This window comes from Glycine soja, chromosome 12 (genome assembly GCF_004193775.1).
Source record: "Glycine soja cultivar W05 chromosome 12, ASM419377v2, whole genome shotgun sequence".
Lineage (NCBI taxonomy): Eukaryota > Viridiplantae > Streptophyta > Magnoliopsida > Fabales > Fabaceae > Glycine > Glycine soja.
Genome location: NC_041013.1, coordinates 8,464,773 through 8,536,861, shown reverse-complemented (window position 1 = coordinate 8,536,861; position 72,089 = coordinate 8,464,773). Strand labels below are relative to the sequence as shown.

Genomic DNA, 72,089 nt, shown 5'->3' with positions numbered 1-72,089 from the left:
GACTATTTAGAAAAAACATTCACTATGTTAATTGTAATTGTTGTTATTTTAGGTGCATAGATCCTCCATATGTAGTCATCAGACTTACACTCAACAATCATCCTACTTTTTTCATTTTTAACCCGCCACAATTCAAATCCTTCTAGTATTCTAAATTCCTTTAGCACATCCCTAAAATGGGTTACATTTAGAAGCAACTGTCTAATCTTAAAACGAATCTTGCCATCACTGTCCAGCTCAAACTGCTTTCCATGCAATTCCTTCTCCTCATAATTTTCTTCCATGTCTAAATATGAATGCACAACTCTAATGACATCCACTGATTCATCAAAGCCATTTAGGGCATCCTCATCAAAGGTCAGATGAAGACCCTTCACTTAACCCCTCATAAGTAACATCTTCATCACTTACATACACTTCATAAACCTGCATTGTGCAATTTCTGTTGCTACCCATATCATCCTCAATTATAGGAACTTGTTCATTTATACCACATTCACAGGTTCATCGACAATAGGTGCAATAGCTTCAATCAGTTGAGGTTCATGCCAAAACTCATTTTTGTTTCTTGTCATATATAAATGAATATAACGACCCTTTCATTCTCAGCAAACATTAACACCACATCTTTATCTTCAATGAAAAGTTGATAGTTATCATTACGAGATCAAAACCATATGATAAAAGGATGACAAGCAGACAAACCTAACTCTTTTGCAAATGAGTTGAAGTTGTTTGTTGCACAGTAAACACCAAATTTGTTAGGATTCACATTGTGGATTTGGCATGGTTCACTTTTCAATCCCACAAAATGGACCAAGACATCAACATTGCCTGAATCTAGACCCAAATATGGAAGGTCATCCATTGTGTTTCTTGCATGCTGACAAAAACAAAAGTCAAAATTAAGGAAACCAAACAATGGTCCTAACAAAAACAACAATGATTGCAACAACAAACATGGTCCCCCATTGGAATCACACCAACACTCGCTTCAAATATTATAATCTAATCAACCTAATAAAATAGGTGTCTCGAGTTTGTAGCATAGATTGTACCTTAGAACTTGGTATTTAAAGCAGGACAAACCCCTGCTTGCAACAATACTCAAAGCACTACAAAAGCTCGAACTAGGAAGATTAGGAACAAAGATTTGAACAAGTGTAAATGCTCGAACTAGTGCAAACACCTACAACACCTCTCCTACAAAAGCTTGAACTAGTGCAAACACCTCAAAATAATGCTCAAACCACTATGTTAACTCATTGGCAAGTGTATCAAATTGTCACAAGTAGTAAAGTAAAACGGAAGTCTGAATGTTGAGTCTATAGGAACTTTGTTTGTACTTAGATTGATGCAAACCCAATTTACAAGCAAGAGATTAAGAATTGAAAGTAAAAAGTTAAAGTGCAAGTAAAAGGCAAGGAGATATGAAAAATAAACAATAATTTGAATGCAAAAGATGACTTCAAAATGCAAATGTGTTGGGGCCTAGCATGCCAAAACTACTTGTGATGCCATGTTAATAATTTTTATTTAGCTAATATTATCTTAGTTATGACCCGCATCTACTATGATACTCTATCTTTGGTTCCTTGCATGACGAGCCTAATTTATTTATTGTCTCTCTCAAATTCCTTTGCAAAGATAAAGTAGTAAATTGCATTAAGAATAAAGATGCATGAAATATGCTAAACAAACATCACTCTATTCCTAGACATGATTTCATTTAGATGCCTTTTCCCAGTTCTATAGAAAATAACCGTTTTTCAATGCATTACTTCCTAAACAATACATGAGCATGGATGATCAGATCACAATCAATATCAATAAAGCACAAAAAAGAACAATAAAAACTGGAATTGCATTAAATAAATAGTAAGGAAGAGTCACATTACAAGAGTTTGGCCTACCAGGCTCCCAACAATGGGTGGTTAGCCTCTCATTGCCAGGAGAGGCTTTACACTTTAGGGGTTGATGGGGATAGAAGAAGAAAAAGGATGGATAATGGAGGAGAGAAGGGGAGAATGACTAAAGAAAGAGAGTTTCCACTATTAGAGATGCTCAGACCTTGGGTGTATTTAATAGAGAGCTCTGAGTCTCGGTGTATCTTTCCCGTTTGCTTCCTACTCTTTTTATAGGCCTAAGGTAACTTAAAATTCACACGACCTCACGCTAAGCACTCCTTTTTGGGCTTAACGGGTATGACGGTGATCACGTACTTAGCGCAGTGGCATCTGGGCTTAGCGAGTATGGTGGTGAGCATGCGCTTAGCACGCTTGTGGGCTTCTTCATGGGTCTTTTTCGCCCTAAGCTTGATCTGACCGCTAAGCGAGACAATGTGTTGTGCCTGTCTTGTGCGCTAAGCAAGTTGTCCCAATCTTTAATTTTTCTTCATGTTTTTGTATCAATTTTTCCTCCAAAGCACTTGTAATTTCCTTCTTTTAAATCCTATTTTTCAAGAAGTAAAATGATATTAAAATCCTCATTATTACATTAAAAATAATAGTAAAATAGAGAAATTCTAATCATTCTTAGTCAAAATTGACTATCAATTAAATCCAAATTTCATAGTTATCACATTGCAACACCTTTCACCGATTTGGTTTTCGAACTAGCAACACAAGATTGGGAATGATTAGGGATCTCAATTGGGAATGTCCAGGAGCAATTGAGAATGATTGAGAGTGTTTTGGGTGCATTTGGGAGCGATTTAGAAAATACACAAACCTTAGCACGAGATTGGATGTGTTTTCGAGTGAAGTAAACTAGATTGATTTTCTGTGACCGTGCACAAGATTGAAATAAACACTAACCTCAAGGGACGAGTGTAATTTGCTTTATTTTAAAATATACATATAATTAGATAGTTTTCACATTTTTACTCTGACCAACAAAATATATCTTACAACTTACACGATTCTTATATCTATTATATAAATTAAAAAACAGAATATATAAAATCTAAATATTCCAATTTATATGATTCTTATGTACTATAATTTGTTTAAAATTTTATTAGAAATAAAATAAATATAAAATCTACATAATTAAATTATTTGGAGAGAATGGATATAGGTGTATCACGTGGTATTATCTCTCACACACATATATCTATATATATATACTAGATAGTATCCAAAATTATATACAAAATTATATTAATTTTTTTATATTATTGAAAAAAATCTAAAATCAATTCAAAGTTTCACAATATAAAATTTAATTTAATATCCTATAAAATAAATATTGAAAACAAAATTAAGTGAATTAATTACTTAAATGATTAAAAATCAGTATAATATTATATTCATGTTTATTTATGTTAAATTTGATCATATATCACATTCAATATTTAATAAAAAAAATCAAGATTTTTTTTTAAAAATCTTTAAACAATAAAAGTTAGTAAATATGAATTTGGTTATTAATTTCAAACATTTCCTTGCCATTTATTTTCTATTAATTAAAATTACTTAATTTCAAATTACTAATTTACACAGAACTATTCTTTGTTTTAAAAAACTATTTATAATAGTTTTAAAAGTTTAAAATTTTAACAAAGCATTTATAATAATTTTTAGATAAATGAAATTATTAATTTGAATATAATTACTTAATCCTAACTATTCTCAATTTCAAGAAAGCATTCATAGTATTTTTTAAAAGTAACATTTATCCATACATTCTCTTTTATAAATATACAAGTATGCCTATTTGTGATTGCATAAAGTGTTATATAAATTGCTAAAGAATTTTCATAAGAATATAAATTTTAAAAATCTTCATACCCAAATTGATTTTATTTTATTTTGAATGAAATGGGCAAAAATCCTAAAGAACAAACCGACTACACAATACCATCTATAGCCGAAGCATCAGCTAATAACATAGTTGATTTTATCCGAGAATAAATTTAAATTTATACAGATAAATTTATATGAAAAAAATCTCACAATTTTATTGAAAATAATAATAAAAAATTGTAAGGACTATTTTGAAAATAATGTATGCAAAATGATGATCCACATATGGATAAATTTCTCCCTTTTAATGTCACTGTAATATTCTAAAACAAACTTAATAAAATTTAATAGCCGCACTAAATCAACATGTTATCAAATAAAAATAAATTATATGTGAGAGTAATTAATAAGTTATTTATTTTGTTACAATTGAAGTATAAAATATAGAAAATTAACATCTTTTCATATATTCAACGTAAAAAATATATATTAATAGTGAATTTTTTTTTGAGATATATTATACAAAATAAATAATATTTGATAAAGTGAATAATGATATATATATATATATATATATATATATATATATATATATATATATATATATATAAAATTGATAATGTTTGTCACATACATAAAAAAAATCTATTTTTTTTGGGTAGAAATTCATTGTAAAGTAGTGATGTACCGTACTCCGCACACTATACAATACATATATATTAGAATATTTAAAGTTTTTCAGTAAAAATATATTTAATATTTCAACAAAAATAATAATAACAAAACAAATTCACATATTATTTTATTTAATGATATATATTTATACAAGTTAATGTTTGATATATATATGCATAATATTTGCAACGTACATAAATTCTAAAAAGTTTATAATGATTGTCATCTACATGTAATTTTTTCTAAAACAAATTTATAGAATATTTCCAAGAAGAAATAAATAAAATAAAACTTTTATAAATAATCAGATGCACATTTAATTTTTGATTACTATTTTTAATTACATTAATGATATATCAATATAATAGGCATAAATAAAAAATATTCTGCTTCCTTTTTTAAATTTTGAGAAAAAGCAAAACATTTTTTACCAAAACTTGACACATGTGTGTTGACAAACACAGTCTGTAAATGTGTTTTAGTAAATTATTCGAGTTAGGTTTCTCTTATATAATTTTGAAAAAAGTTTATTTTTGATTTATATTTAATGTCGATTATTTCAATTTTGATCTTATAAAATGAGCGGTAACTTTGTAGAAAAATAATATGTATCATAAAAATATAAAATATATCCTCATAAAAATGACGAAATTGTACATTTGTAGCTACCCTAAAAGAAACCTTTCTAACCGTGTCAGTGTCCCTCTTTTCTTCATTCTTTATTCTCTGAGCAGATCACCGTATAAGCGTTATACCTAAAACTAAAATTCTTAAAACTACATTATTGAGTATATCATTGTCAAGGATAATAATAATAAAGACGTGTTATGCTATTTTCCCAAAAAGAAAAAAGCAACCAAAAACTAGAGAACAAATTAAGACTTTTAAGTGTTTGCTTGATTGTATGAAAACTAGCCCTCATTTGTTTCTATGTCAACATAACTTGTGAAACTAATTTAACATTTTTCAAACTGAATTGTTTATTTTTTTTCATAAAAAATAACAAGCAAATTTGCTTTAAAATTCAATTAACTAACAGAGTTCTTAAAAAAATTTAACTAACAGAGATATAGGAAAAAATTGCTTAAAAACAAGACATATAGAAAAAAATTGGGAGCATATCATTCTCTATAATTTCATGTCACACTCAATAATATCTTATCATAACGATGATATAATAATAAATAATTCAAAAATAAAATAAATATTTGAAGTAATTTGCTAATGTATGACTTTTCCCCCCCTTTCTTTTAAGTTTGTGTACTAATACATGTTTCAATAAAATTCCTAACAATAAAAAATAATGACAAAAAAGTCACTAATTTCAAACCTCATAGAAAATATGTATCTTAAAATTTTGGTGCTTAGCTAAAGTTAAGAAATTGTTAGATAATTTTTTGAAATATGAAACATAATATGTTATCATTACGGATAGTTCAATTGTAAATGAAGTTTTGGATGAATGTTAGTAATCTATTTTTTAATATATTTATTAATTATTACATAAAAATAGTGTGAGTTTTATTAAATAGATAGTCAACCTAAATTATTTCATTTTTCTAATAAATGATGGGCAATGTTCTAAAAGAAAATAATGAAAATGCAAGCAAATCTTATGCGAAGAGATATCCCCCATCTTATCCTGAAGCAAGGAAAGGATGCAAGCCAATGAGGCTTGGTGGATAATATAAAAATAAGTAGATAAGAGAAAGCAAAGCTCAATCCAAGGAACAGCAAATCACAAACAATAAGAGTGACTTGAATAGCAACCATAGCTTTGAACTCACATTCCACATAAATTCTACCATCAATGCATTGGAAGATCCTAAATTATTTAATTGAATTTCAATGAAATTCGCTTAAAATTAAGTGCTAGAAGTATATTATTAATATTTTTCTTAAGTAAAATAATTGAAGGTTTTCTTTGACAAGAGCTCCTAATTAATAGAAGTTTGTAAATTGAATTGGATTGATTTTATGAAAAAAAAAGTCATTCAATCTAATTTTATGGTATTTTTTATTTTGATATCCGACAAATTCAATTCAATTGAATCTTTGAATGTGGTTTTTTTTTTTTTATCAACAATGACATTAATGCGAAACTATCAGGTTTTACTAATGATTTTTTTTAAAACTTTAAATAAATACTTTAAATAAATATAAAATTATTTTTTAAACATAAATAATTTAAATAAACACACTAAAAAAACATAAAGATGCTTCTTTTATTAAAATACACACTTATTTCAACAAATAAATTTAAACAAATTAAGTCTTAATTTCACTCGGTCTCATCACAAATTTTAGTAGGCAAGTAAATAAGTCATAAAATATAAAATAAATATAATAAAATTTTATTAAGAATATCATATATCTTGTCTCATAAATATCAATAAATTTCATTATTGAAAAAATAACCTATATACATAATATGTCACATTTTTATTTGTGTTGATATTCATATTTGAAAAAATAACATCTTATCTGTGAGAAACTTATTTTTTAGGCATGAGTTTAGTCTTTATATATATGTTTTCTTAACCCGTTAGTCTATTTAAATATTTGTTTTATATCAAGAAATATAAATAAAAAAATTCTATAACAAATTTTCTTTAAAAATATTTTAACATGCAATGAGCTATCAAAGTCTTTTAAGCACCACCAAAAAAAAAAACTCATATTTCTCTATCCATCTATACTTATAGAATTAACATATTCCAAATATTAAAATAATTTAAATTGTCAAACCACTAAAATAATTATAATATTATATTAAAAATATTATTGTTAAATAGGTCATTCGTCAGGCTTAATAGACCATTCTAAGACTTATGACTTGATCTATTTAACTATAAATGTTTTTTAAAAAACTTAAACATGACTTTTATACTAAACAAATCAAATCAAATCAGACCTTAAATAAATTAGATGATATACCTTTCAACGAGATTCATCCTACTTTCATTCAAGTCTACTTCTAACAAGAGAGGTCATTTAAAATATGTTAAAAAATAATAATAACAATTTTTTTTAACAAATTACTTATTATTCAGTCACTAAAATTTATTTGAAATCAGAAATTGTTTGAGCCTTAGGCGTGTTTATTTGTGTTTTGTTGTTTACTTTTCCCAAGTTACGAAAAAAAATCGTAAAAAACAGTTTTTTGCTTTTTATTTCATGCACAAATACTTGAAATACGAATGGATTGAGAATAAGATCACAGTTTCGTAATTAAAAAGTGAAAACATGAAATAAAACCGGAAATAGAAAGACAAGTAAACATCCATCCTTGTACTCTGTATTTAATGCCTCAACTCATAACCTCTTTGGCTTCGTGCCTAGGTGCATTATGCTCAATTGTGTTTGCTGATGCAGTGGGTACTGTTTTCACTAGACCTTGGTCTTTGTCTTTTAAGTTTTCATACAGATAAAAAAAATTCCCTCATTCATAATATTATAATTTTAAGAGGAAAAATGCTTAAAGTGGTGCATTAAATAATATAATGTTAAATCTCTTTGAAAATTAATTACATAAAGCATGGGATGTACTCCATAAGTGAGGAATAAGAAAAAAATCTAGCATGGTGAATCATTGTTGATGGATTGATAAGTGTATTAATTCGTCTCAAGTAGTAAAATTAAAACGGAAGTCTGAGTATCGAATTCACAAGACTTTGTTTGTACTTAGGTATATGAATATTTTATTAATAAAAGAAGTTAAAGAAAATTAATTTGAAAAGGTTATGGGAAAAACAATAATTTAAATTGGTAGAAAATTAAATCAAACAAGAGAAGAAATTAAACAAGAATTTAAACTGATTAATTAAAGACAAAAAAATTAGAGAACCCAATAATATTGTAGAAGTAAATTCAAAAGATGAGAATGTTGGAAAGTTAAGCATACCAGAACTACTCTTTGATGTAATGTTATTGATTTTTCTCTATTTATAATTATTTCTAATTTACACTTGCATCTATTAATATACTCTAACTTTGGTTCGCACATGAAAGAGCCTAATTTATCAATTTCCTCTTCCAATTTTTTTTTGCAGAACTAAATCAGTAAATTGCATTAAGAATAGAAATGTATAACAGGCTAAACAAATATCAACGTATCCCTGGTGATGACTTTATTTAGATATCATTTTCTAGTTCTATTAGAAAATAACGTCTCCCAACAATACCCCTAAAACTTACCATGTAAATGGGTGATCAAGCCACATACAATAATATTAAACACAAGAAAAGATAATGCAAATGTAATATTCATAAATAGATAGGAAGAGAAATTACATCAAGAGTAGTTGATTGTCAAGTTCCCAACAAATGGGGATTTAACCTCTCATAGTTATAGGAGGCTTTACAATTGCAAGAGAGGAATATTTAGTGAATGGGAATAAGATAAGAAAACGGGATGGAAGAAAGGAATGACTCAATGATTAGTTCTTCTTCTAGCATTTGTCTTCTATAAGAAATTGTATTCTCTTGAAATTTTTTTGTGTTTCTTCTTCTTCTTTCTTCTTCTTTTATAGGTGCAGATTAGCTTAGTTAAGAGGGCTTCTCGTGCTTAGCCCATCTTTACTTCCTTAAATTAGTCTGTTTTTCTTAATTATTCCTGTTTTCCTTAATTATTCCTGCTGTCCTGAATTATCATGGCTTTTTTTGCTTTATTTTACTCACTAAGCATCATAAATTCCTCACTTTTAATACTTTCTACACAAAAACTTAAATGATGTTAATTTAACAATTATTTACTCAAAAAGAAAGAATTAGGAGAGAAAAATTATAAATTCCTATATAAAAAAAATCCATTTGATAAAAAAATCCATCTAATTCATCCATTAACACTATTTTCATGGATGGATATTCATCCACAAGCAAAAAATTTAAACTTGATTATTTTTAGTTTAAAAATTTAAAACTTAATTATTTTGGCTAATCTCGGTCGAGACAAATTTTTTGTCAACATTGATCGAGACTATTTTTCAGCTAACGTCGATCGATGATGTTTTTTGTTTGACATCAACTAAGTTTTTTTGTCGAACTTGACTTGGGTTATTTTTCGGTCGATATCAGCTAGGAATTCTTTTTGGTCATGGTTGGTTAGGTTTTTTGGGTCAACGTTGGACGATTATTTTTTTAGGCAAACATCAACTAGGGTTTTTTGGTTGACATTGGTTTTAACTATTTTTTGGCCAACGTCAGCTAGTTTTATTGCTGACATTAGCTAGGACTTGATTTTGTTGGCATCGACTAAGATTTTTTTAATCGACATCATCTGAGGCTATTTCGGGGCCGACATCAACCATGACTATTTTTTGGGCCAATATCGACTAGGTTTTTTTTTTCCATCTTTGGTCGGGACTATTTTTTGCTGGCATCAACTAGAGTTTTTATGGTCAACTGAGACTACTTTTTTGTTGACATCAATCGATGATGATCTTTGGCACACATCGACCATGACTATTTTTTGTCTGATATCGGCTAGGTTTTTTCGGTCAACATCGACCAAGACTATTTTTTGACTGACATCAGTCAGGTATTTTTGATCGATAGTCAGATGAGGCAACTATTTGGTCGACATCGGATAAGTTTTTTGGACGATGTTGGTCGGTGATATTTTTTAGTTGACATTGGCAAAAAAATAGCCCTAATTAACGTCGACAGGAAAAACATTGATTGATGTTAGCCGTAAAAAAGCCTCATCCGACATTGAAAGAAAAAAACCTAGCCGATGTCAGCAAAAAATAGTCATGACCGATGTCAACCAAAAACTCTAGTTGACGTTGGCCAAAAAATGACCTCGAAAAACATCTACCAAAATAAAACCATAATTAGCGTCGACCAAAAATAGCCTCGATCAATGTCGGTCGAAAATTTCATCAATCGACGTTGGCCGAAAAAACTCTGGAAGACATCAACCAAAAAATATCCCCGATCAAAGTCGACTGAAAAAATCCTAGGCGGCACGACCATCGGTTGAAAAAAATCATTAGCCGAAGTCAGCCAAAAAACTCTGGATGACATCAGCCAAAAAATAGCCTCAAACAAAGTCGAACGAAAAATATCCTAGCCGACATCGTCTGAAAAATAGTATTGGCCGATGTCGGCTGAAAAATATCATCAACCAAAGTCGGCCAAAAAAACCCTAGTTGGCATTGCTCGAACAATAGCATAGACTGACATTGACTGAAAAACATCATTAGCTAAAGTTAGTAAAAAAAAAAAAAACTCTATACAACATCAGCAAAAAAATAGCCCTAACCAAAGTCGACAAGAAAAAACAATAGTTGACATCGTCTAAAAAATAGCATCAATTGATGTCAATTGAAAAACATCTTCAATCAACGTCTATAAAAAAATAACCTTAGTTGACGTTAGCTGAAAATTAGTCTCACTCGATATCAAACAAAAAATATTATTGACCAAAACAATCGGGGTCGATGTCTGCCAAAAAATTGTCCAGACCAACTACAATTGAAAAAAATCCTACGTTGGTCAAATATTACCCGCAAATTCTTTTATTATTAATTTGGATCAATTTTAATTCATTAAGTATTGATTAAAGGTTCTGATGAATTTTGAAAATTAATGGATGGATCATTAATCATCCATAAAATTAAATGAATGAGTTTAGATCCATCCATTTGTTTTTTTTTTGTTTTGTTTTTTTTTTGTACTGGATGGATTGGATGAATTTATTGTGGATGGATAATGGAAAAATGGATTCATTTGTCACTCCTAATCCTAGGTTTTTTTTGGTGCAACCGCCCAAAGCCCATGACTAAAGAGTGCCCAAAAGAAATCAAGATAGCTATAGTGTGAGAAGGAAAAAAAAATTCAATTTCTTTTTTGCTATAACTTTATCTTATCGGCTCTTCTAAAACTCCTTTAATTCTTATATTTTAAGATTTTCAACCATTAAAGCTAGCAACATTTTAATTTCTACAAAAAATTAAATATTTATTTATATGCGATATTTTATATTTATATGTCATTCAATCACAAATCATCTTTAATATGACTTTTAGGATAATAATCATAAAAGTCAAACAAATTTATTATGCATGTTATGATTAAATAACATTGCCACACATAACCTATTTTCTCATAAAATATATTACTTTCCGTGAAATTGTATTTCTATTTTTTAATGATTTTTTTATTATCAAATTTATACAAAAGAACCTCTATCTATTGTTTCGACATGAACCAATATAATGTCATGACCAATGCTACATTTATGATTTCCAAACCACTAAAACAATTTTATATCTGGAAATAATCATATCCTTTAATCATATAACAAGAGGTTTGATTTTTAGATTTATATATATGAATCAACATATGTCTAAAAAAGAAAATCAACCTCTTATCTCAATTTTCATATGTATGAGTTTCTGGTTCTACCGGCACACAATACACCAAAAAGAAGAAGGAAAATGAAGTGAAGGGATCGATAATTTTTGTAGAATAGTTTATTGCTTGTGCATTAGACATGTTATTTAAAGAAAGAAAGTGGTTGGTTACTTGGTTTCGCGAGGACCTGTGGTTATGAAGTGTTTGGGAGGAGAGAGAGAGAGGGGGGGTGGTGACAAGAACCTGTACTGTTGTTGCTAGAGAGTTTCCATTAAAGAAAGGAAGCCTCCGACAAGGATAGTTTGGGCATTACGGTAAATATAAAACCGGTCGGTTAGAAGGTCCCTTCACCACCCTTCAACGTCCCTTCACCAAACCTCCAAAGTCACTCACATAGAAATCTAAATTACACCGAAGCATACCTCAAACCTCAACACATTCATAACATAAAGCAAACCAACAACAACTTCAAATAAAACAGAGCATCTCTCTGTTCTCTGTTCTGTTCTGATTCTCTCTCTTTCTGACTTTCTCTTTCTCTCCCCCCTCATATATTCTTCTTTTCTTCAGAAGGACCACTTCACTTTCAGAAACCCAGTTTCGCATCTGGGTTTTTGCTTGTTGAAGTGCCAATTTTGAAGATTAAAATAAAATAACTATGACTTGGAAAAGCAGAGGAGAATTGCCTTCTAGAAGCGTTATCTCGCAGAGATGGGCACTGTTTCTCTGCTTAGGAAGTTTCTGTGCTGGAATGCTCTTCACTACAAGGTTCATTACTTTTTGTTAATTCCTATTGATTCATTACACGTTTTTTTTATTGGTATAGGATGACTTCTCAATTTTCAAGCTTTGATTCATCGTGGTTTATTTATTCTTCAAACCAGTGTTCTCAGATCTTCATCTTCATGACACCTCGTGTTTTTATAATTAATTATTTGTTTTCGTGAGTTTAATTCATTGACTTGTTTGTATGGTAATTTTCTCACCTCTCTTGTGTTCACCAAAGCTCATAGAAGAAGTGGATTTAGATCTGGATTCAATTGTCATGAGTGACTTCTAAATCATGACAATTTTCTTTTAAGATTTCTTCTTTACACTGTATGATTGACTCCTATTGACAAGTCCACTATGGTGCCTGGTCTCTGGTCTCATTTCCTAGTTCAGTTCTCATTGCTGATCTTATATGAATCCATCTGAAAATTTAACCACTATTTTTAGTAGCAGAAGGGGTTAGTTTCTCACATGGCGAATCATATTTTGAATCTTTGTTGAGAAAACATCCATATTTTGTGTCTATATCTCAAACAAGATATCCATCAAAAAGTATACCTGTAAAAAAAAAGGAAAAGAAAATACTTTTCGTGTTACTTGGCACTCAGTTCTTTTTCTTTACCTATAGTAGTTGTAATATTATAGCTGTTAGAGAATCTTAGAAGATGATTATTTAATTTTTGGATCTGCCTTGTTATTAATTCGGGCAACTTGTTTGTCGGTGCGTTAGATTTCAATAAATGCATGATTCATTGTGTATCAATATTAACCGTTGAACGTATTGCCTTGGCAACCGGTAAGGTGGTTACTGTGGTACTTTTTTTCTGACCATAAAAGTTAATGTTTATAACAGGATATGGACTATACCTGAAAACAACAAAGGACTAGCACGACCAACAGCCTCAGAAGCTGAAAAATTGAGTTTAGTTTCAGAAGGCTGCAATTCCAGAATTGTAAGCACCGACAATCTTGTGGTGGCTGAACTTTTTCCATGTTTATAAATTATAATCTGAAATTCCTTATTTTTTTTAATTATGTCTGTTGGTGTACCCTCTAGTTGCAAGAGATGGAAATGAAGCACGATAAAGACACTTATGGTGAAGTTTTCAAGAGTCATAATTCCATACAGTAAGTTATATGTAGTTCCACGATGAAACTACAATAAGAGGCTATTTGGGTTAAGCTTATCCAGAAGTACTTTTAGGAGAAGAATAAAAAATGAGATGAAAGTTCAAATTAACTTATGCACAAGCTACTTTGTAGAAGGTCTTTCATCTTTTAGAGAAATTATATGGACGAGTTTCAAAAAATTAGCTTATGCATAAGCTAATTTAAGCTTATGGAGAAATTTATTTCAGTTTTTCTTCTTATTTTCTTGTTCTAGAAGTGCTTCTGGATAAACTCACCCAAAAAGGCCCTTGGTCTTGTTATTTTTTATTATTTTGCATGTCAAACTTATGCGAGAGTATTGAATGTAGAACATTGGACAAGACTATTTCAAACTTAGAGATGGAATTGGCTGCTGCAAGGGCAACTCAGGAGTCTCTACGAAGTGGTGCTCCTATTTCAGATGATATAAGGTTGAGTGAATCTTCGGGTAAGAGAAAGTACCTTATGGTCATTGGTATTAACACTGCATTCAGTAGCAGGAAAAGAAGGGACTCGGTTCGATCTACTTGGATGCTACAAGGTTCATAATTCAACCCCATTTCTTAATATTTTTGGTTATTGTTTTTATTTTATTTCGTCTATCTTACTGGTTACTGTTTGTGATGGTTGATTCTTTTGATAACATGGAAAATAGGTGAGAAAAGAAAGAAGCTAGAGGAGAAGGGCATTATCATGCGCTTTGTAATTGGACACAGGTAGCTATGTTATCTCTTTCTAAATGATTTTGTTGCATAATTAGCGACATTATCATGTTTTTGTCTCAATCAAAGTTCAACATGCTTTAGTTAAAGATTGCATTAATTAGATCTCCATGTCTTTAAGCAGTATTTTAGTCTTCATTGAGAGTGACTGCACACTTATTAATTGTTACTTATCCATTAATTTATCAGTCATAACTAATGAATATATTACACGAATTATAAATTTGATATGTTTTTTTTTCTCCTTTATCTAGTGCTACATCAGGTGGTATTTTAGACAGAGCTATTGAAGCAGAGGACAGAAAGCATGGAGATTTCTTAAGGCTGGTAATGTTTCCCTCCCACATGTCCCTTTTCACATTTTTTTTCACCCTTTCTAAACTCGCTTCAGTGTCAGCTTTTGAAGGGAAAGGGAAAAATGTCACAGATTTTCACTTCTTTATACTATGTGCAGAATCATGTGGAAGGATACCTTGAATTGTCAGCAAAGACAAAAACCTACTTTGCCACTGCTGTGAACTTATGGGATGCTGATTTCTATGTCAAAGTTGATGATGATGTTCATGTAAATATAGGTATTAATAGTAAAGTTTCTGATAATCTCTTATGTATAAAAGCATGAGTTTTATGTTTCTATAGTAAATAACCATGATGTTGTTTTAATATGTACTGTTTGTCTTAGCATTATATTCTTTCTGTTTCAGCAACACTGGGAGAAACTCTAGTTAGACATCGATCAAAACCACGGATATACATTGGATGCATGAAATCTGGGCCTGTCCTATCCCAAAAGTGAGAAATGCTTATTTTTGTTTTTATTGAATTGAATTACTAAAGCACTTTGACCTGTAGCTTCTAACCTGAGAAATACTTTGTTGCAGAGGGGTAAGGTACCATGAACCTGAGTACTGGAAATTTGGAGAGGCTGGAAACAGGTACTTCCGTCATGCCACAGGGCAGTTGTATGCCATTTCGAATGATTTGGCTACATACATATCAATTAACCAGTAAGTCCTACTTCATCTCACTTATCAGAGAAAAAAAGGATAAGGGTACGTTTGAGTAAATTTTATCTAAAAGGATTTTTAGGAGAAAAAAATAAGAAGAAAAAAAGAGATGAATTTCATAAGCTAAAATTAGCTTATGCATAAGTTAATTTGTAGAAGTTGTCTCATATAGGTTCTATAAAAGATGACAGATCTTTTACAAATTAGTTTGTGCATGAGTTAATTCTAGCGTATCGAGAAACTCATTTTATTTTTTTTCTTATTTTCTTATCCTAAAATGAATCTTTATGTACTTTGGTGATCACCTGGCACACCTTGTGCTTAACTGGATTTTAACGAAGATTTTTGTTTTCTGTTCAAAAAAAAATTCTTATCATAAAAAATCCTTTTAGATTAACTTATCCAAACATGCCAAATTATAAATTGGGCACATTACTTCCACACCACACGTTCACACCCTTTAAGGTTTAATTATGTTACACCTAATGTCCTCTTTTATGACATTACATCAACCTCCCTCTATTTATGTAACATCATAAGAAATCAAGGGACTTTTGGATTAATAGGAAGGGTATATGGTGTTATATTATTATATAGATTGAGAAAGGTATGTGTAGGGTAAAAGAAAGAAAGTGTTATTGGGTGTAATATCATTAAATTCCTGGAGTGAGTGGAATTCACCTTTATAAATTAAATCAAATCAATGAACTAAAAGGTTCTTATATTGTGCTCTCACCCTGTGTGTATATGTTTTCTTTCAGGAATGTTCTTCACAAGTATGCCAACGAGGATGTGTCACTAGGATCCTGGTTTATTGGACTTGATGTGGAGCATATAGATGATCGAAGACTTTGTTGTGGCACTCCTCCTGGTAAATACTTTTCCTAAATATATAAATCATATTGAATCCTTATCTGTTTGATTTGTTTACAAATTATTATTAATTGTTAAATTGCAAATTGGTTATTCTTGCAGATTGTGAGTGGAAGGCACAAGCTGGAAACATTTGTGTTGCATCATTTGATTGGAGCTGCAGTGGAATTTGCAGGTCTGCTGAGAGGATTAAAGAGGTACATAGGAGGTGTGGAGAGGGTGAGAATGTTTTGTGGAGTGCCTCTTTCTAGGAGGCAACAAGTGACGTTGGAGTTCTTCCTAACTCAGGAAGATTAATACTAAAGGCAACGAGTCAAGCCTGCAAGATTTTCTATTTTTTTTTTCTTTTTCTATAGTTTTGTGCAGTGTAGAGAAAAAAATGTCATTTTACACGAGAAAAGCAGGAGTGAGAGAGAAATATGATGCTTGCCCCATGGACCTTCAACATTTTAAGAGGAGATTGACCATGGTAGCAGCTAGTAAGAGGACGTGCGCACGAGATATATAGTCCACATCATATTCATTCTTTGATATGCTTGAAGGGTCATTCAGTTTGTTCATAGTTCCATGGCTATCAAGCACCTAATAAATAGAGATATAATTGGGTGGCTGTTGCTGCCTTTTATTCTGCATGAAATTGATTTTTCTGTTTTGGTTGAAATGAAATATGATTCAATGATATCTACTTGTTCTACATCTATATTTGGCACTTCCAACAAGCAAGTACACTAGAAAAAAAAAAAAAGACACTTGAGCTTCAACCTTCAAACAAGGATGGTGATTGGTAAAATTTTGTTAGGGTGCTATATCAGTCCCTATACTCTTATTCAGACTTACATACACTTGTTAAACCTATTGATTTTAAAAGGATACTCTTATTCAGACTTATACACACTTGTTAAACCTATTGTATTTTAGTTAACTTCAGCATGGAAAATCCTAATGTATTTAGATTAGTAGAACATAAATACTATTATGATACTAATTAACTATGAAAAGTCAATAACAAATATTGACTAAAAATATAATATATAACTTGATTGAAAAATATTTGAAATTACAATTATTTAATTTAACACAAATATTTAAAAATATTTTAAACTTTAATAATAAAAGATAATAAAACTATTATGCATGCATGAATAAAGTAAGAAATTATAATATTTATATTATAAAATTTTGTAAACAATTTATTATTATATTTGAATCTAGACTTATTTGATACATAAACCTTCACTTAAATATATCTTTTTTATTCGAGATAAAAAGTAATATTTTAATCTTTTAATTTGAAAATAACTTATTTTTAATTTCTAATAAGTATCTGAATTATTTCTAAATTGAATGACTAAAAAAGTACTTTTAAATTTGAGAAAAAAAATAAACTTAACTCAAATTTAACTATTTGAAAAATTGAAAAGATATTTAAGCCATGAAAATTTTACTCGCGCTCTGTGACTAACTTTTACAAATATACATAGAATCTAAATTTAGCTATCATTCCTACCTTTTAAGCTAGACTGAGCCTTCCTTTTTAGCTATCATTAACTTCCCTGAACACTGAATAATTCCTGCAAATGCCTGACTCTTTTGGAGTTTTATATAGTAAGAGAGAGAAATACCACGTTTGACAAGCTGTTTTGTCTGGATATATATTTTTTTTATTGAAAGACAAAGGCATGTTAAGTCAAGTCAATTAAATCCGCTCTATGGATTATTTTTATTTTGTATGTAGCTGAAAATTGCAAACAAGTATTTGACCATAGCGTGATTTAGGGTTGGCGTTTCCTTAAATTGAGATGTTATGGTAGATTAGAGAAGTTTGCTTGTTTATTTAGGATAAAACTCTATACCAAAAAATTAAACTCTCTAGACAACTGGCCAAGTTTGTTGCATTGTAATTTCCACTCGTACGCGGCACATGAAGTAATGGAGGTGTAAGAAAAATGTTGCAAACTGAAACTATCATTTTCCAAAACATTAAGGAGCAAAGCAAACTGAATCGGTAGCAAGAAGGCACGGAAACGGAAATGGGTAGTGTTGTTCTAGGAAATTACAACAGGTAGAACTGTGTTCCATTGATTGTTCTTGGTACAAATTCATTGCAGCAAGTAGCAGAAAACACGTGCAAAGATCAACATTAATAATGCTGCTAGAGCCTAGAGGATTGTACACAAATTGTACTCGAACTATGACATATCATATAATATATCTTCTAAGCAGTTTTAGTTCTTCTATGTCCAAATCTGAGGAAACTCATGTTAAGTCAGCAACTACCAAATATATGTTTTGGATATCCCTTGTAAAAATAAAAATAAAAATATTATAACTTCTTTTGGCAACGAATCCATGATTTTTTTTATAACCTTTTGATATATATAAATGGTGTCTCGCCAAAATGTTTCATTTGATTTATAACATTCGTTAATCTTTTGGAATAATCTTTAACTAATTTGTTGTCCTTCATCTCCATTAACTGAAATTCTTTCTTCAATGCAAGGAGCCTAAGAAATTTGACTCTATTATCCTCAAAACCATTTTGGATATTGTCTCATACATGTTTAGGTGTTTTTAAGTCTGTAATTTTGGTAAAAATGTGATTTGAAAGTCCTAAAAGCAAACAAGGGATGATCTTATATATTTTAGCTTCTTCTCCTCACAAATTTTGATTTGAGAAATAGTAGGATTTTTTCTTAATGACAGTGAGTCAACTTCAAATATACAACATTATATAAACCTTGAGACCTTAAAAAAAACTTCATCTTGATAGCCTAGGTGTGATAGTTTTCACCATTGAACATCATAATTACAAATGAAGAATTGTTGAAAGTAGACATATCTGCATCACACTTGCTTGAAAAATAAATCGTTCCATCTAGTATTTGCTCTCAACCTCACTGTGTTTAGTAGTTAACAAAATTTTGTCTTGCAACTTGTAAGAAGCAAGCTCTTGATATCATTGTTGGAAATCTTTTGTAAAAAAAATATTGGAATTTGTACAAAAAAAAAAAAGAGCAGAGATTGAAATGGAAGAAGAAAAATTGCCATTAAAATCCATACAAGAATGTCTTTCCAACCAATTTAAAGTTACTAAAAAAATCTTTCTTTTTTTTAGATTAGAGATCATGAGAGATCCATATCCAATCAGGTTAGATATTAATTCCAATGGTCTTGCAAACTTTTTAGTATTTATTTTTAATTTCTATGGATAAAAAAGTATTTTTTTAAAAAAAATGGATAAAAAGTATTTAACTTTCCTAAATTATTATTTTAGTAGTAATTTTCACACTTATATATTAGTGTAAAAAATACACTTTTAATTTAAGATAATTAATTATACTTCCTCTTTTCATCTGTAGAAGCAAAGCTTTATGGTGAATCAAAGGTGATTCAAAGGTGTGTTGATGATAACAATGATGATAACAAAAGATGATGACAAAGGTGATGACAAAAAGTTCAAAGATCAATCAAAAAACAACTCAAGTGAATCAAGAACAATTCAAGAGTTCAAGATAAGAATCAAGAAGAATTCAAGACTCAAGAAGAAAGTTTATAGTCAAGAATCAAGATTCAAGGTTGAAGATCTCAAGAATCAAGATCAAGATTCAAGACTCAAGATTCAAGAATCAAGAGAAGGCTTAATCAAGATAAGTATGAAAAGTTTTTCTCAAAAATTGAGTAGCACATGATTTTTCTCAAAACATATTTACCAAAGAGTTTTTACTCTCTGGTAATCGATTACCAGATTGTTGTAATCGATTATCAGATTGTTGTAATCGATTATCAGTAGCAAAATTGTTTTGAAAATGTTTTCAAATTGAATTTGCAACGTTCCAATTAATTTCAAAAAGCTGTAATTGATTACAATGTTTTGGTAATCGATTACCAGTGCCTTTGAACGCTGAAATTCAAATTCAAATGTGAAGAGTCACATCCTTTCACATAAAAGCTTTGTGTAATCGATTACACTTATTTGGTAATCGATTACCAGTGACTGTTTCTGAATAAATCAAAAGATGTAACTCTTCAAAAGGTTTTTGACTTTTTCAAATTGGTTTTAAATTTTTCTAAAAGTTATAACTCTTCTAAATGGTCTTCTTGACCAGACATGAAGAGTCTATAAAAGCAAGACTTTGTTTTGCATTTTAAAGGAATTCATTCTTTCAATCTTGAATACTTTTCCAATCAATCTCTTACAATCCTTTACAAGCCTTGAATCTCTTTGAACTTCTTATTCTTCTTTGTACCAAAAGCTTTCTGGTTTTCCAAACCTTGAAAACTTGTGCTATTCATCTTTTTATTCTCTTCTCCCTTTGCCAAAAAGAATTCGCCAAGGACTAACCGCCTGAATTCTTTTTGTGTCTCTCTTCTCCCTTTTCCAAAAAAACAAAGGACTAACCGCCTGAATTCTTTTGTGTCTCCCTTCTCCCTTGTCAAAGAATTCAAAACGACACAGTCTGAGAATTCTTTTGATTCTTCCCTTTCCCTAATACAAAAGTGTTCAAAGGACTAACCGCCTGAGAATTCTTTTGTATCCCCATTCACAAAGTATCAAAGGTTTAACCGCCTGAGATCTTTGTCCTAACACATTAGATGGTACATCCTTTGTGGTACAAGTAGAGGGTACATCTACTTGGGTTTGACTGAGAACAAGAGAGGGTACGTCTCTTGTGGATCAATTCTAGTGGAGGGTACATCCACTAGGTTCAAAGAGAACAAGGGAGGGTACATCCCTTGTGGATCTTTGCTTGTAAAAGGATTTTTACAAGGTTGAAAGAAATCTCAAGGACCGCAGGTCGCTTGGGGACTGGATGTAGGCACGGGTTGTTGCCGAACCAATATAAAAACTCTTGTGTGTTTGTTTCCTTCTTCCCTACTCTTTTACTTTCCGCTGTGCATTTAATTTCCGCTTTTACTTTTGGTTAAGTTTCTCTTCTACTCCTTATTCTCTTAACATCACAAGTAAAAGCCTTAGAATAATAAATTTTTAATTAGTAAATGTTTATGAATAATTAATTCAACCTCCCTTCTTAATTATTCTGAGGCCACTCGATCCAACACCATCCATTTTAGAGTTAACTTTAACCATATTGAATTTTTTTACTAAAAAATATTTCTAAGAGAGAAAAATACGTTCTAAATTTTACTATCAAGATATATTATTTCACTAAATGATTAATTTTAAAAATGAAATAAGCAGAAAGAAACCTAAATTACAACGTGATAACCATATATATCAATGACAAGCCCTCAAAACGAGTACTTAATAAGGGATTACTAGCTTCAGAAATTACTATTGTTGTGAAAGAAACAGCACTAACAAAGAAAGAAACAGCATTAACAAAGAGGTACAAATTTTTAAACTTGAAATGGTTAAATTAAATAGACTTAAATATATATTTTTAGTCCCTTAAATATACTGATATTTTTATTTTAGTCCTTTAAATTAAATTTTTTTTAGTTCTTTAAATTTAAGAAATATTTTTTTAGTCCCTGACAAAGTCATTAAACTGACCAAACAGGAAATATAAAATTTGTAATTTATGATGATTTTTGAATTTAATTTTTAATGTAAATATTAAAGCACAATTTTTGGGGTTAAAACCCCCACAATTTGTGGAAATTTTTTTTGCATGAATCAAATCCATCTTCTTTCTCCATTTTCTTGTTACGATCACCTCAATTGTTTTTTTGGTACAGTCCAAATTAAAACAGTTTTGTTTTTTTTGCTTAGTAAACTAAAACATCAAATTAAATCAAAGAGTATCACGAAATGGCTTCCAGCATATCAACAGGAGGCAAGTCCTAAGATCTACTATGAATTTTGTACATAAGGCACGACCACCTCCATTCAATTCCCTCTTTAACATTGAAACAACAAGCAGAGTAGCAAGCATTGAAATTGAAAGGTATATATATATAAATATAAAAAAAAAAAACACGTATGAACAAACATATTGGGTCTGTTTTGTTCTCAAGTGTTCCGAGGAATATGGAGGTGGTGGTGCTGGGATAAGGTATCTTGGGATTCTAACGAAGAAGAAATTGAGGGAGAGAACTGAAAAAATTGGGGGTAAATAATCTAGTTTTTTTATATAAAAAAAATTGTCACAAATTAAGAACTTAATATACCCAGTTTGGCACATACTAATATGTTTGCGGAAAAGAACTAAAAAAAGTATTTCTCGAATTTAAAGTATAAAAAAAGAAATTTTTTACTTAAGGAACTAAAAAAACATAATATCACGTATGCACTAATTTAAGCGTTTCTTTTCAATTGGGCATAAGGTCCAATCCGCCAAACATATCACCTTGGTCCAAAATAATAGCTAGCCCAAGCTTTGTTGAAAGTTGAAACATTGATCAAAATCAGCCACGACCCCACTTAGGTGCAAGACCATTTTAATACACTCATCAACAAGGTTGTTCACCTCAGAGAGTGTTTGGATCTGATTTATGTTTTCCTACATTTTTATCTTCAAAATCCTCAAGGTATGGTTTGATTGAACAAAATGGAATGAAAAAAATGCAAAATATTTAAATTAAAAAGTAAAAATTTTCTTTCAATTTATCTCTCCTTTTTAGTAACCAAACTCACTCTAAATGATGCAAAAACAAATATATTTTTTTTGATTTAATTTAATCTACTTTTACACCATGCCAATAAAGTTTAAACCAAAAGCATTTTATTCTTGAATAGGAATAGTATAGGATAATACTATTGCCCTTTTAAGCATCTTATAAATTCCATCAATTGTCAAGAATGTCAGGTATAATATCCTCAAAATCATATTACTTATTTTTATTCAAAATAGTAATCATAGTTTGAAATATTTATGAAATAACTCATTTTAAAACCATATATATATAATTAATTTAGAAGTATGTCATATTAAAATTCATATTATTATATCATAAATAGTGTATTATATTATTCACAAGAAAATGTGCATGACCATTCATATCATAAATAGTATATTTATAATAACAATAATTCATGTCTTGTTAAAATTTAAAGAAATCAAGTACCACTAGAATAGGATTAAAAACTTCTAAATAAATTTAATTTTTTTAAAAATATAAATAATTATCAGAAAAACAATAGATATGGATAATTTTTAATCTACAACTGAAAAAAGGGACATAAGAGTAAAGAGCAACGGTTAGGAGCTAACATTTCAAACTTCTCAAACAAAACGTTGAAATGGTAAAAATAATATGGCAAATTACATATCATTTAATTATCAACTCTACATGGATGCTTCAAATATAATATATGAAAAATATATCTATACTTAAGCTTTTCCTTAATTTATTATCATTTATCAACTCTACATGGAGTATCAGCTATACCTTTGAAAAAATAAAAGTGAACATGAAATTCATTTGCTTGTAACTTTCACCTGTGCGGGTACGTTGCATTCTGGTTTACTTGTAGCTTTTTCATCTTGTTCCTTACCATTGGGCTTAGGCACACATTGTGCTAGGTTGGTTAGAGGTTACAATTCTTTAATAAATTCATTTGTCTTAAAAGAAACGTGAAATTGGCAAACAACTTAATTAACCCGCGTTCTTTTCATTAATATAAAATAGTAGAAATGAATTGCTTTTACGTAAACAATTGACATGACTTTGAAGACGCGTTGTGTTTTAGCCTTGTTTTTCCCTCCACTTGTTAGATTCAAGCATTTTTTTTTAATCTTAGTTGTAAACGTACTCTTACTCTTTTTTATATGCAATGCATACGCGTGTTGGATATATGATATAGTGATGAGTAAATTAATGAAATGTGCCTAGAAAAGCTAACAATAATTCATACAAGAAAGGAGAGAGAAGCATAGAGAGAGAGACAGTCACAGACAATGCTTCTTCAACCGCTCATGGCTTTCCACGCTCTACTCTGCATCAAACTTTGATAACCATAAGTACTTAGTAATTAACGTCAGCAATGAGAAGTGTTCATGATATATATATGTGTGTGTGTGTGACCCCGAAATCGTGTGCCTTAAGACACATACAAATGTTACGGTCAGACACAATATTATTCCACAAGCTTTAGTGCCTAAATTATTTCTTGATTTATAAAAATAACTGTTGAAAGAATAATCAAATAAAATATGTCGTGTGTAGAAATAAAACCCATGTCATAAGACATTAAGACTAAACAAAAGGGAAAAAGATATTTGGATAAACAGCTTAATTAAGATTTTATCCTGCAAGTATAAATTGCTTTTAAAACTGCAGATAAATAATTTCGATAGCTACTATTCTTGTTTAAACGATTATAATTTCCATAAGCTATTTCAAAGAGTTTATTGAAATAAGTTAAAAACAGCTTATAGACATCACATAAACTATTTTTATATGCTCTTCCAAATACTTACACAAGTGTTTATGTTAAAAGTAAATACATTATTTCAAACAGCAAAAAAACAAAAAATAAAACAAGAGAACGGGCTAAAGAAAGAGAATGGTGAAGAGGACACAACCTGCATATCAAAAGCAAGCCAAGAATGCAAACAGAAGAAGCATCTATGATGAGAAGATTTCAGGGGTATGAAGAGCAGTGGTTCGTGATATTGGCACGGCTCAATGAAAAAACAGGACCCAAAAACATTTTGAGCATTGCTTTCTTATTGAACCGGACCAATATCCCGTTGAACCGGTCCCCTCTACCCCTCATTGCCACCATGCTTGCCTTATAAACTTTCTCTACACACATCTGCTGCAAAAACAACCACAAAAAAAGCATCAAAATAATTATAAAAAAAAACAAAAAAAAAAATCAAACCTCAATTGATAAAAAAATTCAGAAGGGGCCCTATATGTTTTTCACTTGGGGGTAGGGGAGAGTACTAATAATAATAACAACACCAATAATGTAACATACCATAACATTCATATAAATAAGCCTTTTGGTTTAAATGAGTTGTGAAGAGAAACCAGGAAGGGACTGACAGTGATCTATGAATGAAGAAGAAATTAACAACACCATATAGGGTTGGACATGTTCAATGTTCATGTACAAAACACAAAGAGAGAGAGAGAGAGAGAGAGAGACAGAAAAGATACACATACTCTGAATATTACTAAGTCTCTAAAGAGTTTTAAAGAAGGTAGTGCCCAACATGAGACCACGAAATATGGGTATAGTGGTGGTGGCATTGAAGGAGTTGCATTAAATTCTCAACCACCTTGGCACTGAGGAAGTTGGAATATTAATTTAAGGAGGTACAGGAATCGTGAAAAGGCTCAGAGGAGACAAATCTACTGTGGCTTTAAATGTGGTGCATTTATGGGGTTATGGTGTGTGGAAGGGAGAGGGATGTTGGTTCAGTTCAATCAGCATTTATGAATCAAACAGTGTAAAAGAACCTTTGCTTTTTGTGGGTTTAGGCTCTTTGGTGTGGTGTTTACTCATAGCCATCATCATACCAAGCCTCTCATGAGGCACTTCGTAGGTTCAGTGATTCCCTCTATACAAAATGCAATTGATGATGCAGCAACAGCAACAGCAGCATCATCTGTGTATTAATGTATGCATGGCTTTCTTCTCACACGGTTAAGATGCCTCTCCAATTCTTTGCTAGAAATATGGGGAAAATGATGATTAAGAAGTGGGCATGTGAACTAGGAGTGCCAAAAGTAGCTAAGCAGTATTTGGTCTTTTTGGTTCTAAGTTCCCTTTGGTAACGTCTTGTTAGTTTTACATTAGGAAATATTGATGACCTAACCAAATGATGATGTAACATGCTTCTGCGAGATCATTTTCTAGGTAAGATATCCAAGAATCTATTTACACTTAGTTCTAATATACACCTAGAGGGCAAGAGATAGAAAAGAAATGAATAGAAAAGTAAGTTTTAATTACTCTTTTTGGTGTCTATAACATTTTTCCATTTTGTTCTTCATAGTTTAAAACGTCCCATTCAATTTACCTTTTGGTTCTCAATATCTAAAATCGCTTAACGTCCTAAATCCTTTTAAATCATTGCAAAACTAAAAATGCAAGTGAAAAACTACAAAGAAAAAAAATCTAAATAGTTTCAACTTTGTAACAAATTTAAAGGATTTGGATGCAAAAACCTTAGGGAATTTTAGACTGTGAAGATTAAAAGAGTTAAAAAAAGTTACAACTATAACAACAAAAATGAAATATTTAATAGACTAAAATGAAAAGTTGTTACTACTACAAGGACCAAAAGGATAATTAACTGTAATAAGTAGTGCTATGTTTTTTTTAATGTATTGACTAGATGATTTTTTTAAAAAAAATAATATTTTTTTTATTTTTTGTTAAAGCAAATTCTATCTATTTCTTAACAAAATATTTTTTTAAAAGCAAATATTTTATGTAAGAAAAAGGTATATATATTATAATTCAAAGTATAAGATGTCTCTCTCAGATTTTCTTTTAGGCCTTGGTGACTGTTTAGTGTCTTGGTAATAAGTTATACAATGTAATAAGAAAAAAAAATAAAGAGTATACATGTGTCCATTTACTGAAATTATATAAATATGGAAGAATTCATAAAATTTTCTATATTTGATGAGTAATTAATTATAGAAAAAACAATTTTAAAACATCTTTAACAATAGAAAACATCGTTTTAAAATAACCTAATGTAAACATATCCTAGCTTGTAACAAAATAAAAGAAGAATGTTTCAAATAAACATGACATTATATATGTAAAAGTGTAAACATGGTAATTGTATATACATAAATAGCCGCACTTGTATTGGTAGACGACATAAAGCTTTTCATAATCGCCTTAGTCCTTTTGAGAGTTCTAAAAAGAGCATTGATGCTTATAGAAAGCTAGATTTTTCAATGAGGAATCTTGGAGTAAATTTTAGCCAATGTTTGTTTAATTTTAGTAATAGCACTATCCCAAACAAAAATAAGCAACGGTGTCCAATTATTGATTTTGCTTACTAATGATTATAAAATGATTATGGGATTAATTTTTTTTTTTATTGACTAAATTTGAGATCACTAATTATACCAAAATAACTTACACCAATTGATCTCCAAATTCAGTGATTTATGGAAAAGAATTGAATTTGTTAATTTTTTTTCTAAACCACCAGTATTCTTTATTGAAGGTGATTATTTTCAAGAATAAATTATTATGAGGTATAAAATTCTTTCTTTAATTATTTATAGCACTTAAATTTGAAACAACAAGTTTAAACAATCCCACACGAGATAATTATTGTACTCGATAATATCTTGATAGTACATTTAATGTTTATTTGATATAAATAGAACAGGAATAGGAAAATCTCATTACTTAAGTCATGTTAGACTCAAAACATGTCAGTTCTATTGGTCAAGACCTTTTAAAAGCCTATGTGATTAAGGAAAACTTAAGTTACTCAAAAAGTTTTTCAAATCTTACATCAGTTACATGCACTAAAAAAAAGCAGGATTACCATTATTTTTATACTATTTAAAATTATATATTCATTAATCTATTTTAAACAATAAAAATTTGTTAACCTAAATGTTTAGGCCACGAAATACAAAATTATAAATTATTTTAACCTTGTTGCTTAGTGATAGTAATAACACTATACTTTTCTCTCTTTCACCTCATTGTAATTGTGTCCAATTTTTTAGTATCCATAACAATCAAACTCAAGTATAATTTTTCTTACAAATACATACTACTTAACCCATTTATATATATATATATATATATATATATATATATATATATATATATATAAATATTCCATTACTAATTCAAAGATAAAAAAATATCATACAACTAATTAATGTATGATATGTGACAAAATTTGAATTATAAAACTGATCTAGCGAAGACTTTCTCTCTGCAAAGTCACTTATCCTCTCCCATAATTATGGCATCTGAACAGCAGCTACAAGGACAATACACAGTATACGCTTCAAACTTTGGATCCATATTACACATACATAATGTTAGTAGGTAGACACAAACATGTGAGAATGACTACACTGCACCATTAAATAGTGCTGCGACCTCTTGATGAGAAGGCAAGCACGTGAATGAGAGGGGAATAAAGTTCACCAAATTTAAATCTGTCATGACAAAGTAGCCTGTGACAAGGCAATGAGCCTCTTTTCTGTAATTAAACCCTTCCCCTATCCTCTTTTGACATTGCTAGCATCGTAAAGAATTGTTAAGACTCAAACACAACAATTATTTGCTTGTTTTAAAAGTTATACACGTTTAAGGAAATTTTACTCAAGAAGTGACTTAATTTCTTAGTCGCAAGTTTCCAAGCACAACTCCCAAAAGTGATTTTTTGTAATTAGATGACTTAATTATATTTTTTTTACCATAATTTTTTTTTAATTCTTAACGAATTTTAACCTTAACAAACTAACTTAGTGCATTTTATTCCATATTTTAAAAAAAAATTACAAAATTTATCTTTGGTCATTTTACTCCAAAACTTTTTATCCTAAACTTTTTTTTTAGTGAAACATGCCACAAAAATTCCCTACAATGATGTATTACGTAAGAGGATCAAATGATTTTTTTCCCACAAATTCAACATGCCAATTAGTTATATCTGTTGAGTGAAAAAAACTATAATATAATATATATTGGTGGGGACTAGCGTACCGCCATAGGGTTTGAGGTGTTAGATTTTACTTTCATCATGGGTCAATTATGAAGGACTGACCATACGAAAAATGAAATGAAGGAAAAAAAAATCCACCAATAGGCTACTTGCAATTGCATGGTAGATATTAATGCTTCCAAGATTCGATTAGGGACCAACAGTAAATAATTGAAATATTAACAACATTTTATTTTAATACATTTTATTAGATCATTAATTAATAAAAATAATTTTTTATGAGTATCGTAAAGAGTCTCTTTTTGTAATAATGTTATAATTTTTTATAAACATAAATGGTAATAAAAAGTTTGCTAAAAACTAAAAATAATGTGTTAGGTCATAGATTGTAGTATTATTTTTGTTAATAATTCTGAGCCTGATCCAACTTCGTTCATGGGCCGTACGCGTGGCACGTTAAAACAAACATGGGCTTCAATATACTGTTGCCAGACTCTATACTGTTGCCAAGGCATGGGCTCAGAACTCAAACTATTATACTTTAGTGTCTCTTCTTGTTGACCTAACAAATATTCAATGGTCTTTTTGAATTTTTTAATTCGATCCTAAAGTTCCAATAAATCAAAAGAAACGTTTCACTTAATTTTTTAGTAATAAAAAAATAGAAAGTAGTGTTGCCACCCGTCCCTAAAAAAAATATATTAAATGAACGAAACATGGGCATTGGTAAAAAAAAAAAAAAATTCACCAAAAAAAAATTAAAAATAGCAATTGTTTGCCAATTTTGGATTGGAATTAGTCTCTTATTAGTCTATGTTTACCAATCAAAAATAGTCTAAGTGGGTATTTGTTTGCACTTTGACTACATGTGTTTTCCCATTTTTTCACGTTTAATCTTGTATTTATGTAGAAAATATAATCTAATGTATTAAGGTGTTAGAAGTATTTGAGATTAAACCAAACATGTTATAAGATTATTTTAATGAAAGTGATTCCAAGTCAATCATCTTGTTATGTTTGGTAGCAAAGAAATCGAGAGAAAAAAGAAAGTAGAAATAGAAGTAAGTATATAAAGTGTGATTGATACGGGTGTTCATGGGTACGGGTCACTACGAATCTGAATTGATTCCAATCAATCCGAACAATTTAAGTTGGATCATTTATGTATTTAGGTTAAAACCAAATCAAATCGATCCAAACCGTTCATGTACGAGTTGAGTCGTGGATTTAGATTTATATATCCAATCAAAACTGAACTGAACCGATCAAAACCGATCAAAAGTTTTAGAGTTATTTGGTTTGACTTTAAATACTGCTAACATTGAGACTCCAAATGTTGAAACTGCAAGTGTTTTTACTAATACTAGTGTTAGAACTTCTTAAGGTATTACTTTTAGACACATAATTATTTGTTTCACCTTTTTTCATATTTATTTTTCCTGTCATGTTTATAAGATTAATGGATCATATCTTGTTTATTTATTTCAGTAAATCTGGTTGTAACAAATCTGATTGTAGTAAATCTGGTTGCAGCAAAGCTTATTGTAAGAAATTAATTTATAGGAAATAGTTGTGATTCAAACTATTATATTAAATTTCGTTGAAGAATATTTTGTTTTAATTTGTATTAGTCTATTTTAAAAGATTATGTTGATGATATTAAATGAATTAATTTTACTACTTTCAGACATTTGGTAATATTGTGTTAATTATATTGGATATTTGGATGAATCATGATATAAAATAGTAGTTCTAAGAAGAAGAAAAAATCAAATTTAAATAGATAACTCATTGGCTGGAATCAAACCAAACAATTCATGAATGAGTTAAGTTGGGTTGGGTTAAAAAAAAAAAGTGTGAAAACAAAACCGAACCAAACTAAACTGATCAAATTTAATTGGGTTGGATCTTAAATTTGACCAAAACTAACCCAAATAGACTCACGAACATTCCTAGTGATTGGTAAAGAAAAATAAGTGGGGATAAAAAAAATGGATTTGAATATGACTTTTTTTTTTCTTCTACAATGGATCTTGAGACAGAAATGCATGATTAATGTGGTTAATATTATGAAATATATTAAAACTAAATTAGAAAAAAGATAATGTATATTAGAAAAGAGGTAAAGGAATTTAAATCCTTTAAGAGATGAAAAAATCTAAATTAGTATGCAAGTTACAAGAAATAAAGATAATCAAAAGAGATAAGATTAGTCAATCTCCAAGAAATCAAATAAAATCTTCATGAAACTGAAGATGAGATATGAATATTAATTTAAAGATTTAATTGTAAATTTTATTACTCAAACTTTATTGTTTTACAAATTTTATCACTTAAGTTTTATTTTTACAAATTATACCACAACTAACATGTTAAAAAAAAGTTTAATAAAATAAAACCTTGTCATTTTGTTACAAACACTATCATAAAATTTACAAAAATAAAAAATAATTAAATAGTAAAATTTACAAAAATAGTAAAAGTTGGATCGTAAAATTCATGAAAAAAGACTTGAATGATAAAAACTGTGAAATTATAAAAGTTGTGTAGTAAACTTCTTAAATGTAAAATTCATAAAATAATAAAAGTTTAATAATAAAAATTTGTAATTAATCCTAATTTAAATTAGAAAAAAGATAAGCATCTTTGATGAAAGCCAAAAAAAATTGAGAAAGATGAAAAAAAAAACCCAAAGATAATGAAATATTGGTTATAAATAAAAAATCTTAAATACTTCACACAATGTTATGAACTCATTGTGATTCAACAAATGAATGTATATTAAGTTGTCATTAAATGGGATAAAAATTATTATTTTTTAAAATTCATGTAGATCAAAATTAATCTTAAAATTTAAAAACTCAACTTAAATTTAATAGTATGTAAAGATACTAAAAATATTTTGAAAATCAAATTTGTTACTACTTTAGATAAGGAAGCAACCAAAATTTGAAAGCTAATCGTTAACAAAAAAAAATATACCTAATCGAAATTTTTGTTATATTTTGAAGAAGAAAAACTGAAAATCTACCAAAATCGTTTTGTTTTGAAAATATTTTAAATTTATTCACGTTTTTTATTGTGTTAAATCTTGATCATATCCTAAATCCCTAATTGTGTAACAAGAGAGTTAAGAAACGGTGTCGTTGAGCAGAGACATTGACGCACGAATGAATATAATAGATTTTCCTTAATTCCTTTGCTTAAGGGAGTTTCCTCATTTTTCTTCTTCTCTGATATCAATCACAATTTCTCTCTCTTCTTCACTCTTCATTCTCATTTCTCTTCTGGTAAGCAATAATATCGTTTTCCATTGCAATTCTATTTCTGTTTAACCTTTTTGATTCATCAATTGATCGCTACCTTCGTAGCAAACCCTAATTTCGTAATTTGCCTTTTCTTTTTCTTTAATCTTTGCTCTCTGCTGCAGAATTATTGCCATGGCTAAGAGCTCATTCAAGATGGAACACCCACTTGGTTCGTTTTTCTCTCTTTTTTTTTAACCGTTTCTCTATGCTATAGTGCATTTTTAATTCGGAATTACAGTTGATGCTTGTGATTCTTGGATAATACTCGGAGGCATTTGAATTTTCATGCATCTGCTTTGTAATTTCGCATTTGGGGTTTAATTGGGGGTGTGAAATTTGTATTTTTGAGTCTCATTATGTGTTCTTCCAAGAAAGTTAAACTTTTTACTCATTTAGTATTTTCCTTTTTTTTTTCCTTATGTTTAGCCTTGCATGAAAAATGACCTATGTTATATCACTTAAATATGCACTTTTCTTGCCTTTGTTAGTTCAGACTTCAGATTTGTGTTTTTCTTTTGGTTTCTAGTATATGATATAATGTGATGATATGTTGCTTTATTTCCTATGAATTGGGTTTGTTGTTATTAGTGAATTCGTGCCTTTTTTTCCTCTTCACACTCACGGGAGATCTGTTTTTTTGTCTTGGTAAAGGAAAAAAACTCTATCAACTAAACATCATTAGTGAGTGTGTATAAACTTGCATTTGTTTTGCCCGTTTGGTGATTTAGGTCCACCATATGTTTTCTAATCTGTGGAAACATTTCATGCCAGAGAGGAGGCAGGCTGAAGCATCTCGAATAAGAGAGAAGTATCCTGACAGAATTCCAGTAAGATCTTATTTCTGCTGATTGCATATATCATTGTAATCTCATTTTTTTGCTGATTAATTTGGTTGATGTTTCGATGTAGGTAATTGTTGAAAGGGCTGAGAAGAGTGATGTTCCTGAAATTGACAAGAAAAAGTAGGTTTCTTCTGTTCTTTGGAAAGTGCAATTGTAAACATTGGCACAGTTTATTTATTCCGAGTATTAGTGTTATTGCTTTTTAAATGTCGGATAGCATTTGCTTTAAATTTTGCAAAGTACATACTATACACTTTTTGTTTGGGTATGGATTGAAGCTATATATACTTTCTATATTGAAGTGTTAAATCTACTACAATGGCCATTTGGCTTAGTGGTAGTCTTATACGTATTGTAAACTGTAAGAGGTTTGGATGATTCCTGACTCTCACTTGATATCATATCACACTCTAAAATTGAAGAAAAAAATGGCTGTGAAAAAATGTGATTTAAAACTTAGAAGAATGAGTAACCTGGTTGGAGCATTGGTTGTGCATGAGTATCAGTTTGTTTGATGTGGTCTATGTTTTGATATGCCTATGTTAACTGTAATATTAGATGGAGAACATTGACAATCATTTGAATGTTCAAGTGGATATATGCCATCTTCTTTCATCTTCTTTGTTTCCTCTTTATTTATGGTGTATATTATTGTTCTTTTTTGGATTAATGTAGGTATCTTGTACCCGCTGATTTGACTGTTGGTCAGTTTGTGTATGTGGTGCGGAAGAGAATCAAGCTGAGTCCTGAGAAGGCGATCTTCATTTTTGTTAAGAATATTTTACCACCAACTGGTAACAAAGAACAAACATAATTGTATGTGGAATATTATTGTTCTTATGGTTAATTTTGTGAAGTGAGCTGTGATTTTCTGTTTATGCAGCGGCAATGATGTCTGCAATTTATGAGGAAAACAAGGATGAAGATGGCTTTCTATATATGACTTACAGTGGAGAGAACACATTTGGGCTTGTGTTCTGAAATAATCCGTCGTGACAGGCAACCATCTGAATAGAACTTCCTAAAATTGACCAATGTTAAGAAGTCAGCTTAATTGTAAATTCTCTGGTTTGATGCTTTTTATGTAAAGTTTATTATGTCTACTGGAACTTATTTGAAAATTGTCGTGTTTCTATCAGTTCTAAATTGAATAAGTTTAAGGGTATGTTTGTTCTTTGTTCACATCGTTGATCCTTGACTTGTATCTCTCATTGGTGTCATACAATTATATTTTTACATATATTTAAAAAGGAGTAAATCTCATCCGTGATCAACTTTAACAAAATGGAAGAGAAAGAAAGACTAGAAATAAAAACTTCTTACCTTTTGTAGTTTTCAATCAATTAGAGTGTTAGAGAGTGCTACCAACACTTTTTTTACAATGGTGATAGCGGGCCTAGAACAAATGGTTTTGTATATTACTCGAAAGATTCTCATATTTAACCTAATTTCATGTCGTTTCTTATTTAATGAGTTATATGATTTTTAATATATTAATAATGAAGTGTTTGAGAGGGTGTTGATTTGACTAATGTAACTCACAAAATTATAACAGAGAAAATATTGTATGTGGTGGGAATGTAATTGAATTTTTTTACACTTATTTTGGTAGAATATGATAGGTTTATACCGTTATTTTTTTTTTTTATCTCCAAGAATCGAAGACAGTATTAAAAGATTTATAATAACTCATGCATCTTGTATGTAAGTTATGTTTAGTAAGTCATGTAAATCAGCATTTAAGTTTTTTTTTTTGTTAGCTGAAAAATTCGATAAACATGTTTTTTTAAGTGGTTTCTAGTAATTATTCATAGCTTTTAATATTTTTTAAGGGCTAGCTTTTAAGTTTTTATATTTTATTTCCCTTTTATTTTTAAAATATTTATTCAATTTTCTTATTATTTTTTTAAAATGTTATTTTATATTTTTTAACTAAACAATTAATTTCATCAAATATTTATAATTTAATAACTTAACTTAAAAGCTTCCATTATTTGATTACAATGAAATGTTTGTTAAACATAATGATTGTTTTCTTATTTTATCCTATTATTTGATCAAATAGTATGTTTGTTGCCTTTAATTTTAAAAATCATGTTAATTATAATTTTAACTAGTTACGTACATTAGGCTATATAACAACTAATATACCAAATTTTGTAATCCTCTGCTTGAATTCTTTCTTTTCCTATAAAATAATTAAGATGAGAGTCTGCCTTCTACGGTTAGAGCCAACACAACTTGATGAATGCACTTTTATGGTGACTTGTTTTTACACCAATGAAGGATTACTTATTCTTGAATTTTAGTAACTTAGGTAGCTATACATTTACATAATTTCTATATTCGGCAAATATTTTTTAAACGTGTTATTGTTATTGATCCAATTATTAATATTTTTTTTGTTATTATGATATTAGTGTAAAATTTCTATCATTTTTGTTGATGACTAATGCGTTTTGTGGTAGGATACATCTGCACAGAAAACAATACTTATGCAGACACTCTTGCCTCAGCGTATTCTACGTCTGGGTTTTCTAGGTGGAGCTCTATTCCGCTTTGTATGGCTTTAGATTTTAACAAGAACAATATGGATTACCAAACTATATATTTAAACCCAGGTTTGATAAAAAAAAAAAAAATAGAAGCTATTTATCGGAAACCTATTAGTCATTTTTAGTAAAATCTCTTTTTTTAATCTGTTTTTATCTACAAAGTTTGAATAGATCATAGTAAAACACTTTTTTAGTATTCAATTATAAATTTTTATGTATGGTAAGTTTGTTAATATCATCACAGCTATTGATTTTTCTGCTGTGTGTGCTTGACTGCTAGCCTATAACATTAAATCTCATGTGTGCTGCTTTGTTCAGCTAACATCTCGTTCTTTTCGAACTAATGTACATGGATTAAATATAGGGCAAATTTCCCCATATGGGGTAGTTTTAGAAACTATTTCCCCAGATGGGGTCGTTTCTAAAATAATTGCAGCATGGGGCAGTTTTTTACGTGCATGCAAGACCCAAACCGCCATTGGCAATGGCGATTTGGTGTCAGTGAGCAACCCGCCACACCCAGTGGCGATATGAGCCTAATTCGCTAGCTGTAATGGCGATTTGCAGAAGCCATTGGGAACCGCTAGTCAAACTGGCGAGTTCCAACAGCTGAGGGTGCACCAGTAGCCTGCCATGGCAGTGAAGGGCAGAGCGCGTCGCGTCAGTCAAGGCCAAATCGCCAATGGTAATGGCGATTTGCCTTGGCCATGGATCGCCAACATGGCTGGCGGGTTGCTCCTAAATATGCTTCTTCCATTATAAAAGCTCAGTCCGAGAGTGCACCAGCTACGCTTCCTTCGTGCCTTTGCTTCCATTGGTCCTTCCATTGCTTTGCTTCCATTGCTGTGCTATTTTCTTCATAAGTTTCTCAGTGCGTTATTGTTATTTTGGTAAGTGATTCTTAAGTTTATAACTTTAGTTGATAGGTAAATGTCAATATTATTTAAGTTAGGTTTTAAAAATAATATATTATTAGTTATGTTATATATATTTAGATATATGTTAGGTTAGTTATAGTTAAATTGATATATATTATTTTCTTTAATTATAGTGGTATATTATGATTTAAGTTAGGTTCTTATGATTTGCACGTTATATATATAGATATATGTTAGGTTAATTATGTTACAAATTTGAGTTGGTATATTATGATTTGTAGGTTAGTTGTATTGGATTTATTAATATGATTTTGTTAACATTTTTAAAATTTGTATGTTATTATTTGTGATAAAATGATTTTTAGGTTAATTTTAGTTATTATGTTATTATTATTTGGTTTAGATTTATTAGGTTTGTATGATATTATTTGTATTTTATATATGATATTTTTAGGTTTAGTTAGAATGTGAATATTATTTAATTGACTTACTTATAGTTTTTATTGAAATATATGATATTTTATTAATTATATATATATATATATATATACATTTTATTAATTATATATATATATATATATATATGTATATATATATATATATACACGTTCTTTAAATTATTTATTCCATGAAATTTTTTTGATTTAATACCATTTTTTTGTGTATAATATTTTTGATTTAATTTAAATTTTAATAATTAGAAAAAAAATATGGTCATTTAATTAAATTTATGTACGTATTTTAATATTTAATTTTGTTATGTATAGAGTATTTTACTTAGTAAATTAAGTTTTTTTGTGTAAAATTTATGTACGTGTAACAATTTTTAATTTTATTATGTATTTTAATTTGGTCATTTATTTAAATTTTTGTAGCTATTTAATTTTTAATTTTGTTATTTGTAGACTATTTTAGGTAGTATTTTAAGTTTATTTGTGTACAATTTATGTACGTGTTTAAATTTTTAATTTTGTTATGTATTTGAATTTGGTAATTTATTTAAATTTGTGTAGGTATGTAATTTTTAATTTTTGTATTTGTAGACTATTTTAGGTAGTATTTTATGTTTTTTTGTGTTAAATTTTTGTACGTGTTCCAAATCTATGTATTTTAATTTGGTCATTTATTTTAATTTGTGTAGCTATTAAATTTGTAATTTTGTTATATGTAGATTATTTTAGAACATTTATTTAAATTTGTGTAGCTATTAAATTTGTTAATTTTTTTAATGTAAAATTTTTGTTGTCAATTTTTTGTATTATATTTAACTTTACAGCATCAATGGCATCTTCATCATCATCTTCATCTAGTATACACATTAAGTCTGGTCCAATAGAAGGAGACGTCTTATGGCTGCAACCTAAACATGTTTCCGAACATGTTTGGAATGGAGAAGCAGACAGAAAACTACATATCAGACGAGCCGTACCCATGTATCAAGGACAAGAAGAAATACCAGAGGAAATTATTCCTCTGCTTCGCCAATCAGGATTCTATTGGATAATGAAAATGGGGTACCTGAAAATTAATTCTTCATTAATTACAGCCTTTATTGAAAGATGGAGGCCCGAGACACACACGTTTCACTTGAGATGCGGAGAGGCTACGATTACTCTTCAAGATGTGTCAGTGTTGTTAGGTCTTCATACTGAGGGGGCACCATTAATTGGTCAGACTAATCTTGATTGGGCTGAATTGTGTGAAGAATTATTGGGAGTCAGACCACAGGAAGGTGAACTTCAAGGTAGTGTGGTCAAATTAAGTTGGCTGGCTCACCATTTTTCAGAAATAAATATCCATGATGGTAACGTAGAACAATTACAAAGGTTTACCCGTGCATGGATCCTCAGATTTATAGGAGGAGTTCTATTTGTTGACAAAAGCAGCAGTAAAGTTTCCCTAAGGTACCTCCAATTTTTACGGGACTTTGAACAGTGCAGCGCGTATGCATGGGGACCTGCCGTGCTTGCTTATTTATACAGAGAGATGTGCAGCGCCACCGATTACAAAATAAAATCAATCGGAGGTATGTGCATCTTAATCCAATTGTGGGCATGGGAACGCTGCACGACTTTTTTTATTTAAATAAATATCATGACATATTTCTTCTCTTTTATACACACAAACAAGGGATATAAAATATAAAATTAATTTAATTAAAAAATTATTAACAATTATAATTTCAAATTGGTCTAAAAAATTACTTCAAAAATATCTTATAATATAATTTATTTGACAGAAATTTACGAACTTCATTCACAAATTTAACTCTCAAGAACCAAATTTTAAACCAATTAAAATTTTGATGACAAATTTCTTCTATTTTATACACACAAACAATCATATAAAATATAAAACTAATTTAATTAAAAATTTCATAAAATTTATACATTGAAACTGCTACAAAAAATTACTTAAAAATAAATAATACAAATTATTTTATGGGATATTACGAAATAAAAATATAAAACTAATTTAATTAAAGAGTTACTAAAAAGTATACCTTCTAACTGCTATAAAAATATAGGTTACAAAAATTATAACACAAATTATTAATTTCAAAATTATAAACCTAATTCAAATATTTAACTTCAACCAAACAAATTTAAAACAGAAATCCCTACACACTTACAAAACTCAAGGCTCTTTCTGTATTCAGAAAACTCTAAGTCACTGACCACACACAACTAGAGCTCAGCATACAATGAAAGAAGAAAGAAATTTCTAATTTGAAGCCGTGAGCAATGAAAGATTTATTTCTAATTTGGAGCTGAAAACGTGAGTTCAAGTTCAAAACGTGAGCACTGGTATTTATAGCCAACAAATCGCCATTGGTGATGGCTATTTCTTCTTGTGCAACCCGCCAATGGGAGTTGCAACTTGCAGGCAACTCGCCAATGGCAGTTGCAACTCCCTTTTCTGAAAAGCAAGCTCCTGCACCCCTGCAAAAGCGCCTGCACACCTCCTGTAGCCTGTACCATGGAACTCGCCAGTTTGACTGGCGGTTCCCAGCTGCTTCTGCGTATCGCCATTAGGACTGGCGACTTAGGCTCTGCACGGTCATATCGCCATTGGTTGTGGCGGGTTGCTCACTGACACCAGTTTGGGTCTTCCATGCACGTAAAAAACTGCCCCATGCTGCAATTATTTTAGAAACGACCCCATCTGGGGAAATAGTTTCTAAAACTACCCCAGATGGGGAAATTTGCCTAAATATAGTTCTATTTTCAATCTATTTAAATACGGTACATACACGTGAAATGTTACATTGCCACCACATACTTTTAGACGTCACAACTCTTTCGCATAATCCTTTTGCTTATGTTAATATACTTGTCTCATTTCATCAAAGAGTCACAAAGCCTGAAGTTTTGTCCCGAGAAACACTCAAACGTAAAATGATGCATGCAAAGGCGTTCTTGTTTCTACTCACTCAAATTTATTTCATTTTGGTTAAATTACTCATTTATTCTCTATAGTTTCATAATTTTTTATCTTTTTTATCTTTATAGTTTGAAAGTAATTTTTTTAGTCCCTATAATTTATATTTTAATTCTCTTTTAGTCTATGTAGTTTAATAGTGTTCTTTTAGTCGTATTTTAATTCTCTTTTAGTCCCTATAATTTAAAAATGATATTTTTAGTTCTTATAATTTGTATTTTAATTACCTTTTAGTCTTTATTAAAAAGAAAAATATAAAAATAATTAGCTACAACTTAATTGTAAATTATCAATTATTTTTTTCATTACAGATTATCTTACGATAAATTAGTTATGAATTATTTGTTAATATTTTTGTAGTTAATTGTAATTGATAATATTATTCATATTTTGATGAGAATGACTAAAATGAAATTAAAATATAAAGTATAAGGACTAAAAAGACCATTTTCAAACTATAGAAACTAAAAGAGAATTAAAATACAAATTATAAAGACTGAAAAAATCACTTTCAAAACTATATAAACTAAAGGACTAAAAAATTACTTTCAAATTATAAGGATAAAATGAAATTATAGGAATGAAATCAATAATTTAACCTTTCATTTTCTAATCCTCCTCTGCATCACAATTTGTGGTGGTTAATGCCTTGCATTAACATGATGCATTCAAAGGTGGAATTGATTTCTTGGATCCTCTGTTTATGTTATGAATTATCACTTCTTCACAAATATCCATTCTCGATCTGGGAGTCATGTATTTCCGTCGTGCTAGCTATAAATCAGTGTGGGAATTGGTAAAATTCAAACGTAACCATACAATATAATACTCATTTTATTTTTATCAACACTTTTTTAAAGATTAATTTTTTTATTGTATTATTTTCTTATACACCAAGTTTGATAATTTTTAGTTCTTTCATTAAATATTTAAAATTATTAATTAGTATTTTCTTTATGATAATTTTCTTTATCTTTTTTTAAGTTTTAGTTAATTATAATCTCAAATTTTATAAAATTTTCTATTGTTTTTTTTTGGTCTGGTATGCTCTCAATTTTTTTATATTGAACTTTGTTCTTTCTATACTAATATCTCAACTCATCTATATTTCTATCTATTTAAAGAATTCAATGTTCACTGATAATTAATATAAAATATTTTTACATTGTAATTAGATGATAATGTCTTACACCGCCGGTCTATGATTATTTTTCTTATTTAAATTACAATAATGTTTATTATTTTGATATTTGATATTTATTTAGTCTTATTTTCTTTTAAAAGTAATACATGCCATTATTAAATGTTCTTTAGTTATGGATATTTTTTGTTGTAAAAAAAGGTTTATTTTTTTCTTCTTAAAAAACAAAATAAAATTAAAGCCAAAAACTAACCCAACTCAAATTTCTTCTGATTGAGTTGAAATTGATTAAAATTTTAAACATAAAGTGATTAGATGATAAAATAAAAATGTTGGATAACTTTTCTCTTTAAAACTGATTGAATTCAATATACAAATACTTCCAACTAACTTTATCATATCATCGTTGTGTTTCTTCCGTTTGAGACTCTATAACGCGCCCATGCTTATTTTGCGTTTGGGTCTCTAATGTGTAAAATGCATGAATATTAGAAGCTATAACAAATTGGTTTTACTTGGATGAGGAAAATTAACGCGAAAACGTAGAAAGCAACACTATACTTTCTTTTTGGTACATATGAAGAAAGCAACACCATACTAAATACGCTTTGAGTTATTTTAAATTTTTTTAGGAACTTCTATTAAAACAAAGTTTTAAAAAAAAATTAAAATAACATATCTTTAAAACTGAAATATATCTTTATATTGAAATATAAAAATAAGTAAAAATCTAATATTTAAGCTGATTTGACATTGAGTTCGTTTAAGTGACACAAAAAACCAACCTATCCAACCCTATTTGCACCTTTTAGTTTCCGGTTGCTTCAAATGCAAATATATGTTTTCAAAAAAGTAAAATAATGTTATATTCATTTATCATAATTTAAATTTAAATATTTGTCAAAATTAATTTAATTACAGAATATAGATTTTACAATATAACATTTGTAAAAACATCATGCAGTCGGCACAAATGGTGTAAACTGTAAAATTTGTTCAGTGAGAGCAGTCACAGAAAGATAGGTGGAGGGTAAATTTATAACATGATTAACATCCAACATTTTTCTATAAGCAAATGAAAAATATATAAAAATAACAAGTTAATCTGGACTGTTGTACTAGAAAGAAAAACCAAAGCATAATTACTGTAATAATTTAAGAAACAAGCAAAACACTTTACTTTACTAGAGCATCATGTATTATTTACCAAAGCTATGGAAATGAAACTGTCCAAGAAGCAAGTGAGTGAGTGAGTTTCACTTGGAAGTCCTTTTCTGATACTGATTCTTGACCCATTTGAGGCCAGCAGAGGTTCCACTCTTCACCTTCTGGGCACCCACAACTGCTGCAGTTTTGGCCTTGTCCATTCCAGCTGATGCCACAGCCTTTGCATCTGCCATCTTCTTGCTGCTCCCACTCTTCTTCATCTTCATCTTCTCCTCCTCCTCATAGTGATCACTGCCAAACCCTCCACTTCCCCATTGGTCAGACCAACTTGGTCCCTTGCTCCCCATATCTCTAGCCTTCAAAAAATTTCAATTCATTATTGAGTGTAAATCGAGTGCATGTTTGGTTTCACGTTGAACCATTCAAGATTACAGTGAAATACCAGCTACCCTCATTTTAGGTAAATGTTTACATGTTTGGTGTCAGATTGAAGAATTTATTTTGAGTCTAGAATTGATTTTGAGTTAACTTGACTCTAGATAGTTTTTGCGTTGAATAAAAAAAAAATTATACTGAATTTTTCTGCTAACTTACTTCAAGAATAAAAACCTCTAAATATAAATCACTTCCCTTCGAAATCAATTCAAACCAGAATCAATTTTACAAAATTAAGAATCAATTTCACAAGCACTCACCCAAACACATACTGATTCTAATAAGCAATCAGAGTTCAGAGACTAGAGGCACAACATGATATAGTGGCGAATTGAAAAAGAAATTAAGAGACAAATATTAAAGGACAAAAATCGGGGGCAACAAAAAAATTGCATTTAATCTAATATAAGTCCCACGCGGTCAAATTAATGGCAAGTACACGCGTTAACGTCGATTGTGACAGATAATCAATACGATTACTCAAATGTAAAGAAAAAAAATAGGGGGTTATGAATTGGTGAGAAGATTCAAACAAAACCATATCAATTTTTCCTCTCAATGAGATCTCTGAACGAATTCAAAGCAAAGTTTGAAGAGCTTATCAACCAAAATTCACTCATTCGCCCAAAATAAACAATAGATTACAGATAGATCAAGTTATGAATCAAAATAATAAAAGACAACCCAGAATTGTTATTTGGTTACAAAGAATTGTTGAGGAATTTATGTGTGAATGAATTATAGGTCAAACAAGTTCCTGTTTTTTTTTCAATTTATTTCATGCATGTACACATCGAGATACATAGAGACCGTATAAAAGGACTAGCATCAGATTACGGAGGTAGAAATCAGTATCATATACCGAGAGAGAGAGAGAGAGTACCTTTGTAATTGGTTGGTGAGAAAGGAAGAAATGGCGATTTGAAGGCACAATATGGAACAGCGGTTGTGGGGTCGAATGTGAGGGGCAAGATAATGAATTACACGCTTTTGTATTTGGCTTTTACTTAGGTTTTTATTTTTCACTTTTACTGTGTTCAGTTCTGTTTCTTGTTCTATCTTAGTACAGGTGTGGTCTGCAGCCGAGCCAGTTGACTGTTTATTTTTATTTTATATTGTGCTTTCTTTAGTTTTTTAATTATGTGATATTATTCACTAGCTGGGAAGGTTAAATAAAGGAACTTTAAACTGTGATCAAATCATAAATTGTTGTATCCGATGAGTTATTGATTTGTATAATACCCCCTCAAGTCCTTAATAGTTAATAGGCTTTTCTAACAAGATTAGACAGATAAATAAAATTCGGTAAACTAGTCAGCTCTATTAGATATTTTTTTAAAAATATTATTAATATATCAATTTTACACTTGTTTATAATTATTAATTAGTGATGTGTGATGTGAAAATATTAAAATCCAATAACATTATGTATCATTATTAATAAATTATTTTATCTTGAAATATTTAATATTATATTTATTAAAAATAAGAAAGAGAACACTAATATTTTAAGAAAATTATCCCCAAATAAATATTAATTTATGTGGAAAAAATCTTAATTATCAGTAATTTTAAGACAAAGTACTTAAATTTAAGGCAATAAGTTAAGTTAAAATAATATCGTATAAATCAATCTATACATTCAATTCTAAAAAATAAAATGTCTATTTAACTCTAAAGAAAAAGGCTTAAATAAACCCAATAAAATGTAATGAGTTTTGGTTTGGGAAAAAAATTTATTTTTCATCCTTTGAAATTTAAAATCACTAATTTTTGTCATATGAAATGAGTGAATTTTAATTTTGGTATCAAGAAAAACATTTTTCTTTGATATTTATCCTTTCAAACCTAAAATTACTATTTTTGATCCTTAACATTTGTTTTAAAGTAGGTAAATCATTTTAGGAATTTGAAGACTTTTGTTTTTAAAAATGTGACATGCTAACATAGTTCTATAAACACTAATAAATGTACTTTGAGATAATTACTTAAATTTTATTAGCGTTTTTAATATTATGTTAGCATGTGACTCTTAAGAGCTAGGTTTTTAGACCCATGTAGATCCAATTAAATTTTCGTTACCCGCATGCTAACATAATGATTTTGAAAAAGTCACGAATTTTGGCTTAACTACATGGTAACAATGGGCATTTTCCTTTTGTTACATTAATAACATTTTACACTTTTAATTCATATTAAATATTTGTTACTCACATTTTTTTTTACTTTTAAGAACTAGGTTTTTAGACCATATAGATCCAATTATATCCGGATAAATGACTGAATTGTAATTAGTTTTTTGTTTTCTGAATTAATTGTGTGATTAGTTTTACTTATTATATAATATGAACATTTGTATATGAGGCATAATTAACTCATAAAATTTTAGAAAACAAAGTGTAATTTTAAATTATTTATTCAGATTTGTTCTGAACCAAGACTTGACCTCAGGAAGTGAGTAACCCATCTAGATCACAAAACAAGCCAATCTAATATCCAAACACGTGCTATGTCCCATATAATCTTGTATAGGCAAAATACATTTAATTGCATAACTAATAACGGATAAATCCCCTAAAAATTTAGGATCAATATTAATAACATTTTGATATAGACCTTTTTGTATGAGGAAGACTTTTATTTTTCTCTAACTGTGAGGTATGTCCCGTTTATTGTTGTATCATTTTAGGTTTAATATAATTTACATTTTCCCAAAAAATATTAATAACATCTATTGATAATGATAAGTTAACAAGGTTATATGTATCTTTTGAGTCAGTCATACTAAGATACACATTCATTCTATCTTTCATTCAACAAAAAATAAAAATAAAAGCATTCATTCTATCTTTCATTTCTTGACTCTAAACTCTATTGAGAAGAGTGCATGTTTTGACAATTCGGGTTTTGTATTATGGTCCCGTTTTTCTCCATATGGGTATTCTACGTTCAACTAGTGTTTTTCTAGTCATATGATTATCATTCTGGAAGCTATGACCAGTGTTTAATCCTGACAGATCTCTTGATGAATCTCCTGCTCCAAGCCAATCACCTATTGGCTCCAAGACCCTTGCTTCATCCCATGCCAGTGGTGTGGGATTTTCTTAAGGACATTCAACAACAACAAATGCACAATATCAAATACTCACAGTCAACTTTATATTGACATAAAATTTCACAGTTACAAATTTTCAATTATCTAAAACTTATTGTGTATGATTATTAAGATAAGAATGTATTATTCAATAATTCAATTTGTTGGATTTGTATTTTATAGAAAGTTATTACATTTACATTAAGATATAAGTGTTCAATATTTTAATTATTAAGAATGGTGACACTCCATCCAAAGAAAATGATATTCCCACCAAGTAAAATAGGTAAGCTTTACTCACCCCGGTCACATTGATCCCTAGAAATATTTCACATTCAATCCTTATAAACTGTTAGCACCGCTCTGAGTAATTCCTTTGTACTAAGCACTATATGCATTTAGAATCTTCTTGTTTCAGCAGGTAAAGTATCACAATATATTGTCTCCAGTTTATAATCTGACAACCTGTCAAATCAACAATAAGTTTTAGAGCCATTTCCCTAATCACCAATATGCCTGAATTAAGTCATTTCCCTAATCACCTATATGCCTGAATTAAGTCAATTACTAACTTCACGAACACAGTAATCCAAGGGGATGTTTCTTTCACAGACAATTTTTTTAGTTTAGGAAATACAGCAGAAAAAAAAATTTAATTCCGCATTTGTTAGAAGGTAATAAAACAAATAACTTCAGGTTTTTATTATTGGGTAAACAATAATCTCACCCTCAAATAATATTTAATTCCGGTGCAAAAGTTATAAAGTATTTATTTTCATCAGACATGAATCACTCTCAGTGATTAAAAATACACATATACCTTTTTTCCTATCCACTTCCTTCTTAATGTTTTCTTCATGTACGGTTTTTTGGATAAAATAATCATGGGACCGTGATGGATGTAGTGATGTTTTTGGGGAACTATTTTTTGGGGGATTTTGCTTGGGTTGTTAACTTGTTATTATATATATTCCTAAAGAAAAAAATGTAAAGCAAACACATTTTAATTATTCATGGGCATATAAAAAATATTCCCTACCATTTTAATAGTTTAACCAAATATATATATATATTTTATAGTATACCTGGAAATAATATTCCCGAAACTAAAAAAATTGTCCGTGAAACAAACACTCCCCAATGATTTATAGGAAACTTCCCATGTGAGTTAAGACTTCAGCAGTTCAAAATGGTTTTTTTTGTTTTATCCATAGAAATCGAAGATGATACTAAAGGATTTACAATACTCACACATCTTACTCAGCCATCCAAACTAGACCCCTTTGATTTAAGGATTAGAAAATGGAGTTTGCTGGAAAATAAACAACTATCAAGCCCTTGTATTCATTCTCGATCATTTTTTTCTGGGCTAATTACTCTAACCTCCCTGTAAATTAGTGCTTACTATTCTTATGAAAATGATACCTGGACACTCCGATACTAAATAGACACTTAAAGAGAGAGAAAAGAGAACCATAGATGTGGCATGTAAGATAATGAAACAAGAAAAAGAAATAAAGAGAAATTATGAGTATTTATACTGTTGGGGGTGGCCAAAAATACCAGAAACATAAAGCCAGTTCTCCTGTTTGAGAAAATACACTAGCAACCCTTATAGGCTAGTGCCAATCGTGGTAAACTGGTAATACTATAATATTGGTTTTGACAAGATGGTGTAAAAATGTGGTCACATGCTAATCATAGTTTGAATTCTTATATATTTCACTTCCACTTCCTGCTTTTAAGGAGAAAGTTGTTCACCTGTTAGGAACACTTTCCACTTTTCAGTTTGACACTCTTTCCTCCTACCATAATCTAAATACAGATCAATTTCCTCTCTCCACTTTTTACGTTTTCTTCATTTTCTCCTCTTTATGTTTTATGTGAAGGTCCCTTTGATTGGCTAGCTAACCAGAAAAAAAATGGTAGATGATAGATATTTGGCTTGATGTTTGTTCCTCAGCTCATTTCATTTTACAGACGAAAATGCCTACTGAATGACCACTTCATAAAATTAGCAGACAGCAAGAGAGTTAACACAATTATGTCAAACAGTTAAATTTTGGACATATATTGAACTCCATTTTTCTTGAGCACAGCATCACATACATAGAAACAAAAAGAAAACGCACATCAATTCCAGAAGATTAAAAAATTAACCAAGGATTTTGCTCTGTATTCATAATGCTTTATTAAAGCATTGTTTAGTCAATGACATCTATAGAGGCGGAGAATTCATATCAAATAGTAACACCTATATTTGTGCACAAACATAAATTCCAAAGAAAATGCAGAGAGAAGATATTAAAATTCATAATCAAAGCTAGTATTTGTAAGTCGTAAGTTAATATTCTAGGATCACAAATCCAATCCGGATCAGATCAATGAATTGGTAACAAAGGGATGCCTCTCACATAACATCCTTGGAGGAAGAAACTTACCTCAATCATTTAAAATGATCTTGCCTCCTCTACAGAATACCCCTGCCTAAGACACTGGTGCAACAGCATTGCAGATGAGAATCATGAAATACTTTTTGAAGCCCACTACTAACTAGAATTCACAATAATTACAACAAGTCTTTGATAAAATCAAGGTTTAGGGTATCACGAACAATAAGGAATAACCCCAGAATTATAACAAGCATAATTCCAGAAGACATGATCGTTTGCTCCACTTCCAAAGGTAGCTTTCTCCCACCCCTGGCAGCCTCAATTAGGATCAATGCCAATGTGCCTCCATCTAAAGCAGGCAAAGGCAGAAGGTTTATAACCGCAAGGTTAATGTTGAGTATCGCGGCAAACTGGAAGAGACCATCGATATTTGACCGTGCCACTTCAGCACCAACAGCAATAATGGCTACAGGACCTGAAACCTTACTAGCTGACTGGGAGAAGTTCAAAAAAGTCTGCTTTAACCCATCTAAAACATTAGAGGCCAGACCCCAAAACTCTTGCCCAGTAAACTCCACAGCCTGCACCAAATTTTTTGGCCTAACCTTAGCTATCTTCACATTAGGGGCTAGCTGAACTCCAATTTTCCCAGTTCCATCAAAATTCTCATCTGGGGTGACCCTTATATCAAAATTCTGCTCCCCCCTTTTAATCTTGAGCAAAACATATCTCTTGGGGTTCCTCTTGATAACATCAACAACTTCAGAAACCGCACTTGGACCTGGTTTTGAAAACTCACTTCCATTGACCTCAAGGATCACATCCCCAGGAACCAACCCATCTCTTGAAGCAGCAGAAAAGGCTCTAACATCCGGCACAACCACCCCAGGAAAGACCTCTTGCTCAGGCAAACCAACAGACAGGACTTGTGCAAAGATAATAGCAAATGCAAAAATTATGTTAGCAACAACACCAGCTGAAACCACAATCACCCTATCCAATATTGGTCTATTCTTAAGCAGGTTTTCATCATCAACAGGAATATCACTCTCTGGATCATTATCAGGGAACCCCACAAAGCCACCAAGGGGAAAAGCCCTGATGGAATATTCAACATTTTTGGCATTAAACTTTGCTAAAATTGGACCAAACCCTACAGCAAACTTACTCACATGGATTCCTTGGAGAGAAGCAGCAAGGAAGTGGCCACTCTCATGTACAACAATGATGGCTGTCAACACTGCAGCAGCCTCAAGCACAGACTGAGGCCCCTCAAAGTTCCCATAATCAAACCCAGCAATAGACCAAGTCCTGAAATCCAACACGTTCCTGCTGTTACCATGCAAAAATTGCTTCTTGCAAGTGAAGTTCACACTTGGGGAGGCAAAAGAAGGGGAAAGGAGCGGTTTTGGGAAGTGGGTTTTGAGCCTCAACCATGGTTCTGAAATGGGTGACTTTGAATTTGCCAATCTGATTATGGAACTTGAATGTAAAGGTGGAGAGGGAGAGAGATTTACGACCATGGCTTCTGAGAAGGGTGGACAACATAGAAAGTGGATATGGATAATTCGTTTTGTTATTTAATTTAACTTTTTTCTTGTTTTGGACCTGTGGAGGAGAAGTGAGGGACATGTCTTCCTCTTATTTTCCACAAGTTGTTGTGTCTGTCATTCTTCTGAATTTTGAAAATCTTTTTTGTATTTATATTTTCTGTTAGGCCCAAAGAAGAAAAAAGTTATGCACTTCTTTTGGGTATGGTTAATTGCACTACCTATTTTTGTTAATTACACCACCCTGATTTGTTTTTTTTTGAGTAAATTACAAGAAGTTCCTTGAGGTGTCCTTATTACACGCTATATCTGTCTGCTTTTGAATCCTATAGAAAACTTCCTAATTTTTGGGTTTTCATTACGCATACCCTCTCTCAGGAGTAAACGGTTACATTGATTCTCCCTCTAAGGTGTACAAATTGTTACATCAATCCCCCCTTAGGTGGGCTCAAAGTAATGTGAAAAAATAGAGGTATGGGTATAATAAGAGCATACTTCAAGGGAAATTCTGTGTAATTTACTTTATTTTTTTTATGAAAAATCCTTTATAGAAGCTTCTTTTCATACTCCTATTTCCTTTTAATTGTTAGATTTTTGAAGAAAAAAATGTTTCTATTTAACTATCATTTTTTAAAATTCAAGATAGCATTAATTACTCTTTTATCAATTATATTCTTATTTTTCACCTAATCTTTAATGAAGTTAGGCTTATGCATTCAATATGAAGTAGAAATGAAGAAAAAAAAAACTGAAAAATTCACAACTATTTTATTTGAATTAAAACAAATTTATTACATCTTTTGATTTTTACCTATAATTTGAATAACAAATAAAAAATAATATGTAAGTAAAAAAATTAATTTTTTTTATTAAAATAATATTATACATCAAATCCGGTAGCATGGTGTCCAAGACTTTGGTCCTTTTTCCATTCTTTACAATTTCCTTGATACTATCCTTCTCCAGAACATGCCCAATAACATCTGGAACCAATAAATATAATATTAATTAATATTAACAAACCAAAAGAAAAAATGCAACTAAATAAAATCAAAGTTAAGGATTATGTAAATGCTAACCAATTAATACATCTTCTGTGGTTGATGAAAGAATGTTAGAAAATGACATGAAATCAAACTGAAATTTTGGAATTACTTCATCCTCAATTTAGAGCATATTGTGTTTCCTATAAAATTTAGTTTGAATCTGGGACGAGTTGTTTTGTATTTGACACAATATTGAGCAACTAATATATTTTGAATGATATAAGCTTCTCCTTCTTCTAGAATCCCTTAATACTTTGGTATCAATCCTTTGTTAAGTATGGATGCATGAATTTTATCTGACTATAAGTAAGAAAACAATTGAAGCAATAAGAGTATTGACATAAAACACATGTTACACAATTTTTGGATAGAATTATAATAGTAGTTTTAGTAACCTTTTCATCTAGCAATATCATCTAAAGACTCTTAATGACTTTCGAATTTTCAAACTCTGGTAAAGACCATAATCTAATAACACAGACCTTCAACTTCCAATTAGTTCTCCGAGCCACTATGTTAGAAAGGAACGTAAAAGCCATAGTTTAAACAAATTACTCAACTCGTTTACACTTTGGTTGTATGATTTAGTTCTATTGTTTGGGGGTATGGGTCTATATATAGTAAAATTAGAGTATACATTACATAGTTGAGTGCATAAACACTTCATTAAACAATGCATATTTAATGCATGTAAACACGCGTGTTTAGACTGAGTTTGGGAAAGGTTGAGTCTAACCCCAATGCATATTAACTCATTCATGCATCCGTACTTAACAAAGAATTGTGATAATCGTGTTATTTTTGAAAATTTAACATGTATTATAAATTGGATATATCAAGTAAAGCTGCCAGCTGACCCTTCGTTCACAACAAAAGACAATCATGAATAATAAATAAAAACAAGTGGTAAACCGTTTTTCATTCTATTTGATTTGTTCTGACCATTAACTCTCCATTTTATCACATACAAATATTAAGATTTTAAATGTAATATATCATTTTTATATTAAGTATCTATAATGGAAAACTTTAATTAATACTTTTAGTTATCAAATTGAATACCAAAATAAAAACATTAATTAATAATTTTTAATCAAATTTGACCGTGTGTTTATTATAATAATTTGAAGAAATATATTTTAATCAAGTTTAAATATTACAAATAAAAATATGTGTAAAATTTTACAATTTTAAATATAATATAACATTTTTATATTAAGGATTTATGATGAAAAATATAAATATTTTTAACAAATAAAATGTAGGTAAACCAAAATAAAAACCTTAATTAAGTTGACTGTTAGTTTACCTTTGGAAAAAGTAATGATCATATTCACGTCTTCCAAAAACTGATTAGATATTTTTTCTATTAGATAGTTAAAAGGTGATAAACTCTATAAAACATTAACTAAACACTATAAGGCATTAGGCGCATTATTATTTACGTGTTTCAAAAAGCTTAATAAATAGCCATACTTGCATTTGACGTGTCCTTTTATACTAGAATCACTCAAATGTTGGTGCATGCGACAATTTGTTTGATTACGTGAGCATGTGATTTTGAACGGGAGTTGAGGTAAGATAAGCGGGAAGTTTTACATGCAACTCAATAGGCTTATATGGGCATCTTTTGGATGCAGTCCAAAAGATCTTTTATTATTTTATTTATTAAAAAAAGATTTTTTATTTATTTTTTAAGAGTGCTTGGTTATTAAATTTTTTTTAACTTTTACAAAAATAAAAACTATCAGCTTAGATTTTCAGCTTCTCAAATCTTCTTTTCGGGAATCTCTTCCCTAAATAATACTTGGACAATAATGTTTTCAAAAAATTTCAAAATGACAAAGCATGCCCTCCTCATTTTCTAAACCCTAAAAATTTCTCTTACTTGTTCCTCATAACGTGTTGTGCTGTGCCTTCCTCGGAATTTTTCTCTCATGCTTTCGATCATCCTTCGTCATCTCTTCTTCTTCCTTTGTTAGCATCACTGGTTAACTAATTTTTCATTAATTTCTTTTTCTTCTCAATATTGTTATGGATTAGGGTTATGCATTTGTTTGTTTCATTAAGCTTGTGAAATGTCTCTCAATCAAGTTCCTGTGAAAAGAAAGAAAGTAGAATAGTGTGATAAAAATATTGAGATTATGTTGAAAGTGTGCATAGAAGAGGTGAATGCTGGAAATAAACCTCACAACCACTTCACTAAGCTTGATTGGGCAAATATTGCAGAAAAGTTCAATAAGGCAACAAATTTGAGATATGAGTATAAACAATTCAGAAATAGGTGGGATTCTTTGAAAAAGAAATGACAATTATGGGCTAAGCTTATTGGGAAGGACACAGGTCTTGGCTGGGATGGGGAGAAGAAAACCATTGCAGTTAGTGATGAATGGTGGGAAGCCAAAATTCAGGTATGTATTATTCAATGAAAATAGAGTTTTTGTGCATGCCACTCTTTTGTTCTTTTGTTTTTTTGTGTGATTCTTGACTTTGGGGCCAAAATTGCAGTTGCAGACTATTTTTTAGAAGCTTGCATTTGAAATTTTAGTTGATAATTAGGTTGGTTACTACTTTGTTACATGTTGCAATTGAGGTAATTTACATGTTGCAATTGGTCCTCAACCATAGCACCAATGGAAATGAATTTGAGTTAGTTTAGATGCAGAGAAATGAATCTATTGCTAACTTGTGATCCTTAGCTGTTTGAGTTAGGTTAGATGCAGAGAAATGAATTTGAGTTAGTTTAGATGCAGAAAAAAAATGAAATGCACCATGCTGGCAATTTGAGGGGTTGTTTGCCAGAACAAGGATATACAATTGATGTGTGATTTTATTGTGTTAATTGATGTTTTTTAGCTCTCTCTAGAGATGTGTTGTATTGTAGTCTGGTATATTCTTGCTCATTTTTAAAAATTGGGACTCAATGAAGGTTAGCTTAGGCTTGAGGTGCATCAACTAAATGTTTGGGGTTTGATTATTGCTTGTGATCCTTAGTTGTTAGTAGCAACAAAAGCCCTATTTAAGGCTTGTGAGGAGCACAACAAATAAATCAGAGGATAATGGTTCCTTTCGCAATGTTGATGTAGTGGTCATACAAAAATAACTCCTTATTTTTTTTTCTTAAGAAAGTTGTATTTTAGGCTGACTGCATTGTGCTCTTTTTAGATGCTTTCCATTATATTTGGAAATTCTTTGGTATGTTCTGCAAGAAAATTGGGGAGTTTTTGTCAACTTTAACTGTGTCCTTCATTAGCTTTTGAATCACCTCCTTCATTGGTATCTCACCTTCCCCATGTTTGGCAACATGTTCTTTGAAACTGAATTTTAGGCGCAGAGCCTGCAAAAGGGGTAAAACTAAAATTATAATTGCTTTGGTAAAGAAAATTTCAAAACATAACATACACAAGAATTAATTAATATTTCTAGTTGCCTTTGCAGAATGTACAAAGCTGATATAATAGCATTGATATTTTGTTGTGATCGACAAACTGTAATTATAGTGCCACGATTAAAATTTTAAACTAGCTAGTAAACAAATCTACCAAGGTATTTTTTTTCTGTCCAGATGTATAAAAAATGAAACATGAAAAAAAAATTATTCTTTTAGAAAATGATAATTTTTTTCTTCTCCCTACAACTCTCTCCGGTCTCCTCTCGTTTACTTTCTCTGTGGTTTGAAGCAAAGATTTAAATGAAATATGTTAGCAATACACTCTCTTTAATATACTCTTTTAAACACACTAAATATTATTGAGTAAAATTTATTAAAAATCATAATTTTTTTCTATATCCTGACTTTGTAGTTTATATCCAAAAATTATATAGAATTAATGTTTGGGTGATTAATAATATAGAATTTAAACAAAAATATATAGTGTGTAGGATAGACTGAAGGAATAAGTTAGGCAATTCTTTAGGTTGTATTCGAGAATTTTCAAATTGGGGTGACTTAGGGGAATGACCATACGTAGGCCATAGGCAGATAATGTTTGCTTTTAGGATTTTTTTAGTTAACACTTGAAATGGAAGTTGGAAACCCCATGCCATTGCCCGTACCTGAATTGACAAACTATAACATAGTTTATTCTATTGTGTGACAACATGGTTTAGACATAAAATTCAAGAGAAGGTCTATTAATTATTTTGTACTGAATGTTTCTTGTGTTGTGTTTTCCTGCTGTGGTTTTAAGTTTTAAATAATGCTCTTGCTTAAGATATTCTCAATCATTAAGTAAAATAATCAATGTGAAACCAAAGTTGACACTTGAGTACTTGAGTTACTACTTACTACTATCCATTATATTTGGCAATTCTTTGGTATGTTTTGCAAGAAAATTGTAGTTAAATTTTCATGAGCTTTTTGTAACTAGAATCCATCATATTTTCAACATGAGATTGCTGATACTTCTCTTCACCTGCATCTTGCAAGTCTGAACTTTTAACCAAAATAATTTATTCTCATTCTTAACATTCATAAATTAAAATATATGCTGGTACGAAAGTGATTTTAAAACCTATGCATACTGCCCAAAATCCACTGAATTTGAGTAGGCATTCTTATATATTGAAAATCTCAACCTATGTGATTTTTTCATTTTATGTTAAAAAATTATAAAATACATTAACTAAAATCGCACATATTGTGGGGTTTTCCCCACATAATGTGACAGCTTTGATATTATGTGTGTCTGGGGGAGGCTTTTATACGTGATCCTGCATGACCAGAGGAAGTGGTGTGGTGTTTGTTGGCTGGAAGTGGAATTTATATGAGGTGTGATTGGCTGGTGTGGGTGGTAGATTAAGTTGCAGTGGGTATATTTTGATTTGCTTCAATGGCACTGATGGCCTTGGAAGTGAGCGTATGGTAGGACCCGTTCTATAAATATTCTTGGAGCAGGGGAAGCAACTTTTATGATGTTTTGTTATTATTTCTAGATAATTATTGCAGAAAGAATTTCGGTAATTATTGTTGGTCATTGTCTCGTTAGGAGATATTGCTGCCATAATCACTTGGGTAGTAAAGATGTTATTGGTTTGTGGCAGCTTTAATGTGTATGGTAGTTGGTAGGCACGTAGCTTTTATGGCATGGCTTTTTGTAAATATGGGATTTTGAGTTATAATATTTGAAAGCAATACATGTGCCTTATTGTTAGACAATGACATTATATTGAGAATTGTCAAGTTGTTGTTAGGAGGACTTATATTATTCCACAGGTTAACATATGCAAAAATTCATATTGGATTAGGTTTTTCTTAATTTAAATTATATAGGAATGTCAACCTTACCAAGAATTGTACCCATCAAGTAAAAATGCATGCTCACCCTAGTAGCTGACGAGAATCTATGATGCAGGACTAAATATAACATGAGTAATATTTGAAGGCACTTCTATATATTATAATGAGATTGATTTTTATCTCTTAACTCCTATGCCAAATATATATTATAATTCTTATTTTTTATTTTACAGGAGGATCCTGAAATAGCAAAGTTTAGAGAGCAAGACCTCGAATTCTCACTTGAGATGGAATTCCTTTTTAAGGGTATTATTGCTTCTGGTTTTGTAGCATATGCACCATCTGAAGATTCAAGACAATATGAAGGATTCAACACAAGAACAGAAAAGACAAATGATAATATTGATGATAACATTGACATAGAAGTGAATGAGCCTGAGATAGACACGACAACTCAGAACACGTCTTCGACAAAGGAAAATGGACAGAGGAAGAGAGGAAGAGAGGGTGACAAAAGAATTGGGATGCTGCCAAGCTTTCCTCACAATTAGATCGTATTATTCAAACATTTGAATCTAGTGTATCTGCTCAAGACCAACTAGCATTACTGCATGTGTAGCAAAGTTGAAAGATCTACCAGGACTTGAGCGTGGGAGTGAACTATTTTACAAAGCCACTAAACTTATGAAAAAAAGGGCAAACATGATCACCTTTGTTGCTTTAGAAGAGCCTGAGCTACAACTTGGATGGATCAAGTCTAACACTTAAGCACAAGTTCCTTAGTTTCTCCTCTATCTGATATCATTGACACTTGCTAGTTTTGCTTGGTTATGAACCTTGGTTGTGCTATGGATCTTAGTTTTTAATTTTAGTTATGTCATGGATCTTTGATTTTAATTTTGGTTATGTTATGGATATTGGTTATGGTTTGGCTCTTGATTTTTATTTTCAGTTGTGTTATGAATTTTTTTTCCTTCTACAGGATGTCTTCATCATTATCATCAAATGACTCTTCATCTGGCGATGACGATCACATTACGAAGAACAAAGTGTTGATGTTTGTTGTAGTTAATGTTACCCATTACTTCATGAATTATGTTAATCCATGTAGAGATTCAAGCATAACAGGCCATCGTTGGGTATCTGAAATTCTAAATGGTCATCCAATATGTTGTTATCAAATGTTTAGAATGAAGAAACTTGTCTTTCTTGAATTATGTGATATCTTGGAAACCAAGTACAACTTAAAAAAAAACTCGAAATGTTAACATTTATGAGCAAGTTGGCTTGTTTTTATACATGTTGAGTCAACCAGGTCCTGTTCATAATTGTGAGGAAAGATTTCAACATTCAGGTGAAACAATATCTAGACATTTTCATAATGTCTTAGAAGTTGTGTGTATGTTTGCCAAGGATATAACTAAGCCTGTTGATCCATCATTTAGGGATACTCCTGATGAGATTCTAAAAGATGTCAGATATCGCCCTTACTTTAGGGATTGTATTGATGCAATAGATGGTACTCATATACGAGTTTGCATTCCCTCTCATCTACAAGGAGTCTATATTGGTCGAAAAGGCTACACTACCACTAATGTCATGGTTGTTTGTGACTTTAGCATGTGTTTCACTTTTGTTTGGGCAGGTTGGGAAGGTTCTGCACATGATACTAAGATATTTATGGAGGCTTTACATAAGCCTGCATTACATTTTCCACATCCTCCTCAAGGTACTTAAAATTTATATATTATAAATATATGTATCATTATAATTTTGTGTTCTAATATGCTCTATTATTTTATTCTTTAGGTAAATATTATCTTGTTGATTCTGGTTACCCTACTTTTATGGGTTTTCTAGGGCCGTACAAGAAAACTAGGTATCATATCTCGCAATTTAGAATTGGGCCTAAAATCAAGGGAAGAGTTGAAGTTTTTAATTATTATCATTCCAGTCTTCGAAGTACAATTGAACATGCATTTGGTTTATGTAAAGCAAGATGAAAGATATTGGGTAATATGCCACCTTTTGCTTTGAAGACACAAAACCAAATCATTGTTGCTTGCATGGCTATACATAATTTCATTCAAAGAAATGACAAGAGTGATGGAGAATTTGATTCACTAGATGAAGATAACGAATATATAGATAGTGATGAAGATGAAAGTGAAGTTCGTCCTAGTACTACAACATGGGAGGAACCGGATGCTCAAAGTACTCTACAAATGGAACAATTTAGAAAATCTTTGAAGAATATGTTTCCAACACGTATTTAATTTCTTTATTTTTTAATAATACAAGGTTGTATGTTTATGATATGGGTACATTTGAACAATTTTATATTGGAAGACATTATTGATCATATTATTACTAGGTTAATGACATTTTATATTTTGTTATAAATTATAATTACATAGATAATAATTAAATTATAAACTAGAATGTAAGTGATAACATTACTAAAACAATAATGTATTAATTACATTTTAAATATGAAAATTAATTATGTAGAAAGACGTATAATTATATTTTTATGAGATCATTTATTTTATTTTTATAAAAATAAATATTTTTTAATCAAAATTTCTAGAAAATATATAACAATATTTTAAATATAATGATAAAGTTAAAATATTTTTATAAATGAAATAGAAGAAAAATGTAATTTTTATTATTTTTAATAATATTCAATTATTTAATGAATTTAATAATTATATAATAATGTTTAAGTATTTAATTATTAGTTTTAATAATATCAAAACATATAATATCCTTTTTGGTAATTTTAATTATGTAAAATACTTTCTACGATTTCATCCAAACACCATATTATTTTAAATAAGCACTTAAGAGTTTATCATCCAAACATCAAATTAATTTAGGTAAAAATAACTTTTTAGATAAGAACTTCTTGAATAAATTCTTTACCTATACGATCTTTTATAATAGTGTATCCAAAAAGGTCTTATATAGAAAGATAAATCTTTTTTTTTAGAGAGAGAAAGAGTAAATAAATCCCTTGATTATAGCTTTTTCGATATATTAATTAAACTTAACGATGGGAATAAACAAATTCGTTGATTATAAGTTTATAACTATTTCAACAAATCAATAAAATCTGGTAGGTGGTTGTCTAACACGCACAACTTAAAACTAAATATGCACTGATCGAATCAACCATTTTCATGAGCAAATCATTCACAATAATTTGCAATACACAAGGAGATTAGTGTATAACTTTGGGGACAATATAAAACACATAAAAAGAAAAACAAAATCTCAAATGAGATAAGATGTGATTTTTTTTTCCCGCAGAATTGAAGATCTTATTTTTTTATTTCAATTTCTCTTATTACAAGCAAATTTCACTCTATGGAGGCATGAATTTTTTGCATCTTATTTTTTAACCATGAAAGCTATAACTTTATTTTAGTATCATTCTATATCAAACAATTTCACTAGGTGGACTACAATTGCAACCACAACAACCATGGATGCAATCCTTTACGCAACGAGGGCCAGCACTATGTAAACTATCACATTCTGTCTCGAATTCGCACTTGGTACATGCATCCACAAAACCTGCAAAATTTGTTCACCTAATCATCCTTGTCAAAACCTTAACACTTAACTAAAAAAATGGTTTCTTGAGAGCAAAAATTCGATCCTTTTCTCAAAATTTTGCATTGCAAACTAATCTAGGTAATAAATTCATTCTAAGTGTATATAATTATATACAAGAGACAAACAACAGAGAAAAATAGAGAGGAACATATACCAGTTCCAGATGCTATGAGAAATAAAACTTTCAAGCAAGGAAACAACTATGAAGCCTTCACCATTTTGTGCCTTTATGTTGGAAGTGATATTCAATTCCTTTCTCTTCGATGATACAAAGTTGTATTTCTGAAGATTATTTATAACAATAAACAATTTTTTTTCTCATAATTAAGGATTCATTATTAAATATTTGAGGTTGATTGCCTGACTTTATCTTTTTGATAGTTTTAAGGAATATAAATAAAACAATACATAAAAGTGCATTTAAAATGAAGAAACATTATTAAGGAGGTTTAACTTAAATGATTGAGCATGTTTATGACTTATTGTAAATCTCTTATACATGTCTTCAATTATTGTTACGGATAAAGAATGAAAAAACATTCAAAATATTTTTATATGGAGTCTTCCTAATAAACTCCTTATCAAAAATAAGTTAAGAAATAACAAATACATCTCCTAAAAAAAGAAGAAACAACAAATAAATTATTACAATATTTCTAAAAGTAAATATTAAATACTTTTACAATAAAAGTTCTTATTTTTATTTTCTTTTTTTTTTTAATTCTTCAATTCATTAGAAAAAAAAGACCTTGATTAATCTGAAATTTCATCAGAAGATAAAGTCTATTTAAGAATTTTTTCTGCTAAAAATCGAATTCAACTACTTGAACGATTAACCTTTAATTTCAATACACTAATCACTTTTATCTCCATAATCAATACTGTCATTTATTAATATCCATTTTAGTTTTTGAAAAACCATCTATAAAATAGTTTTTAAAAAATAAAGTATAAAACACAAACACGCCTTACATGTAAATAAAATCTTTATAATAACGTACTATACAATATTTATTTAGAAAAATAAAATCTTGCCTTACGAATACGAATTGGCTTACACGGTTACACCACACTTTTTTTATATGTAAAGAGAAATTCATATTTTTAATCAATCTTGCGTTATGAATTGACTAGCTTACACGGTTACACTACATTGTAATCAAATTATATTAGTAAGCATTTTTTTATTATCAAATATTAGTAAGTATCTAGTGCGGATACTTTTAAATATAAAGAAAATATAAAAAAAATTAATATTTACCTTTTTGACCAATTAAAATAATTTATTATGATAATCAGATCAAGAGAAATAATAATGTGTTACGAGAAATTAATACAAGAAGTCATGAATACACTTCCTGATAATGGAATATGAAGTATGTCGTGGAATCTTTATTTTACTATGATTTTCACAGGTCACAGGTCAGTATGATTTTGTAAAAAAAAAAAAGTCAGTATATATTTTTTTATTATCACGATTTCATAATAATTTACTATAATTATAAATAATGGTAGTAACGAATTGTTATGTTATCTTTAATACTAATTAATATAATCAATCTTCATTTTTTTAAATGTCACTGTATTTAATTTTTTAATACATAGTTACAGTAATTCAGGAAATTGCATTAAATATATTTTCTAATTAAAATAATAAAATCTTTAATAATATAAAGTAAAAAAGTTTTGATTTTTTTTGCTTAATATAAGTATAATTTAGACAATTTATTTTTAGTTGTTTTAGTTTTTATTTATTTAATAAATATTAACTAGCTAGACATTTAATTGAAAGTAGGTTTTAAATGCATTTTTATTAGATATTAGGGGAAGAATAATAAGTTTTAACGGTGTCATTGAAGTATTTAAATTCATGCATTCATTCATGGATTAATATTCATTCATTTATTATACTTTTGTTTTGGTGAAGTTCATTCATTATATTTATTTATCAATTTTTTTATTTATATTTTTTTATTTGTAAGAATCAAAAGCATGTATTGAAGGATTTAAAATAATTCACATATTATATTCAACTAATTAAACTAGATTCCTGATTACTCATTTAAGAATTTTAATTTTTAATATTATCATATTTTAAAAAATAAAATAAAAGTAACTAAAAGTATTAATATATCATTATTGATTCATTTATCGTTAATATGTAGTGTATAAGTTTGATAGTACTTAAAAATTATAATATGTAGTTGTTGATAATATATTTTTTATTTGTAAGAACTGAAGACATATATTAGATAGTTTATAATAATTCACACACTTTATTTAATAAATTAAATTAAATTCTCTTAGTTGTTATCACTAATATGATATATATAGACAAATTATTTCTTTTTAAAATTGTGAAGTGGGTTTCTCACAAATTCTGCCAAATTTTACAAAATTCAAAATATTTGAGATTGAATTTTTTTATTCTTGTTTCTTTAAAACTAAATCTTGAACCCATCTTATTTTTTAAGAGACCAGGAAAGTCAAAGTTACCTTCAACCTATTTGTTGCAAATTTACAATGCCTGCACACAAGATGATTTGGCGCTCGCACACATTTAATGGGTTAATAATGAATTATGCTTCCTCCATTCTAATTTTAAATTGTTTTAGCTTTTTTTTTTTACCAGAACATAAACTTTAAAATATAAAGGATAAAACAAAAATTACCTAAAATATAAAGAACTAAAAAGATACTTTAGTCCTTTTTTTTATACAAAGAAAAAAAGACAAAGACAGAAAATTAAAGCCTAATGTGAACCACACCCACTTTATCAGTCAACACAAGGGATACTAAGTTGGGAAAACATTCCAACTGAGAAAAGTTTCTCCATGCATGGCACCATATTTGGTAAACCAATCGGCATACGTATTGCCTTCCCAAAGGGTATGTTTGAAATTGACTGTCCATTCCAAATCTATAAGCTTGTAAATAATTTGAATCAAAGGAGAGTAGGGATGAATTGAAACTCATTGACAAGTGTGTTGGGTAAGATGTAACACAAGCTTTGAGTTTGATTTCACATATAATGTGTCTGAAACCATCCTCTTACGCCTTACGAAGACCATATAAAGTAGCATAAAGCTCTGCCTTGAGGCTAGTAGTGACGCCACACGCGCCAAAGAAAGCTGAGATCCAATTGCCAAGATGATCCTAAATAATACCTCCAAAGCCTGAGTCTCCTAGGTTGTTGTTTGTGTTCAACTTCACAAAGGGTAGAGAAAGGGGTTCCCAACTCACGAGCCTAGTAGTAGTCGCTTGTTTAGGATGACCAAGAACCTTAATCACGTCTGAGTGGAGAATATGCACTTGGTTAATAATTTGCCAGACGCTCCATCTGATGTCCCAAAAGATAAGAGCATTGCTACTTTTCCAAAGAATCCAACACGAGACAGCAAAAGGGGTTCCATTAGAGTTGTTCAAGTTGGTCACCAGTCATTCAATCTAATTTGCAGTGTAGAAATCTGAAGTACGATTAAGCTTCAGCTACTGCTACACCTTGCCAGAGGTATTACAATCACACAATAAACGAAAAATAGTCTCCTGGCCTTGCATACACTTGTTACAAGAAGAAACAAAAGATACGTATCTAAAGACACGAAAATCATTAGTAGGGAGACTACCATGAAAGGTGAGCCAAAAAAAGTGTTTCATATTTTTATGTAATTGCAATTTTCAGACCCAGGACCAGTTTCCAGATTGAGGGGTTGGCGATGGATTATTGACACTAAACCATTTGAAGGTAGAAGCAACTGTTACACCCCTCTATCTACGGAATGATTATAATTTAAGTGGCTTTTCTGACATCCTTCCTTATGCTCAAGATTATCTGCTTGTAGCATGATAAACATAAGAGGCCCATCAATGAGTTTATGATAGGTTTTGATTACAAAGTGAATTGTGATCGTAACTCAATTTTATAAAATCAATTTGTAAGGTAAATATTACTTTTCAATATATAATTTATCTGGATACTATTTTTAGTTAATATAGTACTTTGACATGTTCTCTTTTTATTGAGGCCACCTGTTATATAAGATTTTCAACATACCCTTCTATCTATGAATGATCATAATTTAGATGAATTTTTTTAACATCTTCCATCACGCTCAAGACTTGCTTGTACCATGACAAACATAAGAGGCTCATTAATGGATCTAGGATAAACTTTGATATTATATTAAAAAGTGAGTTATGAATCAATGTCAATCATACTAAATCGATTTGTAAAGTGAGAATTGTTTTCCTCTTATATTCTTTATCTCAACAATATCTTAATTGAGTCAATGTAGGACTTTATTGTGTTTCTCTTTAATTTACCTATGACTATTTATTATGTAAGACTTTCAACATATATTTTTATTTAATTAAGGATGACCACAATTTAAATTATTTTTCGAAACATAAGTAGCAAAAACCCCATCTCCCGAGGGTCCCCATATAATCACATCCTCCATATGTTCATTGAGAATGAGACTCTAGAATTCTTTCTTGGCTTCTAGAGCTATTTGTGTTGCTAATCTGTCAAAATGTCAGACACCATCTTGATAGATGACTCTAACACACATATGAGAATAAAAAATATGGACGAAAGACACTAGACGACCAAGGTAATCATCATTAAGCCATTTGTCACACCACAAAGAAATATCTCAAGACGGTTGGTGGCTTTAACAATAGGATTCCACGTCTATGATGTCCCATTGATTGTGGAAGTTAGAAGGGTAGAACCTAGACGTAAGTACTTGTATTATAGCATTTGGACCCAAAGCTTTTGCTTTTCATGTAAAAATCCCAGTATGCTTCCCCAGGAGCACTGTATTAACCTTACAAACAGGGTGAATATTTAGGCCCCCAAGAGATTTAGGTAGGGAGACGATCTCTCGATTCACCCAATATTGAAAATGATTGCTTCTCCAGATGAAATAGCAAATCTAATAATATTTAAAAATATAATAACTTTTTGCGTTTAAATTAAATTCTTTTAGAATTACTATAAGTTTTAAGTGTAGATCAAGAAAAATCTATGAATTTTATTATTGAAGAACTTATCTTCGTTGAAAAAAATATATATATTTATAACCTATTGAATATTGATAATACTAAAATATGAATAAGGATCCATTTGAAAAAAAATATTTAAACTTATCTTATGACAAAAGTATATGTATAAGGACGTGAGATAACTTATAAAAAGAACTTATGATGTATTCATAAATTGTTTTTAACTTATTTCAATAATGTCTTTATGATATTTTATGAAAACAACTTGTAAGTTATATAAAAACATTTTAATTACTCTTATTTTCTCTGTAATTATAAAAACAACTTATATATATATAAATTAATGCACGTGATAAATGCTTATTCTTCAATTAAATACTTAAATATGTTCTTTTTTACGTGTTACCTAAATATGTTCTAAATTCTTATTATGAACCAGTAAAAAAATGAATTCTTATCATGAAAAGCACATTTTTCAGCTTGGCAACTAGCAACAAATACTCTTTAATCAACATCGTATATAGAAGCACATTCGATAAGATGTTTGTAGTTGTCAATAAATTAAAGAGAACACAAGAGGATAAAAATGAAGCAAAGACCATTTCTCACAAAAGATTTCTTTATCCCTTATTTGTTTGGTTGTAAATAGAGTGAAAGAAAATAAGGAAGAAGATAAGATAGAAATATTAAATTCTTACCATTTGTTTAATTTGAAAGGAGAAATAGCATAGAGAGAAATTTTTTATCCGAGACGAGACTTACCAGAAAAACACCGACCTTCTAGATTGGAATAGAATTGGAGGAAAAAATGTACTATCTCTTTTTAATTTTCTTGGTTTATTTTTTTAAAATATAATATAAAAAGATAACAAATGATAAATATTTCTTTTACTAAGAAAATAACATTAAAAAATTAAATTTTTTAACGAGTATAAAAATATCTTTATATAATTTGTTATTTCTTTCTACTATCTTTTTCACTTTTCTAAACAAGCGGAAAGAAATTGTTTCATTTCTTTTATTTTTTATTTCTATTCATCCAAACAACATATTTTCCACTCTATTTTTATCCTTCATATTTCTTCCATTTTCTTAATTAATCCAAAAGAAAAAAAAAACACACACATTGCCATTTCAATAACATAGGCCTTTAAGGATAAAGAAAAATGTGCCTTTAATCCTTTATTTAATTAGTATAGGAAAAAAATCATTCTACTTGGAGAGAGAATTAAATAAAAAATTAAAATTTGAATTGAGTAGAAAAATATTTTTTAAAAGTCAAAATTTTCCCTTTATTTTATCAACTAAGTAAAAATATATTAGCATCCGTATACTTTTTTTTTCTCTCATAAATACTATAAATGGGAAGTCAACAAGTAAAGATGGCCATAATTTTGTCTAAATCCAAACGTATCTGCTTTAGTGGGCCTCGTGATTATGATTTTCTTAGGAGTCATGACAAAAGGTAGGAGAGCAGGATTATAATCAAATCATCAACTTGTTGCAGCACGTAAAACCCAAGAGTGGTGCTCTCTAATCCTTGACCCACGAAAATAAAAAGTGTGATGAATCTATGATGCTCCTCTCACGTCATTAAATGCTTAGATTGACATAAAGAAAGGTGTCAAGTCTTTTATTAACTTCTAGCATCAATATTCAATAGACATAACATCACCTAAATATAGTTCCTACAAAAATAAGGAACAAAAACTGGATTGATAAGGGAATATATATATATATATTAGGATGAATGGGCTGGCCAGCTCTACCACGGATCAGCTAGCATCGAGCTAAGAAAACTTCAAACCAAGTTAGAGTAGATTAAAATAATTTCCAACCTAAATTTAAACAACCAAACCTCTTAACTTTACATTGTTCTAATTAGGTCAACCCCTCAAGTTCGTCACATTTTTGGCACTCTTAATTTACAGAAAAAATAAATCACACCCTTCTATTTTTCCTGTAAACTATTATAACGGGTAAACAATATATATATATATATATATATATATATATATATATATATATATATATATATATATATATATATATATATATATATATATATATATATATAAACTATACAAAAAATTAGAAGCGTGTGATAGAAACTGCATTATTTAGTGCAATTGACTAGTGGACCACTCGATTGGCTGGCTTTCCCCTCTCCTCAAAATCGAACTTCCCTTCCCTTCATGTTGACCATATAAAGTTAAGCCCTAACTAATAAAATCTTTTTCAATATTTTTTCTTTCTTTTTTTCCTTTTCATCAGTTTCTGCATGAGTTAATATTGGAATCTCAAAAGGACAGGATAGTTGGAGAAACATCACAATTCACAATGCCTGCCCCGCCGCTAGCTATGTATATGGGGACACAACTTATGGTAGGGAAGTTAATGCAAAATTAAACACAATAGAAAAAAGAGAAGAAAAAAGAAGAAGTAAAGGGTATCAGGCCCCACTTGAGTTTGCACTTTCAAGAGCATTGCTAGCTAGCTTTTTTGTGAATAGCTCAACCATGAAGGATTGATTTGATTCCCTTAATTAATTCTCCTTGTGTCCCCTCCCTGTAACCAGTCCCTAACATCATTCTCATTATTCTTCTCTCGCTTAAATATCATGAGTATCCCTCACTTGTGGTACAACAACCCCCACCCCCTCAACATAGCAGAGAATTTATAGTTCTACGTGCATATATTTATTATTTGACATAACTGGCATCGACACCGGGGACATTAAGTATTTCAGATGAGTAGCTAGAGAAGATGACATTAATTCTTTATGGAAGTACCGCTCAAAGATAATTGTAAAAACTACAAGTGAAAGGTTTTTTTTTTCCACTTTACAAATTGAGTCTGTGAGTTATTCATCTTCAATATAGCCACGACTTTTATGTTGGCTACTAAAGACCTAACACAACCCTCCTTGATTTGAGCTTGAGACTGAGTGGAATTTTTAACCGGCTATGAAGTCCGATGGTTTTAACCGAACTAAATGATTTTGTGTAATTCATATATATAATTAACCACATCTAATGTGAAAAGATTTTATTGCTTTTGTTATATTTAGTGCGTATGTGAGGAGGTATTCATCTTTAAATTTTATATAATACGTCAGTTTGTTTAAACTTATTTATTTTTTATTATAAATTGTCTTTTTAAGTTTAAATAAATTGGTCCAATAATTAAAATTATGATTAATTTTAGAATATATATATATATATATATATATATATATATATATATATATATATATATATATATATATACTCTTTTACAAAGGGTGGACTAAATATACTTTGTCTTTCTTCTGCTTATTGTTAATTTCCTTGAATTGCTGTTTTTTTCTAGGATTCTCTATTTTTTGTATAAAAGATAATGCAATAGAATAATGGATAGTGCCAGCTCTGATGGCCGACCTGATACGCCAATTTTACCAACTCCTGCTGACGTTAATGAGCATTATATATGCATTAATTTATCATCATATCATTGTTAAACTAGCAACGTGCCTAGAGGAAGCAGAAGTTCTTAATACTCGTGGGGTAGATGTTTTGGTTCCCAGGGTTCATTATAGATATGTGAGAAGACAAAAGATACCGAATCTAGGTGGAGAAGAAAAGTTGGTGGCAAGCAACACAAGAGATTTTGTGACCAAGATCAATATCTATACATCCTACCTAACATAGGCATACTGTGTTGCATAATTCTTGTGCTTAATGAATATCTTTGTTAATTACACCTACTAACTACATATTTGGATTATTCAAGCTTTAGTTTGAACGAATTTTATTTTGCAAACTAAGTTTGCAAAAACAATCTTGATTTTGCTTTCAATTGTAACTTGGCGTCAAGCCAAAGTAGGTGAGCAAAGATACTTTTATGAGAAACCAAACATATTACCCAACTGAATTTTCTAGACAAATGTAAGTTGAAGGATATCAAACGATAAACCAAACTTAGCCCAAGTCTTCTGTTGAATACATTCATCTTGCGCCCTAATTCCAATTTGTCTGAGAAAAAGGGTCTTCATTGGTTAGCTTTATTTTGATTGACATTAGTATATTGGAATAGCTAATAATCCCACCGTCCAACTAATCTTAGAAAGACACATTATACATGTTTATACATGTGTGTATATCCACTTGCCTTAAAAAACTTAATTTTTGTTTTCTGCACAAATACGTAGAATCCATTTGTTTGATTGTGAGGATAGGCAAAGACAGGTGGAGAAGCAAGGTTCTGAGAATAAGAAACAAAACAACCATATAAAGAGAAAACAAACATTTATAATCTACTAGAATCAGCTTAATGGTAAGAGTTAGAGTATTTTACACAAAGTGCGTACTAGGTTTAAATTAACCTTATTCTCACTATTATACACACAAAAAAACAGACAGATATGTATATGTTTGAAAACAAATACATTATATAACTCGGGAAATTAATTAAAGACAACTGTATAATTAAGAGAGAGAGGAAAAAAAAAATTAATGAGGATTGGAGAAATAATTAACATGAACATACCAGGGAGGATTTGAGATTGGGATGAAGATGGAAAGAAGTGCAAGATGAGATATTGACGCGGCTCAATTAAAATTACATGGCTGGTTTTCATCTTAACCATGTCTTCAAATTGAGGCACGCCAATACCTTGATTTGTGCTTCATACAACACTTCCCCCATCACCACCTATGACCCTTATGGATTTTGATTCTTCTCCTTTCTCCATGTGTGCCCCAGATGCTGATTATGCCACTTTTCACCACTCTTAATTTTCTTTTCTTAATGATCTTCAAAGAAAGGAAATTAAAGACCAGAGAGTGTATCATATTATATAACAAGAGTCTTGAGTGAGATGAGGGGCTATAAATATATAAGGAGGGTAAAATCAGTTTGGTTTAATTTCTTCCATGCCCCTCTTGAGATGAGCCACGAAATGGTAGCTGCGTGTAGAAAAGGGGAAAAATAAAACATCAAAACCGAACGGATTGATTTGTGCTTATTATGTACGTGTCCACTGTTTGACTAACCATTTTCCATCTTCCACGAAGCCACCAGCCACCAGCCACCACGTAGGGTCCCGTATTTCTTGCATTTAATTCTTTTGTAGCTTTTTTTTTCTTCCGGTGGTTCAGTTTGGTGAATCTTTACAAAATATAGTATTAGATTTTCCACACAACAGACAGATAGTAATTTGTTATTTTTTTTAGTTTAACTTTGCTATTCTTTTTTTCGATAATGAATTTTTCTATATTTTTTATTGAAGTAAATATTGTTATACTAAAAAAAATAACATAAGTTTCATGTATTGTTAAATATTAACTAACTAAAAATTATCATGAGTAAAATTTTTAAAATATTTATTATAAAAATGAATAATCTTATAATACATGAGAATTAATGATTGAATATTTTAAATATATTTAAATTAAATTCAACACATGATTGATTCAAAGTGTGAAAACGGTAATGCACATATAGTGTCAACATTGGTTAAGGAAATAAGATGATAAAATATTTATTGTGGAGATTATAAGAGAGTGTAGAAAGTATTTTTGGTAACGTAATTTTAGGCATCTTAATAATATGTTTTTTGGATCAATAGTTATTATTGTCTTGGAGGTGTAAAACGTTAAAAAATTTGTTCTTGAGATATGAAAATTTAAATTTTAGTTCCTGAAAGTGAAAAAATACGATAAAGTCATATATATGTTTAAATTTTGTCCGTTACTATTAATAAAAAAGTCTATATAACATATTTAGAGATGAATTTGTCAGCATTCTATACATTCAAGGACGAAAATAACTATTTTATCTAAAATATAATTTAATATTCATCTATCCCTATTACACTAAGCACTTGAAAAATAAGAAAACAAACATAAGTTATAACAAATATAATAATAAACATAATATTGATTAATAAACCTAATTTGTTTATTGTTCTAAAATTTCTATTATGACCACATTAGTTAGTGATAAAATCAAGTTGAGTCTCATTTTTTTTTTTTATAAGTATTAACTTAATGGCTATATATTTCTGGTTGAGTCTCATTATTATGTTTGTTTTAATTTATGCTTACTTCTCTATTTTTTAAGTGTTTATTGTAATGTTATGCTCGATTAGAAAAGAGGGAGGAAATGAAAATTAAATTATATTTTGTGTAAATAGGCAGTTTCATCCATGAATGTGTAGATCATTGATCAATTCATCCTTGAATAAGTCACGTAGGCTTTTTTCATTAACAATAACGGAGGAAAATCGTTGAATGGATAAGTTTGTTGTACTTTTTTTACTATTGGGATCAAAATTTAAATTTTCATCTTTTGAAAACGAATGTATCCAATATTTTTCATTTTAGTTCCTTAACTAATATCCTAATTACACCAATTAATATTTGCAAACAACATTTACCTAAGCATCTTTAAATTCAATACATTATAGCTTTTTCTTTATATGGGGTGGAGTTTGAAACGCAGATAGCCTTTTGAAGTAAATGCAAAATATATATTTTTTGTAACTTTTTGAATAAATAATTAAATCTCTTCAAAAGATCCACCTCAACATTTACCAAATACCTTTAGATTGCATAATTTTAGTAATGGAATTAACAGAAACTAATATATTATAAAAATATTTATTAATTGACAAATGAAATTAATAATATATACTATATGGTCCTTAATATATAAGACGTTTATAATAGAATTATACATACCAATAAGAATAAGTAAATAAGTTGGTATTATTTGTTTTTTAATATTACTAAATGCAAATTTTATAATTATTAATAATCATTAACTTGTGATTTAAAAATATTAAAGTATGAGAGCATTATACTCTATTATCAATAAAGAACACATAAACTTAAAAGTTTTTTTTTCTGAATATATACTTAAAGTATTTAATAAGTACTAATAATAATTATTTTAGGAATTATAAAATGTCTTATAAAAAAGATAACCAATTCTTTTTAGATTGTCTTATATTAGCAACAGCAGGAAATAATTGTTTTAAAAGTGTAAATTTTTTTGAGACATTAAGTAATTGGAGTCTTGATCTATCGCTTCATTTGCCCTATTACAAGATTTATGACAATGATTTTTTTGTTAGTGGAGAAAAAAAATCAGTGATAAAAAATGATGAGCTTCTAAACCTAAAAAGTACCCTAAAAAAGAACCTAAAAAGTATTCATAAAATCTAACGATTATCTGCATCAAATTAAGAGACCAGTGCAAACAGCAAACTAGAATCTGCAACATACCAAATCCTAACTCAGTCTATTTGACAAATTAACCCAGTGGCGTGGCATTTGTTTTTATGAAAGTGAATAATCATTGAGATTTTTCCAACTTCGATTAGATTGTAGACTCTTATTAATAGCGTTTGTACCTAAAAAAAAAAAGGCACTCATCAATAGCTTAGATAATTTATAGAAATTTATTTGATGAAAATCATAATTGAACATCTTATAGTTTATCAAAT

At 29.6% G+C, this 72,089-nt stretch overlaps 4 protein-coding genes and 1 long non-coding RNA gene across 8 annotated transcripts; 2 read left to right on the top strand and 3 right to left on the bottom strand.

Moving 5' to 3' along the window:
- The first annotated feature begins 11,953 nt into the window (after nucleotides 1-11,953).
- On the top strand, nucleotides 11,954-17,002 carry LOC114380436 (probable beta-1,3-galactosyltransferase 2). Its single transcript, XM_028339499.1, has 11 exons — nucleotides 11,954-12,548; nucleotides 13,405-13,504; nucleotides 13,609-13,679; nucleotides 14,030-14,241; nucleotides 14,356-14,416; nucleotides 14,677-14,749; nucleotides 14,877-14,997; nucleotides 15,127-15,214; nucleotides 15,304-15,429; nucleotides 16,191-16,300; nucleotides 16,405-17,002. The coding sequence occupies exons 1-11, from the start codon at nucleotides 12,439-12,441 to the stop codon at nucleotides 16,551-16,553; spliced, it is 1,221 nt and encodes a 406-aa protein (XP_028195300.1). The 5' UTR covers nucleotides 11,954-12,438; the 3' UTR covers nucleotides 16,554-17,002.
- A 14,994-nt stretch (nucleotides 17,003-31,996) lies between these two features.
- Nucleotides 31,997-34,219, top strand: LOC114378466 (autophagy-related protein 8c). 3 transcript variants are annotated; one of them, XM_028337060.1, is made up of 6 exons: nucleotides 31,997-32,170; nucleotides 32,311-32,357; nucleotides 32,960-33,015; nucleotides 33,098-33,150; nucleotides 33,706-33,824; nucleotides 33,914-34,219. In XM_028337060.1, exons 2-6 carry the CDS (start codon nucleotides 32,321-32,323, stop codon nucleotides 34,009-34,011), a joined length of 363 nt encoding a protein of 120 aa, XP_028192861.1. In that variant the 5' UTR covers nucleotides 31,997-32,170; nucleotides 32,311-32,320; the 3' UTR covers nucleotides 34,012-34,219. The 3 variants fall into 3 exon arrangements, with proteins under 3 accessions (XP_028192861.1, XP_028192862.1, XP_028192863.1); XM_028337061.1 differs by having other exon boundaries at nucleotides 32,109-32,170; nucleotides 32,308-32,357; XM_028337062.1 differs by lacking the exon at nucleotides 31,997-32,170 and having other exon boundaries at nucleotides 32,318-32,357; nucleotides 32,917-33,015.
- Nucleotides 34,220-42,054: 7,835 nt separating this feature from the next.
- Nucleotides 42,055-43,700, bottom strand: LOC114378353. The gene is made up of 2 exons (XM_028336932.1): nucleotides 43,531-43,700; nucleotides 42,055-42,568 (listed from the first exon to the last, which is right to left on the bottom strand). Exon 2 carries the CDS (start codon nucleotides 42,557-42,559, stop codon nucleotides 42,302-42,304), a length of 258 nt encoding a protein of 85 aa, XP_028192733.1. The 5' UTR covers nucleotides 42,560-42,568; nucleotides 43,531-43,700; the 3' UTR covers nucleotides 42,055-42,301.
- A 1,681-nt stretch (nucleotides 43,701-45,381) lies between these two features.
- On the bottom strand, nucleotides 45,382-49,779 carry LOC114380161 (membrane metalloprotease ARASP, chloroplastic-like). The gene is made up of 3 exons (XM_028339108.1): nucleotides 48,183-49,779; nucleotides 46,043-46,206; nucleotides 45,382-45,750 (listed from the first exon to the last, which is right to left on the bottom strand). Exon 1 carries the CDS (start codon nucleotides 49,655-49,657, stop codon nucleotides 48,311-48,313), a length of 1,347 nt encoding a protein of 448 aa, XP_028194909.1. The 5' UTR covers nucleotides 49,658-49,779; the 3' UTR covers nucleotides 45,382-45,750; nucleotides 46,043-46,206; nucleotides 48,183-48,310.
- Nucleotides 49,780-62,273: 12,494 nt separating this feature from the next.
- Nucleotides 62,274-69,691, bottom strand: LOC114378657. Of its 2 annotated transcripts, none has more exons than XR_003659387.1 (2): nucleotides 69,128-69,691; nucleotides 62,274-63,085 (listed from the first exon to the last, which is right to left on the bottom strand). It is a non-coding gene; the product is annotated as an uncharacterized LOC114378657 (long non-coding RNA). The 2 variants fall into 2 exon arrangements; XR_003659388.1 differs by having other exon boundaries at nucleotides 62,274-63,060.
- Nucleotides 69,692-72,089: the final 2,398 nt, after the last annotated feature.

Excerpts from the sequence above, each read along its gene's own strand:
- LOC114380436 (XM_028339499.1), top strand. The coding sequence starts at position 12,439 with ATGACTTGGAAAAGCAGAGGAGAATTGCCTTCTAGAAGCGTTATCTCG. Across the intron at positions 14,417-14,676 it reads CGCTTTGTAATTGGACACAG|TGCTACATCAGGTGGTATTT; the intron begins GTAGCTATGTTA and ends TCCTTTATCTAG. Across the intron at positions 14,998-15,126 it reads TGATGTTCATGTAAATATAG|CAACACTGGGAGAAACTCTA; the intron begins GTATTAATAGTA and ends TTTCTGTTTCAG.
- LOC114378466 (XM_028337060.1), top strand. The coding sequence starts at position 32,321 with ATGGCTAAGAGCTCATTCAAGATGGAACACCCACTTG. Across the intron at positions 33,016-33,097 it reads AGTATCCTGACAGAATTCCA|GTAATTGTTGAAAGGGCTGA; the intron begins GTAAGATCTTAT and ends GTTTCGATGTAG. Across the intron at positions 33,151-33,705 it reads CCTGAAATTGACAAGAAAAA|GTATCTTGTACCCGCTGATT; the intron begins GTAGGTTTCTTC and ends GGATTAATGTAG.
- LOC114378353 (XM_028336932.1), bottom strand. The coding sequence starts at position 42,559 with ATGGGGAGCAAGGGACCAAGTTGGTCTGACCAATGGGGAAGTGGAGGG.
- LOC114380161 (XM_028339108.1), bottom strand. The coding sequence starts at position 49,657 with ATGGTCGTAAATCTCTCTCCCTCTCCACCTTTACATTCAAGTTCCATA.